Genomic DNA, 72,089 nt, shown 5'->3' on the forward strand with positions numbered 1-72,089 from the left:
TCTGGAGGCTAGAAGTGTGAAATCATGGTGTTGGCAAGGCTGCGTACTATCTGATGGATCTGGGGGAGAATACTCCCTTGTCTCTTCCTAGCTCTTGTGGTTCCTGGCAATCCTTGGCTTATAGACTGCAATCCCTGCCTCTGTCATCGCATGGCCATCTTCTCCCTGCTTCCCTCACCTCTTCCTATAAGGATCCCAGTTATACAGAATTAAGGGCCCAGTCTGCTTGGGAATGACCTCATCTTTCATTTTTTTTGAGATGGAGTCTCACTCTTTCGCCCAGGGTCAGCTCACTGCAACCTCCACCTTCCAGGTTCAAGCGATTCTCCTGCCTCAGCCTCCTGAGCAGCTGGGATTACAGGCATGCACCACCATATCCGGCTAATTTTTGTATTTTTAGTAGAGACGGCGTTTCACCATGTTGGTCAGGCTGACCTCGAACTCCCGACCTTGTGATCCACCCACTTCAGCCTCCCAAAGTGCTGGGATTACAAGCATGAGCCACGGTGCCCGGCCAGGGAATGACCTCATCTTAATTAGATCTGCAAGGACCTTATTTCCAAATAAGGTGCACATTCTGAAGTACTGATCATTAAGACTTTAACACTTTAGCTCATCTCTTGGGAGAAACGCAATTCAACCAGTAACAAACTGTGAATGTAAAGTCATTCACCTCTATACAAGTGTGCGTTGGGCTTACCTCACTTAGGACTATTGATGGCCTTGTGTCACAATCAATTTTCTCAACCTATGTTGAACTATACAATCTCTGGGGGAACATGGGATGCCATGACTCTGTGATGAGATTGATAGAGACAGTATTTAGTCCCTGAGTTTCTGTGACCAGTGTGTTATTCTCTTAATATTTATCATTAATAAATTTAATATTATTTAAACATAAAAATATCGTTTTCATACATGGTATTATGATGGGCCCATCTTACATTGTATACACATAAGTTGAAGCTTTGAAGAGCAATCTTTCAGATTTTCATTGAATTATAAATTTGTACATCTGTTTAGTAAGCGAGAACTTATTACTAGTTACAGGTTTCTTGGCAACTGAGCTATTTTTACCTAGAGGAGACTAAAGAGGAGGTGATGGGTATTTAAATGACAGAGTCCCAACTGTTTGGAATTATGAGTCCATGTCCTTGTTTAATGTCTTCCTGGACAGCTGCCTCCTGCTGTAACAGCTCTGGAGCTCTGCTTTTAACTCACCAGATGCTTTCTGAATGCCTGATACGCAAGGCCTGTGGAAGCTGTTGGGCAACCCGTGCCTTGTATATATAAGATGCTCAATAAATGTTTATCAGCCCAGGCGAGTTGCTTCACGCCTGTAATCCCAGCACTTTGGGAGGCCAAGGCAGGCAGATCATTTAAGGTCAGGAGTTCGACACCAGCCTGACCAAAGTGGTGAAACCCTGTCTCCACTAAAAATTACAAAAATTAGCCGAGTGAGATGGCACGTGCCTGTAATCCTAGAGAGGCTGAGGCAGGAGAATCACTTGAACCTGGGAGGCGTAAGTTACAGTGAGCCAAGATGGCACCACTGCACTCCAGCCTGGGCAGCAGAATGAGACGCTTTCTGTAAATAAATAAATAAATAAATAAATAAATAAATAAATAAGTGTTTATCAAATAAGAGAATGCTTTGGAGAGGCAGGGGTGACTCTTTCCTTGAGGGCTCTGTAAAAGGAAAATAAACCACCAAGCCAAGGGAAAAGTCAAGCTGAGAATTGCATTAGGCAATGCCTTCCATTTCATTCCTAAATAAGATACGCTACAAAGAAGCTATATACCTCCCTCACAATTTGCCCACAAGGAAATTCCTTGTGAACAAAGGACAGACAGAACTCAAAGTCATTCCTCTGAGGTTCACCTGAGACAAACGCATATCTGATGGCTTCCTTTGCCCTGTTTATGTAGAAATGCAGATTCACTGAGCCAGATTGAATTGTGTATTCAGTGGAAGGCTGATCAAGGACTCAAAAGAATGCAAGCTTTTGTCTTTTATCTACTTCCTACTGGAAGCCCCCACTTCCAGGTCCTGCCTTATAGGACTGAACCAATGTATATTTACACATAATAATTGATGTCTCATGTCTCTCCGAAACTGTACCCTGACCACCTTGGGCACCTATCCTAAGGACCTCCTGAGGCTGTGTCATGGGCTGTCCTTCACAGTGGCAAAATAAACTTTCTAAATTGACTGAGACCTGTCTCAGATATTTTGGATTCACAACTCTGTGCAGTTTATTTCAGTTATTTTCCACAAACAAAGACTGAGTATCACCTTTGGTAGGGCACCATAGGCCTGGATTCCACTTTGGCTCAGTCAGGTAATCCTTTGATGGTGTTACCTCTGTAGTTATCTCAGCCTTTTTAATGCTCAGTTTCTTAGTTGGTAAAATTGTAAAATAATACCCATCCAGCAAGTGTGTTGTGGAAATCACATGGTGCAGGTCCTGAGCTTTGAGTCATATTTGGGAAATGAGGGTAGAGATTTTTTTTGTTTTGTTTTGTTTTTTTGAGGAGTCTCACTCTGTCTGTCAGGTTGGAGTGCAGTGGTACGATCTGGGGTCACTGCAACCTCCACCTCCTGGGTTCAAGCGATTCTCCTGCCTCAGCCTCCCGAGTAGCTGGGACTATAGGCATACATCCCCACGTCCTGCTAACTTTTGTATTTTTGGTAGAGACGGGGTTTCGCCATGTTGACCAGGCTGGTCTCGAACTCCTGACCTCAGGACATCCACCCACTTTGGCCTCCCAAAGTGCTGGGATTACAGGCGTGAGCCACCGCACCCGGCCACGGTAGAGGTATTCTTGGTTGGACTCTTTTCCGTTTTGTTTTTTCTTCTTTCCTTGCTTTCACATAGTTGCCCAAAAACTGTAAGGCCCTAAATAGGTTTTTATGTTTAAAGAGGTGAGAGTTTCATTCTATTATCATCAGCTCAAAGTGATGAGGTACCCCACTGTCCTGGCTCCTAGATTTCTGCCCTCAAGAAAATGACATACACTTGAGAAGGCTAGATAAACTTCATCATTATTATCATCATCACAGTCTTATAATTACAAAGTGGCATCACTCTTATCAGTAATAATTATAGCTAAGCTTTATTCAATGATGATGATGATCCAGGCACTGTGCTAAAAACATTTTATTTAGAGCTTATTTAAGCATCATTATAACCCTTTGAGTTAGGAACTATTCTTTTCTACCCACGTGGAAGAAGCAATAAAATATAGCAGTTAAATCCTAGACATAGTGGTTAGTCACTAGAGCTGAACTTGCTGGGTTTAAGTCCTTGCTGCATTGTGTACTAGTTGCATCATTTGGGGCATATTATTAAATCACTCTGTGTTCTATTATTTTCAATAAGATGGGGTGGTGATTATCATAAGATTACCCATTTCACAGGAATATTATGAAGATTAAATGAATTGAAAGGGTATAGGGCTTTGAACACATTTCACAGAGAAAGAACTCAACAAACGTCTCCTCTTTTATCTCCATCTTTTAGATAGCTAGGGGGAGTTAGCTGACTAGATTTAGGTTATGCAATCTTTAAACAGAGAGACTGATTTAACCGTAGGCAATTCAGTTCTACAGCTTACATTCAAAACCTCTATATTCTACATTTAAATAGAATTTAATCACTAAACCCATCAACTATAGGAGACCTGGCACAATATCATCTAAATCTAAGGGGATGGGTAGCACAATTGATAGGGGCTCACAGGACATCTCTATGGGATGGAGAGAAAGTGAAATACAACTCTGGAGATTTCCAAGACACTCTTCAAACAGGGTGGAGACACACTGATTTAAAGCCCTTCAAATCCTAGGGATTGAATTGCAGAAAAGGTCAAGAGCAGGGATATGGGAATCTCTCATTTTCCTTTTGAAGTTTGGGCTCAGCTGGAGTTTTAAAGGAAAGAAAAAAATGACGCTTTGTCTTCTCTTTTCTCTTGGGTTTGGTAGACCGGACCTGAGGACAGTTTGTTCTGAGTGTGGGTTGGGAGTAGAAGTTAGACACCCAGGGTGGTTTAAGTTGTTAAACTGAATGTGGAATCTATCTCTCTGTCAGAGACAGCCAGTGGATGGGCTGCCCTGCCTGGGTAATTAGCCAGGTTGTTGAAATAAAAAGCTACGTCAAGCAGCAATTCATATAATCCCAACCCAGATACTCACCTCCCAGGTATCTCTCAAATGCATATAGCAACAGCTGTGACTGAGTTTTGATACTGAAATTTGATGATAAATAAAAACACTGACCCCACATTTTATAAGAACACACTCACACTTTTTTCCTCTTTGTTATTTTTCATTACGTGCATAGGCTTGAGCCAAGCTTTTCTGGCCTTCAAGAGTGTTTCTTGTTTTGCTTTTCTTTTTTTCTTTCCGCCCCTCCTCCCCCAAACCTGGCACTCTGAGTATTGCATGACAGAGTTGATTCAGAAGCAATCTCCAAGCCTTCTACTTGTGGGGCCTCACCAGGCCTAAATGAAAACAATCATGGCAAGCCCTGGGGGAAGCCTAAAGTTTGGGAACAAGCTTTGTAATGAGGGCAGGCCTCCAGGGAGCCTCCTCTTTGTCATAAGGAGCTTTGGGTACTCAATGAGGTGTCCCAGAATGCCATTTTCCCTGCTAAACCTCCAGAAAGCTATAGGTGCTACATATGGCTCCTTGATTCTTTTTTTTTTAATCCAGAGCTTTATTTTTATTCCAAAAATGAAGACAGTTAGATATCTTTAAGAAACCTCCATTACCTGAGCAGTGAGCTCTGAACAAATGGAACTCTTGACTGCGGGAACTAAGACAGACAGCGTTACTTCCTTCCTCAGATCATGCCTCACTCACTTCCGCTGGCTCCTTTTTCCACAACTCCTTGGCAGGGACCAGCCCATTTGGCTCTCTAGTCAGAGACCTGGCTTAGCGCTGATGTTTGTGTACTGCTTCTAGCCTTCTGACACGCAACTCATTTTCAGGATGCTCCGACCGTGTCTCAGGCCCACAAAACAGCTTGGCATTAATGAGAATTGGTTTAAGAAGACTCTCATGAAGATTTCATAGATTACCTCATTCATTTAACCTTGTATTCCCAAAACTCTCTATGTAATTGATAAAGACCTATGATTACAAAATGTCCTTTACAAGCCCCTTTTCTTGTCTGTTTCAGTTTTTCTTTTCTTTTTTTTCCCTCAAACACAGGTATTAGAGTCAATATTTCCAATGTTTCAATGTTTCTTTTTTGTTTTTGTTTTCGTTATTTTGTTTGTTTTGTTTTGTTTTTTTGAGATGGAGTTTTGCTCTTGTTGCCCAGGCTGGAGTGCAATAGCGCAATCTCGGCTCACTGCAACCTCCAACTCCCGTGTTCAAGTGATTCTCCTGCCTCAGCCCCACAAGTAGCTGGGATTACAGGCTCCAGCCACCATGCCCGGCTAATTTTTGTATTTTTGGTAGAGATGGGGTTTCACCATGTTGGCCACACTGGTCTCTTAACTCCTGACCTCAGGTGATCAGCCCGCCTCGGCCTCCCAAAATTCTGGAATTACAGGCGTGAGCCACTGTACCCAGCCTCAATGTTCCTTTGAACCCTGAAATAACGTTTTTATGATTGATATTTTAGTGCCTCTGTCCTACAAAGGAGCTGATGAACAGAGGAAAATTCTGTCTGAGAATAGGAATAGAAAGAGAGAAAAAAATATTAAGAGAAGGTATCCTTCAGGTGAGAGCAATCTTTACCAAAATATAGCTATGATACAAGCTATATATGAGAATATACGAGATGAAATATGTGAGAATCACGTGGGCCACTGTTAAGATGCACAGTTGCCTGAGCCCCATCTGGGATCTATTGACTAAAAAACTCTAAACACTGGAGAATTTGCACTTTTTTTTCTTTTTTGAGATGGAGTCTCGCAGTGTCGCCCGGACTGGAGTGCAGTGGTGCTATCTTGGCTCACAGCAACCTCCGCCTCTCGGGTTCAAGCAAGTTTGCACTTTTGATGAGCACAGTATATTAGATGCAATGTCTATTTCACTGCTTTAGGACTGAGATACTCACTCCTCTGGCTGCTAAGAGTTTGACTGTTTTTGAAGGACAGTTGAATGACTCCCCAGGAATTTCCCTGGGCTGAAGAGAACTGTGTTGTTCACGGCTGAGTTTTCCCCCTGCCCTCCACCCCAGAATAGCCTTTGTCTAATTACTGGTTGTTACAACAGGTGGGTACAAAGACATAGCACCCTTGTCTAAATTTAAGACAACTCTAGAAGGTGATTTCATCTCTAGGACCCCTGAGGGATAGGCTGAGGTCTCAGTTGCAACTGTATCGTAGCTCAACTTTTTCCTCTGCCTGTTACTGCTTCTCTCACTACCTTAAAGGTGTTTTTCCTAAAAGCAATTGACAGTAAACCATCTGCAAGAGTCTCCATCTCAAAGTCTGTTTCCTGGGATACTGAACGCAAGGTACACTATAAATATTTACTACTATTGCAAGTGCTCATGTCTAGACTTCAGGAAAAAGAAAAAGAAAAGCAATGACAACAAAAGGCCTTAGTCCTGGACTGCGTTATAAAAGGCATTTTTAATCTACTTGGGCTGCCACCTACACTCTTGGGTTATAAAAAGGGAGCAGCAGCAGAGCAAGTAGAAAAGACCACAAGGAGCATGGTGCCTGCGCCTGTGACAGCCAAATGATTGGCTACAGGAAGCATCAGCAAGAGCAAGGCGACTGAGAAGGATGCTGAGATGGCAGCCTTAATTGAGCAAGAGCACAGCATCAGAGGTAGTCCAAGGGGCTGCCCTGCATAGCATCCACCTGACATAGGAGGAAGGGATTTGGGGAAAACCTGCAGGGCTAGAGTGCTATAAGGAGTAGAGTTAACAGAAGACAGGGGGAGTTGGCTTTCTAGATGTCACACTCACCGCTTTCCCAAGAGACTCTTGTTCTTCTATTTCTGACTGTGGGTTTACCCATTGAGTCTGTGATAATATGTGAAATTGACATATATGCAATTGTCTGCTCATCCTACCTCATCTTCTGTAATACATTCTGCTCTCCCATGGGGAGGAGGGTAATGCTACATCACAGGCTACATCTACCCAGATGGGGAGGGTTATTGAGCTGGGCCAATTACACTTTCCTCTTCAATGTCTTTAAAATAAAATTCCCTCTATTGTGCTGAACCCCTGTTAACCTCAATAGGAAAGGCATCAGGTTTAACAGGCCAAAGAAGAGGTACAGAGCCAGCAAACAAGACATAGGGTTTAATTAGGGGCTTACATACAGAAAAGAGAGTCCAGTGGCAGCAGTTGGACAGGAGAACCACATTATGCACAGAAATTGTCTAGTGGCAACAGGCTGGACCACACATCTGTCTCCCTACAGTTCAGTGATGGCAGGCTGGACAGTATGATCGCATGGCCCAGTGGCGGCAGGCTGGGCAGGGAAACTACAGTCACTTGCAAACAGCATGCAGTTTATATCATATTTTCACTTGATACCCTCCCTTTAACAGCCTCCACCTGGCAACCTTCACGCATCCCAGCACTCAGGGCCCCAGTCCACTGTATGGCCCATGTTCCACGAGAAGAAGCAGCAGCTCAGGTGTTCCTCATGGACAAGGAATGAATCGAATCCCCGGGTTGGCCCTGCCTGGATTCCCTAGATCAGAACACACATTCAAATGCCTCTGCCATACAGAGTCATTTTCAGGGTATGTTCAAGCTATTGCTTTCAGGTGCATTTACCCAACACTCTCTTTATGTAAATTATTTGTGCTTTGTTTCCTCTAACTTGAAACCAAAGGAATTCTGATAATATGTTGGGGTCGAGATACAGAAGGAACATAATATTCATGGAGCACTACTGTGTGCCAGACATTCAAAAGGGATTAAATTTGCTAGCTAATTATAGTCTAAAGTAATACTAAGACATCTGACACTGAAAATAATCATATTTGGAAAACATGGTGAATGAGCAATTCTAAATAATCCCAGCTCAGATCAACTCAACAGGGGAGTAAGCTTTCCGGATTTGTCATCCTCACTCATTAGGATGCATTTCAAAGCTCCAGCAAAGCTCCTCACTGAGTTTCTTTCATGATCCAAATGAATGATTGTAAACACCTGCTCTTAAGATTATTCAGACCCCAAACATCCTTTTAGTTCTTTGTAAAGTGAAACTTCGAACCTCAGTCTAATTGCCATTCACTTCTTTGAACAGATCTGCAGCACATTAAATGAGAAAGCTTTTGGTCCTACATTGTGGCTCCTACAGCTTGTTTTCTTATGGAAATGAAATTGTTGAAGTAACAAGTCTTATAAAATGTTAGCCTTGCCATTTAAATGTCTGCTGTCTAAAATGTACTGATCCCTTAACCAACAAGGCAGAATATTGTCATTTTGGGCACTCAATAGAAAAACACAGCCGAGAGGCCGGGTGCGGCTGCTCACGCCTATAATCCCAGCACTTTGGGAGGCCGAGGCGGGTGGATCACAAGGGCAGGAGTTCAAGATCAGCCTGGCCAAGATGATGAAACCCCATCTCTACTAAAAATACAAAAAATCAGCCAGGCATGGTGGTGGGCACCTGTAATCCCAGCTATCGGGAAGCTGAGGCAGAGAATTGCTTGAACCCAGGAGGCAGAGGTTGCAGTGAGCCGAGATGGCATCACTTCACTCCAGCCTGGGTTACAGAGCAAAACTCCATATTAAAAAAAAGAAAAAAAAAAAAAAGAAAGAAAGAAAAAAGAAAAAGAAAAACATAGCCGAGAAATCCCTATGATCAAGACTTGACTACATTTTATTTAAAATATTTAACAACAGTAACAAATCTTTATTTTTTGCTCTTTTGTAAAATAAAGGGTTCGGGCCATTAGCTGACATTTACTGAGCACTGTTGACAAATCTCATGTAATTATTGTGGTAGACTGTTGAACATGTCAATAAACTATTTTACCCCAAATTATGCATATCCTATGTGTAGTCCTTGCACATTAATTCTGAACTTGGTCATATTAATGTATTTGGCTAGCTGTACATGAGCAAGCCTGAGACACGCAGAGGCTTGATAATTCCTTGTGCGCTAGGTCTTTTTCTCTTAAAATTTTCTGTCCCCCTCTGAGAGTCCCTCAAAGCTACCCTGTAAAGAAGTTTGGCTACTGTGGTGTTATTATATGTTTGTAGGTTTTTGTCCACAGTTCCTGGCTCATAACTCCCACAGCCCTTGTTACATTCGCTTGTTATAATGTTGGCTGTCTTAGGCCTCAAAAAACAGGATTACTCTGACCTTCCTCTATTTTCCTTTTACCTGCCCCAAGACAGGACTCTCAACTTCTCCCACTTTTCTGAGTATGGATCTTTTGAGTATGTTGACGATGCCTGGCTAAGAAATCACTGTGATCAAGACTTGGCTTGATTTGTTGTGAGAAATAATAAATTGTTTCTGTTTTAAGCCTCTACGTTTTGGTACAATTTATTATACACAATAAAGGACTCTCCTTAGAGAGAGTCCCGCCCTATACACTGGAAGAAGGAATGCTGACCTCATGAAATTTCCTTAAAAATCCAAGAAGACGACTGGGCATAATGGCTCATGCCTGTAATCCCAGCACTTTGGGAGGCCAAGGCAGGTAGATCACGAGGTCAGGAGTTCAAGACCAGCCTGGCCAAGATGGCGAAACCCCATCTCTACTAAAACTACAAAAATTAGCCAGGTGCGGTGGCAGGCGCCTGTAATCCCAGCTACTCGGGAGGCTGAGCCAGGAGAATCGCTTGAACCTGGGAGGCGGAGGTTGCAATGAGCCGAGATCATGCCACAGCACTCCAGCCTGGGTAACAGAGTGAGACTCCATCTCAAAAAACAAAACAAAACAAAACAAAACAATCCAAAAGGACTGGATTCAGAGAGCGTCTGGATAGCTGAGCACATGGAGGTTTCTGGAGGCTGGTATCCAGGGAGGGCGTGGCAGCTCTGTGCCCCTTGCCTCATACCTCACCCTACATATCTCTTTATCTGTAGCCTTTACAACATCCTTTGTAATACAGCGATAAACATAATTGTTTCCCTGAGTTCTGTGGGCTGCTCCAGCAAATTAATAGAAGACAAAGAGGGGAGGAAGGCATGAGAACCCCAACTCAAAGCTGGTAGGTCAGAAGTTCTGGAGGCCTGGACTTTTGACAGGTGTCTGGGGGAGGGGAGGGCAGTCATGGGGACTGAGTCTTCCATCTGTCGGATCTGACACTATCTCCTGGTAGAAAAGTGTTGGGATGAATTCGAGAACACCCAGCTGGTGTCCACCACTTGGTGTGTGCGGGAAAGCCCCCACACATTTGATCACAGAAGTCTACTGTGTTGATTGTCGTCGTGTGAGAGCAGAGGAAAAACACAGTTTGGATAGTTTTTTTCCAAACCAGCTACTCTGCTGGAAAGAGCACATCGAGGGGAGAGAGAAATGATGACGGTGCCTGGCTAAGAAATCACTGTGATCGAGACTTGGCTTGACTTGTTGTGAGAAATAATAAATTGTTTTTGTTTTAAGCCGCTACGTTTTGGCACAATTTATTATACACAATAGACACTTAAAATAACCTTCATCTTCCTTGAAACTAATACTTTTATGGTACCTTTGACAAATGCAGAAAATGTAGCAGAGAGCTTACTTAGCTCGCCAGGGATAACACAGGCCATAGGTGAAACGACCAAATTTCACACACAGGCATTCTGCTCCAATCAGTGTGCTATATATTATTGATCTAAAATAAAGATATTTCTATTCATACTATTTAAAAAATTAGACATTTGTGAATACTTAACTATTAGCCAACACTGTCATACATTTTCTAAAACACACTTAATCTTCACACTAACCCTGTAAGGGAGTCTTTTATAGATGTTTGTTGTTTTGAGACTCCCATTTTTTGAAAGCTTTTTTTTTTGGTAAGAGGAATCCTATTATCTTTTGGAGAATTGCTTCCTTTTTACTGTATACAGAATTGACAGCAATGGCTATTAAAGAGTCCCGCCCTCCCTTAGTCAAAGGTTGGTCACGTGACCTAAGCTGAACCAATCAGAATCTCCCTTGTAAGAATTTGAATCATGAGTGCACAACAGCACAAAGACAAGCATAGCTGAAGCTCATTCAGGGTAGGAGGCAGACATGGGAAAGCCACCACATCAGAACACGAATCCTCTTTTAATTACCCACAGCTACAATGTTTCCAACCCTCTTAGATTTCTGCCTGGTTCTCTGATCTTTGCTCTTCAATACAACCCTTCTCTGCCTTAGCTGGTCAGTCTTGCCCTGTTGCATTCAAGAAATAAATTACTTAAAGATGAGGAAAATTAGTCTCATTGAGCCTACGTAACTTGCTCAGGGTCACACGTCTTATAAATGGCAGAGTTGGGATCATAATTCATATCTTAGCTCAAAGCCTGTGTGTTTAACCACGCTAATTTAGATGCAGCATCAGCCTTTCAGATTTTCAAAGCCACATATTGTTAGATATATAGATCTCTATGTTGTTTGATAATTGAAAAGTAACATAAATGAATTTCATTATTTTAATACCCTGTAAAAATGTGTTTTTTGAGATATGATTTAATTTAATGTTAGTAGCATTTATTGAAGAAAGCATTTGTTTTTTGGGGTGTGTGTGTGTGTGTGTGTGTGTGTGTGTGTGTGTGTGTTTGTTTTGAAATGGAGTCTTGCTCTGTCACCCAGGCTGTGCAGTCGTGCGATCTCGGCTCACTGCAACCTCTGCCTCCCAGGTTCAAGCGATTCTCCTGTGTCAGCTTCCTAAGTAGCTGGGATAATAGGCACCCACCACCGCACCCAGCTAATGTTTGTATTTTTAGTAGAGACAGGGTTTCCTCAACCAGCCAGGCTGGTTTCAAACTCCTGACCTCAGGTGATCTGCCTGTCTCAGCCTCCCAAAGTGCCGGGATTACAGGTGTGAGCCACCGCCCAGCCTGAAGAAAGCATTTGTAAAGACGGTTATGGGACATTGGAAAAAGTGTCAGAATGAAAAGAATAAATCTTTTTTGAATTCTGCCTTTATGTGTTAATAGACTTTGGGAAAATCTAATACTTTCAAATGTCAATTCCCTCATCTTAAAATGAGGTTATTTATACTTAACTTATAAGCTTGATGGGATTAAATGAAATCATGTATTTAAAATTACTTGTCATTTGGCAATCACCCAACCTACCTGATATTTACTTATTACTGACTTAGAGAGCATTTTTCTACTGTTTTGCTAATCATCATAAATGATAAGATCACTTATTCATTCACTTGATCAACAAATATAGCCTTCACTCCATGAAAAAGCATTTCATGTTGATAAAATATGTTTACAAAGATGAATAAGACATAGACTTCCGCATTGAGCAGATCACAGTCTAACGGGGAACACGAGAAAGTTTTGAATAATTAAATATAATGTATTAAATGCATTACTGGAAAATACAAGTGATGTCTGGAAATAAAGAATGGAGTTACTGATTCTTAGTGTCCACCAGAAAAGCTTCTCTCAGAAGAGGTTGATGTTTCACCTGGGCTTTGTGGGATAATAAAATAAGGTAAGTGAGTCTTAAATAAATGAATTAACCAAAATGACATGAGTAGGAAGTGCTTGGATTAGAGTGATCAGCTACTAGCTAATGTTGACTCCAAATCTAAGCCTCCCTTCACTCTGCCATTCACGTCTGTTGACTTAAACAGGAAATAAAAAAAACAACCAACTAATTTGTTTTATCAGTGGGTTTAGAGTGAAAAAATAAAAATAAAAATAAAAAGATATGTTCCTATTCACAATGGTAGAAGGGAAGAGGGAATAAGGCTATAGTGGTGAGGACCAGTATTTATCTGACTTCAGAAGTTCAGCTGGGTTAGATCAATTCTGAAGAAATATTTTAACCTTTACACATAGATTCTCACAGTCTGTAGACTATCCATTATCTGCTCTAGAAAGGAAATGACTCAAGCATGGGAAGAAAAGATGGAAAATACCTATGGCATCATTGGATTTGTCCCTTGCCAGATAGTATAATTTCTGTGGAGACACTTTCTTAATAAGACCTTGTTTAGGCTGGGCTTTTATCCATATAGTGAGATATGAGCTCTATATGCCCAGAAGTCATGTTCTGAACAGTTTGGAAGTTGGCCATCTAATGGGGTCATAGCAACATAAGCAGCCTCTGTCATGGTCCTGGAAGGTCAATGGAAGTTCTCAGCTCTCTTTGTACTTGCTAATCTCTAACTATGTTCCTTCTGCCAAAATTCTACTTAGAAAAGGTTATTGCTGGCTACAAATCACCATCCGGTGCCTAGGTTACTGGCAAAGTGATGTGGGACTTCTCCCGGGTAGGGCTTAAAAATGAGCAAGCAGTAACTGTGGCCATCAGTACACAGAGAATTAGTGTATTTCTTTCTCTCTCTCTCTTTTTTTTTTTTTTTTTTTTTTTTTTGAGATAGAGTTTCTCTCTTGTTGCCCAGGCTGGAGTGCAATGGCGCAATCTTGGTTCATGGCAACTTCCGCCTCCCAGGTTCAAGCGATTCTCCTGCCTCAGTGTCCCGAGTAGCTGGGATTACAGGCATGCGCTACCATGCCCGGCTAATTTGTTTGTATTTTCAGTAGAGACACAGTTTCTCCATGTTGGTCAGGCTGGTCTCGAACTCCCGACCTCAGGTGATCCTCCTGCTTCGGTTTCCCAAAATGCTGGGATTACAGGCGTAAGCCACCGCACCTGGCCCAAAATTAGTGTATTTCTTTTCCTTACAGTATCTTCTCCCCACCAGATACTCAAACTTGAAAAATATTATCAGATATCAAAGAGAGTTACAACATTTAAAATCCTGGATGTGAACTTAAATAAACATTCATGTAGTGTTGATTAAAACATTTTTAAAAAAGAAGAGACAAAGCTCCAGTTCCACAGTCTGTACATAACTAAGCCATACATTTTAAAGTATTTATTATACTTGGTCTAACTTTTAGGGTAAATTGTCAATTGGTGGAAATGATACCGGGGGAAAGGGAAAAAAAGGCTTCCTTTGATATCCTCTGTAACCTGTCTTACGATTCAATTTTGGGTAAGCAGAAACAACGCTTATCAAAGTGAGGTATTTGGCACCAATATTTTATACCTGCATATATTCAGTCATATTCATTTAGTATTTTCTGTATGTGAAACAATGTTCTGGAGCTCTGAGATGTCCCTGTTCCCTGAATTTTATACTCTGGGTGCTCAAAGAGACAACAATCAAGTAAACAAATAAATAAATACACTAATTTCCAACAGCAAATGCTTTGAGAAAAATAATATGATGATATGGTAGAAAGTGAGTGGGGGACAGGATGTCACACCAGATGACATGGCCAGGAAATAACTCTCTGAAGAGGTGAGCTCAATAACAAGAAGAAATCAACCATGCTATGTTCTTGGAGAAGAGCACTTTAGGCAAATAAATAGCAATGGTTAATGCCCCCTGAGGCGGGAACAAGCTTGTCTTGGCTGAGGAACAGAAAGGATGCCAGTGTGTAATGTAATAAGGAAGGAGAGAGGTGCAACAGGAAGTCATGGAAACATACAGAAAGCAGATCATGTTGGACCTTGTGGAATACGGTATTCTAAGATAAGATGTTTGAAGGCTTCTAAGCAGGTGAGTCAGATGCTCTCACCCAGGCTGTTAGAAAGGTGCAAGAGTGGGAGAAAGGATAGACGTCTGACAATACATGTAAGATGCTGGTGGCTTGGCTGAGGGGGGTGACAATGATGAGGAGAAGAGTTCACCAGGACTCAGGCCCTTATCTGACCTTTGTAAGGTGAAAATCTTCATGTGTCCTAATGCTCAGAACATATCAGCATAACTCAAATGTGCAGAGTTTTTCTGAATTCCCAATGGCCTTTTCCTTCTATTATTATTACTAATATTATTATTTAGTCTCAATTAGACTCCCTATGAAGTTTGTAGCAGGGGACCTCTTATGCTTTTCAAACTGAGAAATTGAGATATTCACCAAGAGTCAACCAGAACCCAGTGAAGCCAGGACTGAAATTCAACTAATGTCAACATCATGCTTTTCCTACTGATCCACCTACCATATTTTAGACATTCCAAAGCGTTTATTTTATCAGATGTAAAATTTTCTGTATTAAGTGTTATTCTGGATGTCAGAAGATACTAGACAATTAGATGAGTTTACCAGTTCTGTGTCTGAAGAGGGTGGCCACCTATTCGGAGGAAAAAAAAAATATCTTAAGTATGTATAGAAGCCTAGAAATGGGTGACTTAACATGTAGTTTTGAGGCATGGGCACGGTGGCCTATGCCTGTAATCCCAGCACTTTGGGAGGCCAAGGCGAGCAAATCATGAGGTCAGGAGTTCGAGGCCAGCCTGGCCAACATGGTGAAACCCCGTCTCTACTAAAAATACAAAAAATTAGCTGGGCATAGTGGCGGGTGCCTGTAATCTCAGCTACTTGGGAGGCTGAGGTAGGAGAATCTCTTGAACCTGGGAGGTGGAGGTTGCAGTGAGCCTAGATCACACCACTGCACTCCAGCCCTGGCAACAGAATTAGAGTCCGTCTCAAAAAAAAAAAAAAAAAAAAAGCAGTTTTGAGAGGTAAAATTCCTTAGTATTTGAGTTATATATCCAAGTACTCCGTCTTGTGTTTTGATAGTAAAGAAAGCATAGGAAGAAAGGAATATTAATGAAGTTAGTTGTTTATGAGAGAAGGAAAAAGTAAAATTTTATTAAACTCGTATGATATGGTATTTTTCTTATGTATTTTTCATAGGATATTTTGATTACACAATAACTCTGAAAGGTGAGTGTCATTTCCTTTATTATTCAGATAAAGAAAATAAGGCTCGAAGTGGTAGTGTAGTTTTCTCAAGTTTATACAGCTGAAAAATAGCAGAGCAGCAGTTTGAATACACGTCAATCTGCAACCAAAGCCCAAGTACACAATGAGTCAGAGCTCCAAACTTGTCTGGCCTTATACACTTCCAAAATGGGTAATATGGCAGCAATTTGTTTTGGAGCAAGAACTTTAGAATCTCCACTTTTTTTATATGTTATGATATTTCCTAATGGAGCTGAACATTTCAGGTACTGTGCTGTACTACTCAGAGTGGCCTTATATTTAAAATCTAAATATCAAAGACCTGTAATCCTGAAAACTTATAATTTACAACTCCTTTTGAAGGGAATGGACTTAAGCATAGCCTCAATATGTCAGGTTTAAGATTAGAGAAGCTGCCCAGAAATTGCATATTAGAGGTTTTCTGCATTATAAAGCAGGCCTCAAACACTTATCTGGATGAAAGAGAGCCAGATGCTGGCTCCAGGGTATGTAACCTGTTGTGAAGCTAGAACCCAGGAGCTAAAAATCAAATGGATTGCAGTGTACTTACTTGAGATAAGGAGCTTGAACTTTTTCTGCTCTCTCTCTTTCTTTATACCTTGCTTCATTTCATTCCTGAAACATTTGAAGCAGCTGAACTGGACCAAATGACTTTTAAGTTATCTATCTACGGTGATTCCACTAATAGCTTCATAAAACAGCCATTCATTTTTGATTCCCAGAGATCCTTCTTCCAGGATTTTTATTTTTGTAATACTTGCATCTATTTTTTTTTTTAATTAGAGACACATTACAGTTTGTCTAGAGAGACTAATTGTTTACTTATATGACATACCAGTGCCCCCGTTCATTCTGAGAGTAAGGCATATATATTGTGATTCTATCCTCACCTGGTTAAAAAAAAAAAAAAAAAAAAAAAAAAAAAAAAAAAGATTGTATTTGATTTTGTTACTCAACAATCAATACAATTTAAGAGAATAAAAAGCAAAATTTCCCTTGGTTTATAAAGCAATAGTGCTTCCTTTCCATCAGTGCTCTCACATATTGCCAGAGTTGTTTCAAAGACTAGCTAACCCATTAATTGCACATTTTCCCAACATATAAGGGTTAAACTCCTTGTTGCCCTAAAAAGCAGAATTAAAACAAATCACTTAGATTTGCCTAAACCATAGTGTGGAGAGCTTTCTGACAACAGATGGGTACATTGAACTCTTTAGAGAAGAGCCTGTTTCTGTAGCTGGTAGGCTAAGCCAAATGAACCTGAAGGTTTCTGTCTTTTAACCTTGTGATCCCCACACCTGGAGCCAATTACTCAAATGAGAAGGCGGTTAAGCTCTGAGTGATGTTTCTAGAGGGTGAGTGAAAACAAATTCAACTTGTGATGTCAGAAAATACATGCCAGTGTCACCTGAACTATGTTCTGCAGAATAATAATGTTAATGCAGATGTTAACCGACATCCCGGTGGAAAGAGTATCATAGTCATGTAAGTGTGGGGATTTCTGCATGTGACGGGCCATTCTTGTAGATTCATAAAGCTCATCAGCACATTAAAAGTTTCTGAGAATTTCTACAGCGAAGAAATATGGTGTTTCTTAAACATGCCTGAGATTAGAACTCTTTTAATTAATAAATGGTCTTTCAATACCTTGGAGCACGGATGTTGCAAGCACTCACTGAAGCAACAGTTTTTCCTTTTCCAAGCACAAAACATGTATATAGTAGACACCTAACAAATATTTGTTGAAGATCAAATAACTGCATGAATGAATGAAATCATGTAAAGTAAGGATATATATTTATATGCATACACTTGTAGTGTAAATAATTTTTTTTCCTATAGAAACAAATTTAACATGATCCAACCCATGATTACTGAACTCCTCCTGCTTTTGGGGAGATCCTATGCTAGGTGTGAGGGAGCCCAGGATCTAGGACAAGATGATGATCACACCTTGTCATATGTGGAAGAGAGATCACCAGGGGTAAAGAAAACATGTTATGCAATACAGGTGGGACAGGGGGGTCAGGGAAGATTTCTGGTGAAAATGGTATCGAATTGAGTCATAAATGACAAGGTAGAGTTAGCTATGTAAAGAGGTGATTCCATGAATGTATATGATATGCATGTATAAGAAAAGTTTCAGATGTACTGCATTGTAATACAGCTCGATAGCATATAAAATACACATTAGTATTTTATGATTTGAAGGTAAAACATTGTATCAGAAATGCCTTTGTTCAATGAGATGGCTAGGTATTCCCGGAAACCAGATAATAAGAGAACATGTGTCGATGGTACTTGTCCAAATTACATCAAAGAAAAACATGAACCACTAAACAATATAGGAAATGTAGTACTTAGCATGTAAATTAGTAAGTTAATAAAAACAATTGTTTAGGGAGGGATCTGTGCATCCTCATTATAGGAATTCTAGTGAACTCTACTACTTCACCTTTCTCACAACTGAAAACCAGCCTCCTGCCCATACATTTTTCTTTCCCAACACTGATGCATTTCTGTTTCTAGCTTCTCTTCCTATCTTAAGTTATAAGTCGACCCAGGGATGAAGGAGTTTCTTATAGCTAAAAAGCTAAGATTTTGACTTAAAAGAAAAAATAACTCTGACTCTGTGGGTGTTTCCCAACCTGTATTGGGAGCTTTATTTCCTCACACTTTTATTCTGTTCACAAATTTATATTGAGTTCCTAACCTGTGACATACTATGTGCTCAGATCAGAGCATGCAGTGCTGATACAGTTGGACACAGTTCCTTTCTTTCTTTCTTTTTTGGAGGCAGAGTCTCGCTCTGTTGCCCAGGCTGGAGTGCAGTGGTGCGATCTCGGCTCACTGCAAGCTCCACCTCCCGGGTTCACGCCATTTCTCCTGCCTCAGCCCCCTGAGTAGCTGGGACTACAGGCACCCGCCACCACGCTGGGCTAATTGTTTTTTTTTTTTTTTGTATGTTTAGTGGAGACACGGTTTCACCGTGTTAGCCAGGATGGCCTCGATCTTCTGACCTCGTGATCCACCCACCTCAGTCTCCCAAAGTGCTGGGATTACATACAGGCGTGAGCCAACGCACCCAGCCTCACACAGTTCCTTTCATCATCCAGCTTATCCTTTACTGAAAGAGACAGATGTTGAACAAGGAGTCATAGAAATAAAACTAAAAAAATAAGCACTAAGAAATTTCATAAGAGAATATAATGGAGAAACAAACCTGGCAATGGTAGTCATGGAAGACTTCCCCGAGGAAGTGAGGATTGAGCTGAGGCTGAAGGGTAGAATAGGAATTCACTACACAAAAGTGGCAGTGGGAGGAAGTGGGGTCAGGAAGAGCTTCTGGAAACGACCACAGTAAAGTAAGAGCATGGCTTACTTTGAGTTCCTTTAAGTAACTTTTTGAAGGAAAGTATAATTTCTTATTTCTGATATCCCAGCAAAGTCTGCCAAATCATCACTACTCAAAAACTGTTTGTCGAATGAATGCTTTAACTTGATAGACAGTGCCAAGGTACTCTTTTTTTTTTTTTTTTGACAAAAGCATCAGCTCTCTGCCCAAAGCAAAAAGAATGTGTAGCCCTCACACCCCAAAGCTCATCCTGCAGCAAAATGCCTGGAATACTATCAACTTTCCTGAAAGAAGATTTATTACTTGAATCCATCCATCCTTCCTGGTTCCTTCATGTCTTCATTTACTTATTCACCCTTTTTTTTTTTTTTTTTGGAGACTGAGTTGCTCTGTCACCCAAGCTGAAGTACAGTGGCATGAGCTCGGCTCACTGCAACCTCCGCCTCCTGCGTTCAAGCCATTTTCCTGCCTCAGCCTCTCAAGTAACTTGGATTACAGGAGCCTGCCACCACGCCCGGCTAATTTATTTTTTTGTATTTTTAGTAGAGATGGGGTTTCACCAGATTGGCCAGCCTGGTCTTGAACTCCTGATCTCAAGTGATCTGCCTGCCTTGGCCTCCCAAAGTGCTGGGATTACAGGCGTGAACCACCACCTGGCCTATTAACCAAATTTTAATGATCACATGACTATGCTAGTTACCATGGAGGATTCAAAAATGATAAAGACGAAGACTTAGCCTCAAAAACCTTTTCGTCTACCAGCTTGTTATCATGTGTACTAATATTCATGAAACAAGACAGAAGAAAGTCTGGACTGCATGACAGAGATAAAAATAGAATACTAAGAGCGAAGGCAAATAAATCCTTTTAAATTGAGGTATTGGGTAAAGAATACGCTAGTAAAATGAAGAATATGGAAGAACTTTGACAACTATATATGGGAATGGGGGAAAGGTGAAAGCCATTCAAGATTGAGAGCAAATACTAACAAAGGAGAAGGGCAAAGTGTGTTCAAGAGGGAGCAAAAAAACCTAGTTTGGTAGAACATGAAAAATAGTAGCAGTAAAGGACTGCAAGTGAGAAAATAGACAATCATCAGCCTTGAATAATTTCTTACATATTTAATGCTTTTATCTTGTTGACAATGAGGTGAAGTTAAATCTTTGTATTCAGAACTGGGTCTTACAATGATAATTTTAACAGAAATGCAAAGAATTCATTGGATAAAACAGAAATGGAGAGTAGAAATGTAGTCAGGAGGTATTTTCTTTATTTTTTTATTTTTATTTATTTATTTTGAGACAGAGTCTCACTCTGTGCCAGGCTGGAGTGCAGTGGCATGATCTTGGCTCGCTGCAATCTCCTCCTCCCTGGTTCAAGGGATTCTCCTGCCTCGGCCTCCCAAGTAGCTGGGACTACAGGCGCCACCATGCCCAGCTAATTTTTGTATTTTTAGTAGAAACTGGGTTTTGCCATGTTGGCCAGGCTGGTCTCGAACTCCTGAGCTCAGGTGATCTGTTCATCTCGGCCTCCTAAAGTGCTGGGATTACAGCGAGAGCCACCGCGTCCGGCCATCAGGAGGTGTTTTCAACAGTTCAGCTAAGAGATTTTTTAAAGTCTTAACAGGATGAGAGACGAATTTGAATGACATGGCAAAGGTGGGATCAAATGACTGTAATAACTAGCTGGTTACTGGCTTCTTATACAAAAACAAAAGTTGAAGAGAGTGCTTAGGTAATTGGCAAGAGGTGATGACCTGAGAATGTGAAGCAAGAGGCAGCCTGGGAAGAAATACAATGAATGTGGTCAGGTGCCTGGGAGAGCAATACCAGTTTATTAGAAGCATGCTCAGGCCAAATTGTAATTATAAACACAATTGTTTACGTGAGATCTTTGAAACCAAACCATCATAAAGTGCCTTATTTTATGACAATGTTAGAATCCTGTCCAAAAATTCCATGAGTGTGTCATCTATCAAAAGTAATGTAAATACCTCATTCTAGTATTTCTCCCAGTAGTGTTATGGTCTTCTATCATCCATCTTCAAATTTACTTGCTTTTTTTTTTTTTTTTTTTTTTGAGACAGAGTCTTGCTTTGCTGCCCAGGTTGGAGTGTGATGGAGCAAACTCGGCTCACTGCAACCTCCGCCTCCTGGGTTCAAGCGATTCTCCGGCTTCAGCTTCCCAAGTAGCTGGGACTACAGGTGCCTGCCACCACGCCCAGCTAAGTTTTGTATTTTTAGTAGAGACGGGGTTTTGCCACGTTGGCCAAGCTGGTCTCGAATTCCTGACCTCAGGTGATTCGCCTGCCTCGGCCTCCCAAAGTGCTGGGATTACAGGCATGAGCCACCACACCCGGCCTTCAAATTTACTATCTATAATCATGTCCCACTCTTGGTTAACTACAACCTCCACTTTAATTAAATTTGTTAATTCTGTTTAAAGCACCACATATTAAAATCACACCACTATAATTGTATTTATGTTATTTCTTTTACCTGAAAAATCCTTAATTCCCATCCAAGTTTGCACGTCTTTAAAGAATCAACCTAAATCCCAGGCTATCTTAAAACCTGACGTTATGAGGATAATTGTATATGCTCACCTTCACCTTCTTTTTACATCCCATGCCATTCTTTATACCTCTATTATTCTGTTTTGCATCAAATCCCAATGTAACTACCCTCTTACTTACAGTATAAATATACCTCTTACTCAATTGTAAGCTCTTTGAGTATAGACACAATTTACGCCACTTCATTTTTTGCCCATGACAGGAACTTTTTTTTTTTTTTTTTTGGAGACAGAGTCTCACTCTGTTGCCTAGTCTGGAGTGCAATGGCATCATGTCCACTCCTGCAACCTCCACCTCCTGGGTTCAAATGATTCTCGTGCCTCAGCCTGCAGAGTAGCTGGGATTACAGGCATAAGCCCCCATGCCCGGCTAATTTTTGCATATTTAGTAGAGACGGGGTTTCACCATGTTGGCCAGGCTGGTCTGTAACTCCTGACCTCAGGTTATCCACCTGCCTCAGCCTCCCGAAGTGCTGGGATTACAGGCATGAGCCACAGTGCCCAGCCTATAACAAGTACTTAATAAACTTAGTTAAAACCAGTTACCTGCCAACACCCATAAATTATATTAAAGTAGAAAAGTTCAATGGGAGAATACAATATTTGAATGAATAACTATCTTAGAAATGACACGCGGTTTGAAGGGAACAATATAAAATACTAGATTAGGGCAATGCTCCTCAAACTTTAATGTGTGTAAAAGTCACCTGGGTGGGAATCTTATTAAACAGATTCTCTGGAGAATTTGATTCAGCAGGCCTGGGGTAGGGCCGCAAACTTCCATTTCTAATAAATTCCCACATGCTGCTGAGGGACAAAATACTGAGTAGCATTAGTTGAAGGGGCAAGCTTGATGTCATAATGCCTGGATCTAAATTCCACCACTACAATGTACTGGCTTTATAATATTAAGTTACCAAATTTCTTTAAACCTCACTCAGCTTCCTCGCTTAAAATGGCAATAATAATGGAACTTCTTGGGACTGAAATAATAACTAATCCATAAAGCATGCTTCCCGTAGTGCCTAAAACATAGTATGTGCCCAGAAATTAGGTGTCAGTGTGAGTACTTAATGGTACAAATAAGTCAACAGATTCCTAAAGGGGTCATTAAACTATGGGCCGCAGGATGATCTGGCTTGTTGTCTGTTTTGGGAATGCTGGTGAATTAAGAATAGTTTTATGGTTGTTTTTTGCTTTTTTTTGTTTGTTTTTGTTTTTTGAGACAGAGTCTCACTTTGTTGCCCAGGCTGCCGTGCAGTGGTGCAAACACAGCTCACTATAGCCTCCTCGACCTCGGGGGCTAAAGCAATCCTCCCACTTTAGCCTTCTGAGTAGCGACACCACCACACCGGACTAATTAAAAAAAAAAAAAAAAAATTGTTTGTAGAGACAGGGTCTTGCCATGTTGCCCAGCTAGTCTCAAAATCCTGGCCTCAAGCAATCCTCCCACAGTGCTGGAGTTACAGGCATGAGCCACCATGCCCAGTCCTAAAATGTATACTTTAAGGCTCTTTACATCAAAAGATTGTCACCAAGTGACTTCATCAGTGAATTAAAATTAAAACCATCAATATTTCTGGCTTATCTGACAGTAATGTTCAGTGGCTGCAGTTTATAATGTAGCCGTACAAAGGTAATGAAGGTAATGAAGGATTCTTAGAAAACAGATAACACAAAGGAACTGGGAAATAAGATGAATTTGAGGGATAAGAGGTAGAATGAGATCATTACTATCAAAGCTCCTCTGATCAGAAAATGCTGTTAATGTCCCAACCCACTTTTTAAAAAGTCGATATTTATTGTCTTTTTTTCTGATTATAAAAACATATTTATAATATTTGGAAAACACAAAAACATACACAGAATATAAATCAGTCATTCCCAGTATTAGAGATAGTCATGTTTAAACATCTTCACTTTTATAAAATTGGGATGTTACTGTACAAAATGGTTTTTTTTTTTTTAATGTGACATTTCTCCAAAGTCCATGTGTTCTCTGAGAACATTGTCTTCAATAGCTAAGGGTGTCTCATTTTATAGAAATGCCATGATTTATTTAATTATTGCCCTCATCATTTGATTTTAGGTTAAGGTTTTGTTATTATTTCTGAATAATGCTGAAATAAACAAGCTTGGTTATAATATTCCTGCATATCTGATTTTTTTTCCTGCTATAAGTTACTATAATAAACAAAATTGTCTAAATTTGTGCTGCTTTCAAGGGAAGCAGAAGAGAAAATTATAGACAAGGGTAATGATAATTAAGCAGTCTCTCTCCTCTCTCTGGTTTTCAAGATTTCCAAACCACACCAGTTTTGGGGATTTCTACCTAATAATAAGTAACATTAAATGACATATTCTTTTTTACCAACCATCTTTTTTTAACCCCCCCTTCCTAAATTCATACCATTATAATCAGGAAAACAAAGTTCCCCCTTCCCTTAGAAAAAAAGGCAATTATCTTATCAAAAATATTTTATTTACAAAAAATTAATTATACTATACATCCTATACTGGAAATACATTGAATAATTGCTAAAATAAATACAGGCAATTAATTCAACTTTTTATAAGAATGAGAGAATTTGACATTTGAATGTTATCAAAGCTTAACTTAGAACATAAATAGTTAAAAAGGCAAACTCAAGTTTTCGTCTCATTTATTGGCATGGTGTGATTGTTTCCCACAAGCTCTCCAATAGTGAGAGTCTTGAGTTTCAGAAGATGTACCTTTTTGTACTCTGAAGGTAGAATGTGCAGCTTTTTCTTAGGCAGGATAGATGTTACATAGATGACTGCATAAAAAAGAGGCAGAAAGGCAAGAAGCCCATTTTTTTTAAACACTTCTCCATGTGTCTCTGCCTCACCATAATGCTGTTCATTCAATTATTCATATGTTCTGTTCAACACAGGTCTACACAGCACCAGCTACAAGGCAAGGTCAATCATGTAAAAAATAAAACCGGATAATGGAGGCCTTGTAGTAACTGTATTAGCCAAGTTCAGAGTATTTGGTTCAATAATTTTTATATGTGCCAATCATTGATATACTTATTAAACCTTGATGTCACTTCTACTGTGTAGACATTTTTATACAGGTCCAGAACAGGAAATAGGAAGCGATGATCTGTATAATTCAGAAAAAAAATTCCTCATTTTAAGGTAAAAGAGGATAGATACTTGGTGATTCTATCTGCCAATTTTGAATTTATGTGTTTTATAATTTATCCAACTCACCTGTGTAAACATTATACTAACATGTAAAGTGAACTGGCAAGTTGAAAAAAAAAAGACAGGCAAAACATGTTCAATGTATAGGTAGGACCCAGTAAATTCAGGCCACAGAACAAAACCTTTGATAAACTGCATTGTATGTGTCCAAATTATACAGATAATTTCTCCACTTTCCACTTGAGTTGGTCTGGGAAAACAATGCGAGAATCTCCAAAGATTATTCACCTTTGATACTCATGTTTCGTCCAGTGCTGGATGCCTACTGTTTTCTTTCAAAGACTATCATTCCCTTTTTAAAAAAATCTTATGAAAAAATTGCACTGCCTTTGGCCTTGATTTTCAATGATTTTTTTTTAACGTACACACGAAAGTGTGTATTTTTACTTCCAAAGTGTGACAGGTATATTGGCCTTTTGTAAAAGAAATAAAAACAAAAAGTTAAAATGTTGAAAGTTTAAATACTTTTTTCACAGAAATAAACTATTCAATTTTAAAAGGTAGAGAGAGAGAAACATTTTATTCTTTCTATCATAAACATCAGTCAACCAAGCTTCACATTTTGGGCAGGATTTTTTAAGTATAAATTTTTTAAGAACTTATTTTATTTTAAAAAAGGAAGAACACGTTTATTTTGGCAGAGAAGTAAAATATAGAATATGCAAAATTTGTCTTTAAGATTGGCATACAAAATTTAAAAACACAGTACAATTATATCAAAATACAGCACAGCCAACGGCCTTTAAAACTTCCTTTGGCATTTCATTTGGTAAAGTTAAAAAGAAAATTCTTCCTTAAAAAAAAAAAAATTATCTATCAAAACAGTCCATAAGTTAGGTTGTATAGGTTGAAAGAACTTTTCCTTGAGTTTCCAAAATCCTTTTCTTCCATGATAACCCACATAAAGCATGGCTAGTGAGGTATATAGGGCAAAACACTTTCAGGCGGATGCACAGTAAAGAAAAAGTGCATAAACAAAGAATTCATCCCATTTTCATAGAAATAACAGGTTAAATCTGAGTTTCTTCTTGTTGATGTATTGTTTTACTTTGGCAGAATGAAAATAAACCCACATAAATGTCTTTGTTCAAGTCCCAGCAGCAGTGATATGTCTCCTTTGGTGGCATTATCTGATGCCACAATACTGTACAGCCCCTAGAGGAACTAAGGTGTTGTGTGTGACTGCAAACGTCAAACCATGGAAGCTCATACATCAAGCACCATGTCATACTGTTGTCCCTTCTTCCGCCTGCCACACTTGTTGATGAGAACAACATACAGCGTCAAAAGCATGACCCAATAGCATGCATAGAGCAACGTTCCAACAATGAGAACTGTCTGTTTGGATTCTGAAAATGGCCTTTTAGATTCCTTATAAATGGTGAAAATCACACCACCCAGGAGGATTGTAAACCAAACTGACACTGGAATGAGTCCTATGAAATTAACCACAATGGTTTTCCTTCCTGATGTGCCCCACCCAGCTTTGTTTATTGTTGCAATTGCAAACATCTTGGCGGGAAGTAAACTTGACATGTATAACACTGAGTAGAGAGACATGAAGACCATGACGATATTTCCTCTAAGGCAGCTGGCAAAAGATGATTTTATGAGACCTACTAGCTGGACAGTTAACAAGAAGAGGAGAATGTTCCAAATTTTACCCCGGTAGAAGAGCTGGATTACTGTGGCAATGAGAAAGAAAGGAAAGAATCCAGTGATAATCGCTTCATAGGTCATCCACAAGTGATGTTTGTGAAACCACATTGCATTGTACAGCCATTCTCGGAAGTAGGACTTGCTCCAACGGGTCTGCTGGTTCAGCCATCTGAGATATTCTATAGGTGTTTCAGTAAGGCACTTGGATCGAGCTGTGTATTTTGTTGCATAGCCCAGACTCAGCACCCGGTTCGTGAGATGCCTGTCATCACCAAAGCTACATTGGTTGCCCATAAATTCTTGATTGTACCAATCTTCCACAAACTCATGCAACAAGGAGTTTCTGTACATTCCCAGAGGTCCACTAATGCACTGGACACACCCAAAATAAGACTGACAGGCCCTTTCTATATTAAAAGCCATCCAGTATCTCACACTGCTGAGGAATGAGATCCAGGAATCATACTTGTTTAAAATCTGCAAGAAGAAAAACATAAGTAAAAGGTAAGCTTTAGCTAAAAATTCCAGCAAAACCTGTTCCATCCTGAGGTAACTACCTGGAGTAAGATTTGTTATTTTATTCTCCTGTTTTGGCATCCTTCCTCTTTTTGGTGTGGTTATTTTATGTTTTCTCTGATTCTCTGATTCTGTTACTAATTTGTTACATTGTATGCATGTGTTGAGATTCTTTGATGTTGAATATTTTTTTCTACTTCATCCTCTATCCTCTTTCTGCTATTCTTATTCTGTTTGTTGTGTTATCATATTGAGATATTTATTTATTTAGAGATGGAGTCTCACTCTGTCACCCAGACTGGAGTGCAGTGGCATGATCTCGGCTCACTGCAACCTCCACCTCCCTGGTTCAAGCGATTCTCCTGCCTCAGCCTCTCTGGTAGCTGGGGACTACAGGTGGGCGCCACCAGGCCTGGCTAATTTTTGTATTTTTAGTAGAGACAGGGTTTTGCCATGTTGGCCAGGCTCGTCTTGCTTCTGACCTCAGGTGATCTGCCCACCTTAGCCTCCCAAAGTGCTGGGATTATAGGCGTGAGCCACAGTGCCCAGCCAAATTGAGATTTTTTTTTAGGCTTTAGTTCTCAATTCCTAAACTCTTTTCTCCCAGGCGCTCTTTCATAACATCTAAGATATGAATGTTTTTAGGTCCCAGTTCCTCCTGTGCTGGTTAATTTCAAACTGATCCTATCCTTGGCTATTAATTTTCCTCTCCTTTATCCATGCTTTTTGGCAATACCAGCAATAGGAGAGTTTCCCATGGCCTTCTTGCAAAATGTAAATCATGAAATAATGCTTTATATAAAGGCTATTGAAAATTATCAGCTTTTTTGGCAATATTTCTAAATTCTCTCCTCTGTCTCAATTTTGTTCAGTTTTCGTCTGGATTTTGCAAGCTTCCTTTTCTTTAAAATCACCAGGCTATTTTTTTGTCTCTTCTAATGTAATTTCTTTGCCTTTGCTATCAAACTACATATCTAAAATGGGTTATACAGCCAGATAATATCTAAATTTTAAAGTCTATTTTCCATGTGCTTTCTTACCTTTTGCTAAAGTCTAACCTCATATTTGCAAGGCAATCTTATTTTAATCTTCACATATTTTCACATATTCATTTTTCCAAATGTCAAATTACCTCCATTAATATTTGTTTCATTGTTTCTTCATCAATAACAAATGATGAACAATATTGGAAAACCACTTATCCATTCTTTGCCTCTTTCACTAGTATAAATTTGAGTCTCTGTTTTTTAATTCCTTTTTGACTCAGATTTTTTTTTAATCAACTACATATTGATCATCCTTTAGGTATATAGGTATAAGATATATATCAATTTCTTACCATACTTCTGTTTCTTTTTTCTTTTTTTTTGAGACCGAGTCTTACCCTGTCGCCCAGGCTGAAGTGCAAGAGCATGATCTCGGCTCATTGCAACCTCCGCCTCCCAGGTCCAAGTAATTCTCCTGTCTCAGCCTCCCAAGGAGCTGGGAATACAGTCACACGCCACTACACCCAGCTAATTTTTGTATTTTTAGTAGGGATAGGGTTTCACCATATTGGTCAGGCTGGTCTCAAACTCCTGACCTCACTCACGTGATCCACCTGCCTCAGCCTCCCAAAGTGCTGGGATTACAGGTGTGAGCCACTGCATCTGGCTCATACTTCTATTTCTTAATCCTTGTAATGAAATAATTTTTAGCAGAACATGAAATATTAAGTTATGGCCCAAAGATAGATGGTGGAAATCATTACACATTTATTTTAACTTGCATATATAACTTATCAGCTACTACAGAAATGGGTTATACCCCAGGACTAAGCAAGAAAGTTCTAAATTATATTTCAATTTACATAGGAAAAGAGGCAGTGAAGCAGATCCAAGGTACATTTCAATGTGTCTCAAGCACCAAGAACAACACCTGGCACAGAGTTAGTGTTTAATAAATGTTGTTCAATGAGTCAATGAGTAAAAGTGCTCTTAAAAGTGTTTCATGCAAAAAAAAAAAAAAATGAAGCCATGTACCTGGACATCTCCCCCAACACCTCCAACCATAGGATCTTCTTCTAAAACTTTTACCATCTCCACAGATGAGGCTGGGTCAAGCATAGTATCTGAATCACAAACCTGCAAAGAAGAAAATGAAAAATGAGTTACAGAACTATAAATATATGCCCTGTAGTTAAAATTTCGCATATATACTGTGTCCTCATCTTACTGTCACAAGGCCTCAGTAACAGAGATATGGTGGTGATAACAGAGGCCTTGTTATATCATGGCCAACACAAAGAGCCTATTTTTCAGCAAACTCAATATTTAAGTTAATGGTATTGCTGGGTAGAACAGCTGAAGTGATGTGCTAAGTATGACTTGTAGCGTGATCAACTTGTCCCAGTTTGCCATACATGCTCCCCATTTTGTCAATGAAAGTCTCACATCCCAGGTAACCTCCAGTCCTGGCAAACTATAATGGGTGGTCCCCCTAGAGGTCTGTTTAAGGAAAAAAAAAATGTTTTTTAGTTACCTTCAATAAGGCTTTTAGGCTTTTTTGTCTTTCAGGTCTGAATGATAAGAACATTCTATGATGTTATTGAAAGGGAGACATATTTAATGATTTTGCCTTTTATTTTAATATGGTAAATAAATGACAGGAGAGCAATTCTCCTACATAGGATTGTGTAATTCTAAAGCAATAGTATAGCTCTAAAGATTATATAGTTCTAAAGTTCATATGACCTGGGCTTAGCAAATGACATTGCATCAGGAAGGGAAAGATTTGCAGGACCTTCAATACCTTTTTATTCTAAAGTATTAAGTGTTCATCTAGCCCTCTGAATTTAAAAGTGGATATAAATCACTTTAAGCTATTGTGGAAATGCCCATTGTTGTTTTTAAACACAATCTTTCTATGAGCCAAACAAAAGCAAGTCTGAAACCAGACCAACCACAACTTCAAGAAAATTGTTGGAATTAGTTTATAACTGTGTATTCCTAACAGACATTTCTATTGGAGGCTCAAGGGCACAGGGCTATAAACTGTGCTTTTCTTTCCAGACCAATTTCCAAATCAATTGAAAAATTAAACAGAAGAATAACAAAGCAAATGGAAAACCAGACTATTACCTGTACACTTACAAAGCTGATATGGAGAATAGGGCTTTATATGTGGAAAAGTGGGCTTCATAATTCTGTTTCCCAGAATTACTCAGTCCTGGAGACTTTACTCAGTCCCAGAAAAGCTCTCAGTGGGACTAGCCTCCTGCAGATACAGTGTATGGCCCTTCAAAAGGTACAGCTGATACCTGTTCCTGGGGGATTGTCCACTCCCAAAAGCCAGGGAGAAGGAGCTGGGCTTCCCCTTATTCCTTCTACACTCACTAATAAGATTAAGTCATTCCTTTTCTCTTAGGAAAGGAGTGAGACAGCTGGAAAAGGCTGGTGGGTTATACCTGCCAATGGAGCTTCCTCCATATGATCAGAGAAAATCAGAAATAGAAAAAAAGTAGGAAAAAAAAGTCCCCATCTCTCTATCCCTGCAACATTTACTAATTGGACATACTCTTTTCTGCTGAATGCTGCGAAGTCCTAACAAATATAAATTGATCAGAATTGTCATGTGATTAATCAGCCTGACATCCCCATTCAATGAATGGCATGATTGGCAGAGACTGAGTATTTATTATCTGCAATTCCCATATTCTGCCATCAAGTCTGACTGTACTGGTCAGACTGAATCAAGGTTTAGTCAATTTTTTAAATATCAAAATAAATTATTTAACAGTTCTGCAAACTACTCTATAAACATAGTATTTCAGCCTGAGCAACAAAGTGAGACCCTGTCTCACAGAAAATAGTGTTTGATATGCCAGTTTTGGATTAAAAGAAAAAGAAATTAACCAATTAGTAGAAGCATAAATAGTCTCAGAATTAAAGGAGACTCTAGATAATGTAGCATGAGTCCCTCACATTAGTAATTAAGGAATCCCAACATTTTTAAAAGCATCTAGGCTGGGTGCAGTGGCTAACACCTGTGTTACGAAGAGCAGTGGGAAGCCAAGGCAGGGGGATTGTTTGAGCCCAAGAGTTTGAGACCAGCCTGGGCAAAACAGCAAGACCCCCATCTCAAAAAAATAATGAAATAAAATAAAAAATAAAAGTATCTACCTCAATTTTACTAATAGCTTTTTTATTTTTCTGAAAAGGTTTCATGTTAATGAAGAATGCTGGTAAAAGTAGCAATTTAAATGCGTTATTGGAAATTATAATGTGTGGAGTATATGGGGCATCAGAAAGTGAACCTATCACCCTTCTAGGTTTAATTATAGCAATTGTGGCATTAACTTCTGAATTTTTAAAACTTTATTCTCCTTATTTAGAAGCACTCATTTTCTAAATGAAACCCTATTGATTATTTTTGTCATTCCATTTAAGTTCAGCATAGTCTCACTTATTTTAAGAAAAAAAAAATTAGGCAGAAGCTAGGCATTCGTTTTTCATTATAAAAAAACAGGATTTTACTGACACTTGGGTTTGTATCCAAGCATCCCAAGTCTCCGGAACCTAGAATAATTCCCCCGAAAGTAATGTTTTGCCTCTCCCATGCCCTGTCTATCCCTGGTTTGTATGTGGCTACGAGCTGGGCAGCAGGTCTGTGATGAGGCTAGAAAAAGGTGAAGGCAGAAAGTCTAACTCATCTTTAGCCTCCAGCATCCTGATTTTATGACCACACCCACCTCTGTTGACTCAAGCTGGAAAAGGTAAAACCAGGCTAAAATAAGACTAAAAACAACAGGAAGGGGGCAATCCAGAGTTAATGTTCAAATAACTCCGTCTGCGTGTGAGCACAAGCAAGCCAGGAGAACTGCCTCTTTGAAATGACTACACTGGAACCAAATTTATGAGGTTCTGCATATTTAAATTGGTTCCTGCCCCTCCCAATTTCCAATAGCAAAGTGCCAGAAGTTCTCTGAGAGAGATTGTTCACATGGTGAATGTAGCTGTATCAGAAAGAAAAGCTCAGAAATCTCTTGGGAAAGGGTTTATTATCGTGGGATTTAACAGCTTTCAAATTTTTCAACTTCTGGATGCTGTTTGGTGATAGAATGCCAGCTAGAAAGTCATGGTCTTTGACAGTTTGTGAAAGCATGTGCATTCACAGACACAAGGGAATTTACTCAGTAGGGTGTAAAGAGCATAACTTTTGCCCTTCTTAATTCCATACAGCAAGAACAGGCTTTCTAGCCATCTCCTCACTCATCAATAACAAGTATGTAGTTTCATGAATGTCAGCTAGTTAGCCCTGGATTAGAATCTGTGGGAGACATGCACCAGTTCAAAGAGAACTGAACCTCACATAAGGAAAAACTACAGGACAGGATTTGCACACAGGAAAGAGAACAAACTGAAACATCTTTTTGGCCACACTAAGTGCATCAGTGTAATTTGTTGAAACCACATGATCATTAGTTATAAGATTTCTCACTAGAAGATATGGAAATGAAGCAAGTCACCAACTTTTGAGTAAATGAAACACGTCAAGACAAGAACACATTATTTAGAAGAACCAGCCACCTCAGTCTTAACCACAGAATCATCCACTAAATTGCATAAGACCATCACTCTTCGTGCCTCACTACTCCAGCCGAGAGTTAATTCCCTCCATTTCCTCCCTATCTAAAACAGGGATTGGCAAACCAAGGCCTACTGGTCAAGTCTAGACTGCTACCGGTCTTCATATGGGTCATGGGCCAAGAATGGTTTTACATTATTCAATAGTTGAAAAAAAATCAAAAAGAATATTTTGTGACACATGGGAATTACATAAAATTAAAATTTTAGTGTCATAAATAAGCTTTTATTGGAATTCAGCCTTTCCTGCTCATTTACTTACTATTTATGGCTGCTTTTCATCCTGCAACAGCAAAATTGGCTAGTTACAACAGAGACCATATAGCCTGCAAAGCCTAATATTTACTATTTAGCCTTTTATAAGCAAAGTTTGCCAACCCTGGGTTCAAAATAACTGGTTACAGGGAGAAGGTTCTGCTTTCTTAAAAATAACAGTGAAGTTGAGATTAAATATGTTTGAAGCCCAATTTTAATTTAGTAGATTTTGCAAAAGCTGTCTCCATCTCCCTGTGTTAGGAAAAGCCTGAAATATAGGATATTAATAAGTTAGATTTTCTTCAGCCAAGATTTTGCCTATTACAAGAGCAAGTACCCATGAAATCAAGAAGTCTTAATTAAAGTCTGAGGCCCTGTAACTTACTACTTCTATGACCTTGAACGAGCCATTTGCCATCATCATGGGACATTTGTGAGACATGCAAATAAAAGTACCTTGTGAATTACAAAGGACTGATTCCATTAGTATAAGGTAATAGTCTTCAATATTTTATACTTTCTAAGTAAACCCACACCTAAAGGATTATGTCAATTATTATCACAAATAGATAGCTCTGTAGCAACGATCACTAATAGGAACATAGGAATTGATTACATATAGAGAATCTCTTACCACATGAACAAACTCAAATTTATCTGGAAGCCATCTCTATAGCATCCCTGTCTGTTCTAATTTATCTCACTAATCTTAGAGTTAATTTATCTCACAACAATCTAAATAAAAATCTCCTGCAGAAATACTATTATCTATTCCACCAGATGCCTTTCAAATTTTAAGATCCAAGTCTAAAATGCCAAATCTCCACGTTTTACTTTTAATGTCTTTTTTCAGACTGATGGATCTCCTCACCTTCTCCCATACCACTTCAAAGGGCATTGACAGCTAACACAGCAAGAGAGAAATCTTAATTACTCTGGCTGCCTTCAATGAGGAAACAGGTTGAAAATAAATCAAAACTTTTTCTTTGGCTACTGGCTTCACCTTTTTCCTGCTTGTAAGGCTTAACCCTTCATCTTAACCTTCACCCTTCATCTTAACCTTGACCCAGTGAGACTATCTCTAGAATGTGTAGAATTTGTTCTTGGTTCCTCCCACAACTTAACCCAAAAGTAAACAGAAATTCTGCATGCCCCCCGCTCACCACAGCCCAATTTCTCTAGTAAAAAGGGGTAATGGCAGGAACAAAAAATTCCACAAATACTTACTTAGTAAATACAAGATGTTACCATTCCCCCTGAACTCCTACCAGTACAACCTCAGAGCAAACACACTACTGAAACAAACAAACAAAAAAAGTACTATATAAGGCCTTGGAATCAAATCCATCTGGATCCCAATCCACCATTAACCAGTTATGTAAACTTGGACTGGTTTCTTCACTACAGACTCCTTACCTCCTGAGCTTCCATTCTGTAGGTGAAAAATATGGTTAATCATACCTACCTCATAAGTTTGTTGTAATGGTTAGTTAATAAGATAATGATTGTAAAGCTCTTAATAATGGCTAGCTCATATAAATGCTCAATAAATGGAACTCATATATACTAAAAAGTAGGCCACAATACATGCAAGATTTGGGGGAAACAAAACAGTGAGGATAGAAGTTGACTTTACAATGATGGAATATTATACACAATTTAACATTTCTCATACAACCAAAAAAAAAAAAAAAATCCAAAGCTCTAGTGCATGTTCATTTATCAAGATTGTATAACTTTATTTTTTAATCTTGATTTTCTATTTATATGAATTCTAGATGAATAGAATTTACATATAAACATAGCTAAGTTAAGCAGCCTCAAATTAAGCAGCAAATGCAAAATCATAAAATCTAAACATTTTAGAGCTATAAATCTTTTTGAAATTAATGAATAAAACCATTCCAGAAAAAAAAAAAGTCCTCAATGAAAACATCATCTTTCCTTTGTGAAGGGAACAGGGGATGGGGAGGAGGTTCTTCTCTTGTAGTAATTTGGTTTATGGTACAGGATCTCAAATCTAGCCAACAGAAAGCCTTTACATCATAGACACCTATGCAGTTTGGTACTTCATTGTAATTCTTCTTAAAAGGAATTAGGAATATACAAGCATTCCTTAGTAGAATGAATTATCCAAATTATTATAAAATAATTCCTGCCTTCCGACAACCAATCTCTTCCAATTATTAAAGTGAAAAAAAAGGAGTCATTTGGTTATTCTCTTTTCCTTTCTAGGAAAGTTGAAAATGAGCGAAAGTTATAAAAGGTGCAAAACAAAGGTGAGGAGCCAGTTGGCAAAGTGAGAAACCAAATGCTGTCACCTCTAAGGCTTAAACCATGAAGGACCCTTATTCCAAATGTTTGAAATTCTCATTCTAAAGAAGAGAATCAAGAAAGCTCATAATGGTGCCCTTAAATCAAGATTTATATTCGAGACACAATCTGGGGGAAAAAGGCAGATTAAAAGTGAGAGTGAGAAACACGATAGTAACCGACAAATGAAAGTTCTGATATCGCTTTTTCTTTTGATCTTGCTCTAGCAGAGCTTCAGGATGTTGCCAGATATAATTAAGATGTCAGAAGAATTACACCAATACTGACTTAACAATCTTGAGCTGAAGGAGATCTTAGAGATCATCTGGTCTACTACCTCAATGGATGATTCATTAAGGCCAGGACCATAGCAGGTAAACAACAAAGTTGGGTACAGAATTCAGATTTCCTCATTCCTCTTTCAGTGAGCTCTTAGTCTTATCCTCCAAAATGAAAGACACAAATAAACTTACTATTCTCAATACTGGCCCGCAGAATATTTCAGTTGCTCAGGCTTTCTACACAGAACAGAACAGGAACCAGTTAAATGTTATACACAGTTGATTATCATTTATTTTTGGTAGTTATATTACATAAAGTTGCCAGGAACACTGAACTGGAAAATACTGAAAATGTGCTTCTAGCAGAAACACAGGGCTAGGTTCCTCCGAACCTCTGGCCACAACATTTTTGACAACACATAATCTTGTTTTACCTATGCTTCTGTTTATATGTACCTTATTTAATATACATATGGTTGGTTCATTAATATTGAACTCATGTCCAACAGCACGGTATCTCATGCCTAAAGGAAATTCATCTCCACGAGGTGTATCAGTCTTCTTGTGCTCAGGAGCGCTAGATAGCATTTCAGCATTACAGTTCGAGGCCATGTTAAATAGCTATGCCGCCAAGGAAAAGCACAAAAAAGGGGAAAATGTGGCACTAAAGAGACCATGAAGAGGATAATTGTTTACAGTATAAAAGCTGAAACAAGAAGCCAAAGCATCACCTTGTTTGACCTCAGCTGGAACATGCACATTGGACGAGTCAAATTTTTTGCCACTGTGTGCTTGTTAGCAAATGATCACCTAATGACTGTAATTATTGATTTTAGGGTTACAAGTACATTTTACCAAGTAGACAAATTTACAAATACAGAATCCAGTAATAATCACAGTCAACTCTACTGTTATCAATAATAAAGCCTTACTTTTTTCCGACTCAGAGAATTCTGGATATGTAGAATGCTATAAGATTAAATCAATAATAACATTTCCTCCTATAATCTTCCAGCTTAGAAGATGTTCTTATTTGTTATATATTTTCTACCTAGGAAGTCCCTCATGCACACATCAGGGGATTTTTTTGTTTTCCTTTGTCTCATAGACTGGTGGCCACTTGAATTGTAATATGCATGTTTAGTAAGAGATAGGAATAAAGCAATTATATAATCAAGACATCAATATATTTTAAGTTTTCTGATAAAATTACATTTAAAAAGATATAAAAAATTAAAATAATCCCAAAGTGTTCTAAAAACAAGGGAAAAATAGAAAAATATACATTGGAAAGTGTCAATTGGTTGGGTATTTGTTTAAGATAACTTTAATTTTGCTTATTGTACTTTTTTAATACTTTTGAAACATGCTGCCATAAGCCTGTGTTACTTTTGTAAATAAAAAAGCCATTATAAACCCTACGTCAAAGAGGTACACTAAACTTTTGTCCAACACTAAGCCATACTCAGAACAGGTCAGAATCTACCCATTTGTTAAAATAAAGTTTCTCTAGAAAATACACTGACTATGAATTTTAAAAATCTTGCTCATTCTCCTTTAAAAAAAAATTCATTCCCTTCAACTCTTTTTTTTTTTTTTTTTTCCTTTTTTTTGAGACAGGGTCTTGCTGTGTTACCCAGGCTGGCATGATAATGGTTCAGTATAGCCTTGACCTCCTGGACTCTAGTAATCCTTCCACCTCAGCCTCCCAAGTAGCTAGGACCAGAGATGTGTACCACCAAGTCCAGCTAATTTTTTTTTTTTTTTTTTTTTTTTTTTTTTTGGTAGAGATGAGGTCTCCCTATGTTGCCTAGGCTGGTCTCGAACTTCTGGGCTCAAGCATTCCTCCCGCCTTGGCCTCTTAAAGCACTGCCCTTATAGGCATAAGCCACCACACTGGCCCTCTTTAACTTCTTTTCTCAATTTGTTTTTTCCCTTCCTGTTTTCTATCTTTATCTCTGAAAGCACCCATGAGCATTCATCAGATAAATTTGCTACCACACTGGGTTTCTCCTTGACTAGTGACTCCCTCACTGTTCTATGTCAGCATTAATTATTTGAACAGCTACAAGGCTGAGAGAGCAGTCAGTAGAGAAGACTAGAGATGAAAGCTGAGACAGAGTTAGAGCTGGTAACTGAGAAAGCTTTATTCCCGAGGAGACAAGAGGAAGCAGGTCCAGTGGTCTCAAGGGCATAGATCAAAAGTATAACCTTGAAACAAGAAGTGAGGTTGGATACTCTTGAAACAGTTTAAGAAGAGAGTAAAGATGATCTTGACAGCATTCAGAATCAGTACTTTTGACTTTCTCCTTAATAGGAGGCAAGGTCATCTGTTAGTAGTTAAGCAGAGAGGAGTTTGGATAGGGTTTTGGGAAAGCGGTGAAGGTATGAAATAATAGGCTATGAGAGCAATAAGCAAGACATCTATTCAAGACCAAGTGAAAAGAGTGCTGAAGAGTGCCAAGGATTCGGCTGCAACTGGAAACCAATCCTTTTGGCCACCTCTCTCCACAGTTAAGCAGAATTCTCCAGCAAGTTTGTGAGCATGGTCAATTTCTTGCCCAGCCCCCATTTTCTCTTGCGTATTACCACCTGAACTTCACTTCCTTCTTTCCCTAACCAGCCTGCACTCCAAGTTCCATCACTTGTAATGCTTAGCAGCCAACATCCTCAAACCCTTTTTCCCTTATTTGTCTTTCTGTGGTTTCTGCTTTGTAATGCTCAAACCCTGGGTCAGTCAGAATAGAAGATGGGAGTGTTTAGTGTTGTGGATTGAACCTTAGGAAATTGCCATTTTTACAGGTCAAATATGGTTAAATATCGGGGGATTTACTGAGGGATGGAAAGATGGAATTACCAGTTTCAGAATGCTAAGACATTTGTACTCCTGTGTGAGTGCTTGGAACTGGCTGAGAGTCCCAGGAGGCATCAGGGCCCAGTTAAGAGCCCCTGGTCGGGTCAGTATATCTGGAGACTTCCCCTATCTCAGCCTGGAGGAAGAAAAGTTCTCAAGCCTAATTAGGGCTCTAGCAGGAGGCCTACTCTAATATTTCATATTTTGTATTATTTTTTTCCTGGACAGGCACAGCATAAAGTTGTCAAGGATACAAACAAAATTCAAAACAAAAATGATGGGAGAAGAGGGTTTGGGAGGAGCACGTTTAAAGAAAAGTAAGAAAAAACCCATACAACGAGGCCTTGATTAGAAATGACAAATGTGGCAATTGTTTTAACTAAAAGACAAAATATCAAAACAGATGTTTTCTCATTTAAAGCCCAGAACTTCATTTTTCATATCCTCTATAAGTTCTCATCATCCTTTCCCTTTGAAAATAGCCTATTATCCTCTCATCCAAGCCCAAAGTTATACTATGTAAATACCAAAAGTCCAAAGATAACTGAAACTACCTTAACTTGAAAGTTTTACCTTTGAGAAATTAGGAGAAATGCTCCCAACTGTCTAGAAGGGAGATTAACATGCAGATTAACATAATGAAGAAATGCCTCTAAACTCTTCAGACATCAACTGAAATTAGTTATATGGTGGCAATTGACAGGTACTATAATTTGAGTAAGGACTAAATGGTAATAAATAACAATAGTAATATAAAAAGCTTTCATTCTATCAATGATATCATAAATAACTTTTGCCAAACTCCTGGAATACATTAATTTATTCTATCCAGAAAACTGAGACTCAGAGAGGTGGTCTGGCCCATGGTCAACCAGCTAGTAATCTCTATGATTAGAACTTTGGTCAATTGACTCTAAAGCCAATGTCCATTCCTGTCTCACTACGTGAGAACCACTAGGCATGACTCTGTGGCCGTAAAGGACCCTAAAGAATAGGATGGGTTTTCTAAAAACCAGAATTTCACTAGAAATTCTTGAGGAGAGGAAGACCATCCCAGTGCCTTTCTTAAACCAGAGACATTTTTCCCCTCGCAATACCATCATGGCCAAAATCTAATTATTATAAAGTATCTGCAGAAAATTAAAACTAGAAACTCACAGGGACCCTACTAATGTTCTAAAGAAGGAAGCTTCAATGAGAACCAGGAGAAGAGAACCCCTATAGTGAGCTGTCAGGAAATTAATGGGAGACACAGCCTGCCTAATTTTCATGCAGGCAAACACCATCACAAATGCTTTCAAAGGTCAAGTTGCAGTGAGTGAGGTAATGCTGTTTGGAGAGTGAAATAAACATTACTTTGCTTTTGCTCTAAGATTTTTTTTTCCCATTTTTTGTTTTCCTTTTCCTTCTCTCAATTTTAATTTTTTTTTTTTCTCTTTTAAATCAAAATCGTTCTCACCACCCTTATTTTGCCCAGTCTCTGCAAAAAACATTTTACAGCCTCCCTTCAGCCTGCAGATTTTCTCAAGACCCTTCTGCTCAGGCAGACACTATATTCTTACAAAGCTGGAGAGTTTTAGAGTGTGGAAAATGACGTTGGATTTGACTTGGCAGGATCAAGGGGGCAAAGAAGGTAAGAGGGGGGAGAGAAGGGAAGGAAGGAAGGGTCTCCTGTCAAAATAATCCTGATTTTTAACCAATAACACGGCACAAATTAAGCATTTTCATAGATAGTCTCAACAGTTTTACAAGATTTTTTTTTCTCTTTTTCAAAATGTGCTTTCAACAGTCATGCTATTTTCAAATGAACTGAAAGAAGTACTGTGTTCAGAAGGGACAAGGATGGGCTATAGCATATGACTGGACAGATACAAAAGCTGCTTTATTTAAATGTATGTTTGCCCTGGCAGGAATTTGGAGACCTACCTGTACATAATCCACACTTCGTCCCAGTGCTCTGAAGGCTGTGTACATGACTTCTCTTTTTCCACCCCATTTTTGCATGATGCAGATACTTTTGTTGGACAAGACCAATTGCGTTACGTGTTGCGAGCTTTCTTTATGTGACTCATCCGTCTCACCGGGACCCTTTTCGTGGAAGTTGTTCTTCCAGATATAAGTGGCTGATTTGTCTCTGCCCATGACTTCACTGAAGATGTCCATCATGTAAAGGTCATCTTCTGAGTTCCCATCTATGACCATGACAACTTTAATCCCAGGGTAGGTTAGCCTTTTCACAGATTGCAAACATTTTCTTAAGTAGTCTGGATCTTCTTGATAGGCAGCGATGCAAAGGGCAACTGTTTTGTTCAACTTTATGGGGGTTTCTAGGGATTTTTTCATTTTCCGGTGCTCCAAAAAGGCAAACAGGCTTTGGATGATGAGGTGTGATGCCAAAAAGGCACCATACAGTCCAAAAGAGAAATAGTAATTATCCGTTTGGATAAACTGGTAGCCAACAATATAAGCAGCTGTGATTCCAAGGAGGAGAGAGACCCCAAAGAGTGTGGTTCCAATTATCCTCAGGATACATAGAAACCTCTCACAATGCATCTGTAATATAATCAAATGATACTTTGGTTAACCATGATTGTCCCACACTTGTTATATACCTAGTATTCCGGGGAGAGCATTGGACTAGAAGCATTCAGGAGTTTTAACACTCAGTTTTTCACCCAACTCATTGTGTGACTTTCTGCACTTCAGTTTGCTCATCTGCAAAATAGCGATAAGGATGCCCTTCTAGGCCGGGCGCGGTGGCTCACGCCTGTAATCCCAGCACTTTGGGAGGCCGAGGCGGGTGGATCACAAGGTCAGGAGATCGAGACCATGGTGAAACCCCGTCTCTACTAAAAAATAGAAAAAAATTAGCCGGGCGCAGTGGCGGGCGCCTGTAGTCCCAGCTACTGGGGAGGCTGAGGTAGGAGAATGGCGTGAACCCGGGAGGCGGAGCTTGCAGTGAGCCGAGATTGCGCCACTGCACTCCAGCCTGGGCGACAGAGCGAGACTCCGTCTCAAAAAAAAAAAAATAAAAAAAAAGGATGCCCTTCTAGCATACCTCAGGGAGTTATTTCAAGGGTCAAATGAGATGATGGTACAGGATACTACTGAAAACCAATGTATTAAACGAATACTGCATACATTGTTTTAATGTGTTAGATCACTAGCCTAAGGCTGTACTCTATGTATGTGGTCATAGCCAGGCGTGGACCCTGAAGTTTCTAACACCCAAAGCAGTCATTCTTCTATATAGTCCCCTCACCCGTTGATACTGGCCAGTGAAAAACATCCACTGGAGATTTTGCTAAATTTCTCATGTGTAATTTAATCTCACCTCCAAAGCGTATTCCTCAACTTAAATCCTTTCCATGCAGCCAGCTGACATTGGAGATCAGGATACTGGATTCTAGTACTAGCTCATTAACTAACTGTGTGACCTTGGGTGAGTCCCCATACCTCTCTGGGTCTCAGTTGTTGTTTTGTAAAAATAACTGTTAAATGAGGGATTTTAGAATTGATTATTTCTGAAGTTCCCACTGATGTTAAAAATCTTCCATCCCTAAGTACCTTGCATAGATATCTATCAAAGCCCTCATAATTCTGAATTGTACTCCTTTGTTCCCATGTCTATCTCCTCCATCCACCATCACCAATACTAGATGATTAGATCCGGAGCATCACGAACCTTACTAGAACACAGTAAACACAATAAATGTTTATAGAAATAGTGAACACATTAAAGGACAAATAACATCATGATTTATTTCAGCAAGTGAGTTTCCATCCTGTTAAAAGCTATAGTACATTATACCTGAAACACATTTCCATTCAATAATAGTCAGTTTTGTAGTCATCCCTAAATATTGTCTATCTCCTGAAAACAGTTTTAAACAACTCAGGGACAAAAGGACCATTTTTCCTAAAACATTTGTATTTCCCAAAGGATTTATATTTCCCAAAGCATTTCTGATGCTTACATTAAAGGGGTGGTTGGCCTTTTTATTTTTTATTTTATTTTTTTCCTTTTTATTTTATTTTTTTCCTCCTGGAGTTTTATTTTCCTCCTCTTCCAAGGATGAACTATCAAAGAAGATATAATTGGTATAAATGTAGCATCTTCATCTTTAGTCATTTGCATCCATTTTTGGACTTTTCTCATATTTACACATATTTAGTGTTTAATCTTTTTAATTCAATTCATTTTTAAAAGCTAAATAAATCTATTTCAAATAGAAACTTAGACTAAGCAATTACCTTTGCAAAATCTTTTGCTTGATGTGCTATTTATAATTTCCCAGTCCACGTGCCAACTTAACACCAACTGTTCACACAGTATCCTCTAGGCTATTAACAGCTGCATGGCCACCACGTTGCTCAGCTCCAAGAGGCACCATTCACACAGTCACCTGCTATTCCCGGCAATTGTACATTGAGACGATCCTGAGGGGATCTGCACTGTACTTTTGGGAAACCTTAGTGTGGTTTCTTACCAATTGTGTTACCTTTCCTTCCTAAGCATAGACTTGGTGTGGCCAAGGCATTCCAGGCTTTGGAAATCTGAGATGTGCCACTTCCAGTGAGATCTTTTAAGAAAGATAATATACCCCCTCTCATCTCTCTGGCCCTTCAACAGGCTTGATACATATATTAACAATGTTTTAGGGAATTGGAAAGCCCTAAGATAGATGGAGCTTGGTCCTTGGATTGCCATATGAAAGGGAGCCACCCACCAAACAGGAATACCTGCCATGGACTCTTACGTTGGCACAAAATAATTTCTGGATTTTTGTTTGTCCATTATGCATTTGGGGCTCAGTGTATTCAACTAGTATAACTTAAATAATGCAAAGCACCCTGGAGATCAGGATTCTAGCTGGCGGACGTCACTTTTTTATTGTTGTTAAATGGAAATAACAGAACTTATCAAAGACCCCACGGGGCTGTGGTGAGGAGCAAAATGGAACAGTGTTTATGAAAGTGTTTTTAAAAACCAGAAATGCATTGCAGCTTAAAGGATCAGTTAACTAGGAAGCGAAAAAGCAAACACAACAAAAAGAAAATTGGTGTTCCACTTCTAGCAACTATGTGGGACACCATAGCGTGTAATGTTGGAGTCTGATAAATGTAACCATAACCCAAGTGGAAAGTTTAAACTGTTGGGGAATGGTGAAATGCTGAGTTTTCAGTGAAAGGCAGGCAAGTACAGCATCTCTTGTTAATTAACACAGCTGAGGGGATGCTGAAAACTCCCACGTGGTACATTAACCAATGCCTAAAGGTGCTGGGAGCACCAGACTTGGAACTTGTCATTTCCAAGACGTGAGTCATTCTCACAAGAGTGAAAAATTTCAAGGGGACTAAATCACTTTGCCAGGGAGAAGCTTAAGTGTGTATTTAGCTTGTGTTTAAAATCACCATAGCCAGCAAAAGAACTGCCTGCCATTCTTTTCCATTATTCACATTTTCCTTGCTTTTATCAGCACACGTGGACACAGAGAGTGTTGACATAGCATCTGCTGGCCACAGCTGAAGTGGGAACACCCTCTTACATCATAAGACTCTACAGAATGTCCTTTTGAAGCTTGGGAAAAGTACTTTACTAGCATACTACAGCAACGTGGCTAGAAGTGAACCTTTATATTTCTGCGAGATATCTCAGTGTTGTCTAGTATTGCACACACAGCATCTTGGTACAGGCCAAAGGGCAAAAGGCACGTTTTAGAGCCAGCTTTGCTGAGGGAATACATTGATCTCAGGGAATGACACACAGGACGTATTTCTTTCTAATTTCCCCTGGGCAACTGCATTGATATGGGCACCATATGTGTTAGACTTTCTGAGACAATCCCCAATTCAAATACTGTTTCATAAGCATACTCTTCTTGTCAGACATATGGCTTTATAGTTAAATTGGAAAATAGTTCAATCCTATATTATAAGTACTTGCTACTAGGTAGAAAGATGATTTAGAAATCTATACTCTCTAAATATTTAAAATTAAAAACTCAGAGTTTTTTCCCCCAGTATGAGACTTTGACCTATTAATTGATACCAAATATTTACTAACTTGTATTCTCCAGAGAATTAGGTCAAGCCAAGTATTAAAGAACAGCTTGCTATACTATAATGCATATCATTATATATATCTCCAGAAAGTCAATGGAGATAATCTGTTTTCACTAAAGTGTCCCAAGGACATAAAACACTGCCCGGTTTATAGCTAGCTGGTGTTCAGTAACTATTTGTTGAATGCATGAGTGCAAATGTATTCATCATCATCTTCATTATTATCATTATTATAATGGCAGCTAACATTTATTCATCATTTATTAGGTTTCAGGCAGTGGGGCAAGTTTTTTTTTTTTTAAGCATAATCTTATTTAATCTTAATGACTTTGGGTGGTAAGCACATTATTAATCTCATGTTACATATAGCTATTCATATAATAAAGATACCAAGACTCTGGGTATTTAATTAACTTGTCATAGTCAAAAAACTAGGAGTTGGATCCACACAGTGGCATAATGCCAGATAATTATTCTCAATAAATTTGCTGAATATATTTGAATCCTCATGACAAAATAGGTGGCATTCTTTTGTTTTTGGCTAATAAAATGTCATCGTATAAGGAAAGATTAGAAAAAAACTTTGAATATGGTTTCCCCACTTTTTTTTTTTTTTTTTTTTTTTTTTTTTTTTTGAGATGGAATCTCACGCGTCACCCATGTTCCCAGACTGGAGTGCAGTGGTGCAATCTCGGCTCACTGCAACCTCCCCTTCGCGAGTTCAATTGATTCTCCTGCCTTAGCCTCCCCAGTAGCTGGGACTACAGGCATGCACCACCATGCCTGTGTAATTTTTGTATTTTCAGTAGAGATGGGTTTCACCATGTTGGCCAGGCTGGTCTCGAATTCCTGACCTCAGGTGATCTGCCTGCCTCGGCCTTCCAAAGTGCTGGGATTACAGGTGGGAGCCACTGCACCTGGCCCGAACATTGTTTCCCTACTGTGATAGAAAATGGGAAAGTGGCACTCACTCAAGTACAGACACAAGGCTAGCCAACACTGAGATTTCGGCCTCATATATTTTCTATGTGGGAACAACCTAAAGAGACATGAAAAGTGCTTGTTTCAAAGGAAGAGCCTGGTTCCATCTATGCAACGGCAATTCTGCTCCTAATGCCAACAGCCAAAATCCTGTCTTACCATGGAAAAGGCACTGGTGTTCCCACTTCTTCCACCTGTGGAGCAGATATATAGCCTTGCTGTTGGCTCATATACCCCAGTGGGACTCTACAGGTCACTGGACCTCGAAGCCATTTCCTCTCTCTTGACTTTTCTGTATTAAGCAGAGAGCGAAGTGCTGAATGAAAGAATAACATCTACTCTCACTGCCCCAGTGCAACAGTGAGAACTGAGTTCAGTGGAGTTACCCTAGTTTTCTTTTTCTTTTTCTTTTTTGTTGAGATGTAGTTTCGCTATTGTTGCCCAGGCTGGAGTACAATGGCACGATCTCGGCTCACAGCAACCTCCGCCTCCCAGGTTCAAGTGATTCTCCTACCCCAGCCTCCCGAGTAGCTGGGATTACAGGCATGTGCCACTACACCTGGCTAATTTTGTATTTTTAGTAGAGACGGGGTTTCTCCATGTTGGTCAGGCTGGTCTCAAACTCCCGACCTCAGGTGATCCACCCGCCTTGGCCTCCCAAAGTGCTGGGATTACAGGCATGAGCTGCTGTGCCTGGCAGGAGTTACCCTAGTTTTCATAAAATGGTCCTTCCATTTTGGATCTGGGAGAAGCTGAAATGAATTCAAATTTATTGAGTCAACATCTGGGAAAGAATACAATTAGGTCTGATGATACCTCTTCTGGGAGGCCTTAGCTTATCTGTCCTTCTAAAGCAACTCCTTCACCCTTGCCCTCTCTTCACCCCGCCATGCTCTCTCCCCTTAACCTGCTTGATTTTCTAAGTAGTATATACATATATATATGGCCATAGAGTATATATGTACATACTCTGTGGCTTTGGGGGCTTGTGTAGTTCAATGATTTCGTTTGTCCTTGCATGAAAACCAGGGCTTGGCTCATAGCAGGGACTCAATAAATGGATTTTCAATAAATAAATAAGCCCATTTGGACTCAGGCAGTCAATGTAGACTGACAGATACAGGTCCTACCCCAATCTTTACTGCAGAGGCAGTGAATATGTGCTAGAGACAACCAAACCCTTAAGGGTACCCCTCAAATAGTCTTTTTTTTTTTTTTTTTTAAGAAATCATCTCCATAATATTTCACCCAGATGTCTAAAGGCAATGGTTACAGGGATTCCCAGACCAGGTCTAGAAGGCCTTTGAAAAGCAAAGATAGAAAAGGCAGATGGTCCCCAAGAGCATTTACAAGGATTGTGAGTTGCAATCTGAGCTATCTTATGAGCTCAGGGGTCAAGTTTGGGGCATCAACTTTTATTATCTTGAATTCCAGTACCCTTACAGTGTTTATTGTCCATTAATCCATATGCTGCTCTATATTTTGGCTCTAATGACTTGTGAGCATGTGTGCATGTATGTCTTGTCTCTTCAACTAAATAAATTATCTAGTATTAACCAGATTAGCAAATATTTTGAAATCAGTTATACTAGTATTCAAATCCCAGCTCTGCCATCTACTATCAATTTCAGAGAATTTGACCTCTGGAACTAGACTGAGTTGGGATAGAATCCTGGCTCTTCCTTTTAGTGGCTGGATGACCTCGGGCAAGTTATACAATACTTGTCATCTTCAGTTTCTCCATCTATAAAATGGAGCTAATCATATTGACTCATAAAACAGATGAGATTTTATAAAGGAATCTAAGTATATATTTTAAAAAGAAATTATCAACAATTAGATCTTAGTGATGTTAGCTTCCTGCCAGTAACTACCTAATAACCTTGACTCTCCTTCCATTTAACTCATTACTTATGGGTTAACCAGTAATAACTATGGCATGATGAAAAGGAGGACTGGGAATCAGAAGAAATGGATTCAAGTCTGCACTCTGCCTTATATTAGCAACCCGGCTCAGACAAACCGCTTGAGGGTTCTATGAATAAGTCATGTGTCCTTGGACAATTCAATTAATAACTTTGAACTTAAGTTGTAAAGTACACTTGTGTCTCTCCATCATTATATTTGAAAATCCACTCAAGACTAGGTTCAGTGTCTTTTTAACTTATAGCCAAGTATTTAAACACACAAAGGCACAAAAGATGATGCGACATTTAAAGAATGTTTCTCTAATGAAGGCGCGAACTGGTTCTAAAACACAGGCTGTCTTTATGCATAAACTCATGTTGTATGGGAGAAGGGGCAATAGGCCTTAAATCATATGCGTGATAATTAGAATAGGGAATATTAATCTAGGCTGGTGACACTAGCAGGGATAACAGAGATCTGCTTCTAAGCAGACATACTCAGGTCAGGTGGTAGCTATCTGCTGGCTAAGAGTGGATTAGGAAGGTATGGTGAATAAAAGGTTAAAAAGTAGTGGTTCCCAAATTTTGCTATATATGCAGATTATCCGCAAATTCATAAAATTTACAGATCTGTGGCTCCCACATTTTGAGTTCATTGATATGGGCTGTGCCCAGGTCATCACAAGTTTTAAAATCTCCTCCGGCAATTCAACTATGTAACAAAGTTTGGCAACCACTAGGTTAAAGTAAAATAAGACTTTCATGACCTCATTGACATTGATACCCATCCCTGATGTGTATTCCCTCTGCTACTGTTCCTAAGTAGAAATCTGAGATAGGAGGACCCAAATGAAGTCTCCCCCCAGCAGGCTTCACATTTCAACACATTCCCCGCTGGAACACAAAGGATAAACCCTCCCAACTCCCCCTCCCAACCTCTCTTCTCCCCTTCTGACCTTCTCTTCCTCTCTGGCTTTGAAGTCTGCCTTTTTCTCTCCAGTCCCACTGCAGTTATCCTAGCAAAGACCCTTGAGCCAAGCTTCCAGGGTTATGATACAAGCCTTTGTTACAGGACTTGTCACCCCAGCGGTGTCTGGATTCAGAACTGTAGGTTTCAGATTTCTTTTCCTTTGCACCATCTATATTAATCAACTCTTTCTAGGATGTGTATTCTTCCAACTGCTCTACTGGTTCCTGAACTTCACCATCCTAAACTTAGTTCACAGTGTAGGGGGAAATAATTACCAAATGGCATGGAATCTTAGTTTTATATGTACCTACATTGGCTCCTGGGAATTATATCTATAGGTCAAAACCCTACTTACAGAGCCAAATGTAGCACAAATGCCAAGTCTCTTTAAGAAATCTTTACTGATCTCTCTCAATCAGATGTGATTTCTCAATATGAACCCCCATAAAACTTGACTAGTGCAGCTACAGCATAAATTAGCATGAATTCAATTCAAGGGCATTATATTCCAAGAATTCTTGAATTAAATTCCATCCACCCGTCTTACTAATTAATTTACTTTGAGTGAATTGCTTAACTTTTCTGAGGCAAAGTTCTTTTACTTACAAAACTTTCTTTGCAGATTAGGATCAGATAGATGTATGTAAACCATCTAGTTGAGTGCCTGAAACATACTAGACATGTGATAAACAATAGCTGTTGTTTCTCATGGGCCAGATCATATTTTGTCTTACAGTATATTTTAAAATTTCATTAAATAAACTTTTAACTAATTTTTAAATTATCTGCAGTATAGATGTATTCAGTTAAGAGGCATTCATCAATAAATTTATTTAATTTAATTAAGAAAATATTTAACAGTGTGACCTTGTTATATTTGAGTCTCATCAGTAACATTCTCCTAGATTGTGGGAAAGGCAGCATATATATGAACTCCACACGACTACCATTCAAAATATACTTTTTTTTTTGAGATAGAGCCTCACTCTGTCGCCCAGGTTGGAGTGCAGTGGTGAGATCTCAGCTTACTACAGCCTCCACCTCCTGAGTTTAAGAAATTTTCCTGCCTCAGCCTCCCTCAGCTGGGATTACAGGTGGCCACCACCACACCTGGCTAATTTTTGTATTTTTAGTAGAGACAGGGTTTCACCATGTTGGCCAGGCTGGTCTCGAACTCCTGACCTCAGGTGATCTGCCCTCCTCAGCCTTCCAAAGTGCTGGGATTACAGGAGTGAGCAAAATATACTTAAATAATTTAAGGCTGTATGCAGTAGGATAATACTTACTCTACATAGATCGCTGCTAGAGGGGAAAGGATAAAACAACAAGTTGGGGTGATAGAAATTAGTTTTCTCTACAGGTAGCTGTCCCTCCACTCCGTTGATATATGAGCTGCCACCAACTCTGTCACTGACAGGAACACAGCCTGGGTTTGCATGGATAAAGAGCAGAACCCAGAAGGAGACATGGGGGTTATGCTCTGTCCTCCCATAACTTTAACTCAGGGATCACACTTCATACAAGAGCCAGGAAGCTAATAATGCAACAACCTACTTGTTCTTAGACTTTGAAAGTAACTGTGTAATATAACTTTGAAAAAGGGTATGTCTACCTTGATCCATTGACAAAGGACTTCCCCCAGAGTGCTAACAACAGGAAATAAATGAACCAGTGAAAAGTGTTTAAAATTTCAAGAAAAAAAAATATTAAAAAAAAAAAATCTTACCTGGTAAGGAAACCATGTATGGGAAAGTATTTATGAAATTCAATACTATGGGGCTATATTCTACAGACCTAACAAAAACGAGTGGTTCCAACTAACTTACTTTCTAGTAACAGTTTCTTACTCACTTGTTGCACAATTCCCCATTTCCAGGAAGGTAGCTGACTAAATATCTTTGCTCTGTGGAGAACTAGAATTTAATGCTAGTCACTGATTTATTAAGTCCTTGAATTTTTATAAACTGCATAACTTTCTTTGATAAAGGGATTCGACTCTGGGTACAGTACAAGCAACTCAGGTAATACGCATTTGTCAGCACGTCTACAGTATATTTTTCTATTTACCAGACTCAGGTGATATCTAAGAAAAAAGAAATAGGGGGGATGATACTTTAGCTATAATATTTTATTCTAGAAATGTCCACTAAGAAATCAGAATTATCTTCCCAGAATTGGACACATACAAGACATAATCTATCAATGCAACAGGTACCTTAAAAGGTTAAATTGTCATTGGAAATGTAAAAGAATCCTGAAACTATTGGCAAAACTTTTGGTGGAGTATGATGGGTACTCAAAATACAGTACCTCAGCTGTACTGTAATCTTATTAAATCTAGAAAAGTGTGGTGAAAACTAATGAATGAGTCAGCTTGCACACATTGGAAGGAAATAAAAATTTAGAATTTAAAAGTTCTTTTCAATTCAGTAGTCACAGAACTATAAAACTTAAAATTGTATCTACAAAGAGGTTGACGGACTTGGATCTATAGAAATACATATTTTAATTTTAAATCTAGTATCGTGAATGTAAATATGTGTTGACCGTTAAAAACTTTATTCTTAAAGTAACCTTTTTTAAAAAATAATAACGTGACTTAATACCGCCAAAAGTACTTATCATATGCCTTAACCGCAGTGAGAAATCCGAGTCAAAGTCTTGGAATGTACAATGAGCGGTGAAGTTGTCTCCCTCTTAACAAGCGGCCTCACTCTTCCAGCAAAGGCCATCTACCAACTTCCTTCGCTTTATTCTAACACTGAGCTGATGGTCTATATATACTCAGGCCTCCAGTTGGGGGAAGCCCTTGGTGGCCAATCGGGGCTTCCCTATCTATTGCGTCACACCTCCCCCCTGCGTGTGACGTCAAAGGATATCCCAGCCCAGACACGTGGGTTGGAGCAGCCTCGCGTTTCTGGGCAATTGCTCCTGAGACCCAACAGGCGGCAACGGTCCCAAGGGTGAGGAAGTGGGCAGGGAGGGGCTGATGAGGCTTCTACACGTTCCCTCCCGGAGCGCGGCTGCAGCAGCTCGTTCGTCCCAGAGGCGCGCGGTGTCCCTGAATCTAAGTACTCAGCGCAGACGTTTCGGGGACGGAGGGAGAGGAACTGGGGGAAACTGGCACCTAAGACTGTGTAATAGGACCCGGGTCTTGCAAGCCCTCCTCCCCAGGCACCGCCCCTGTGCTCCCAGCGCCTCTTTGCAGCCTTAATTATCCTTTTAGCGCCGTTCCCCCGCGGCTGCGTTTCCGTGGTCAGAGGAAGAAGGCTTTCTCGCCTCCCGCTTCTCACCCTCATACAGACCCTCCTTTCAGACCCGCCCTCCTGTTCACAGGGACCCATTTCGGAGCCCTGGCTCATGCTGGGCGGGAACTGGCGTGACGAATTCCGCCCAAGGTGTTGATTATCCATTCCAACCTAGCCTCTGGCTTCCCTCCCACCTCCACCCCAGCTCCCGCAGGCCCCTCGCCCCCTTCCTGGGCTGGGGACTCGAGACGGCGCCCCCAGATCTCCCACCGGGCAGTGTCCCCAGCTGCAACTGAGGAGAGAAGCGCCGGCGTGCGCTGTGCCACGTCGGAATTGGCTCTGGGGACGTTGCAGCTGCCGAAGCGCAGCGCGCTGTCCCCACGCACGCCCTGCCCCCGGGCGGCCGGAGGGTGGCCCGGCGCGGAGAGGAAGGATGCGCGCCCTCCTCCCGCTCCCATCTGCGGATGCCACTGCCTGCGTCAGGGACCCCTGGCCCGAGTAAAGCTTCCGGAGCCGAGCTGAGCCCAGACTGACGAGCCTGACACTTTAATGGGGTGCGGGAAGTGCAAAGGAGGGGAGGCCCGGGAAAGGGGGGAGTGGCTGAGAGGGGGCCGGTAGCTGCGAGGAGGTAGAGAAGGACCCTCCTTCTCCAGGGTCCCAGCTTGTCGGAGCTGGAAGCCCAGATTGCTTAACCCTTTGCATTCCCAGCAAGAAGCGAGTTTCTTACTTAAAAGTAAAACGCGCTGGGCTATTTCAGTTTTTCTCCCCACAGTGTGTGTGGTGGGGAAAAAAAGGAAGGGAAGGGGTGGGAGCGGCTGTGCAGAATGCATTTTCCTTACACATTGGGAATTCTTGTTTCCTAACTCAGGAGCCCCTCTGCTGCTCCGGAAGATGCAAAATGGAAAAGTACATCTGGGGACGTGCAGCCTTCCCCAGGCAGAGAGGTTACCTGTGTCCCCAGAAAGGCAGCGGATTTCTAGCGAGAGCCGCAGAGATGGGAAAAGAGGGCTATGTTGCTAAGCCTGACAGTGACCTGAAATATTCCCTGATCTTCAGTCTGTTGGAAATTTTTAAACTTCCAACTTTTCTATCGAAACTGGCTTCAATTTTTTAAAAACAATTATATGGATAATTTCTTCCTTCTCCCTGGCCTGTTTGAGGACCTTCATCCTTCACCAAAACGCGCCAGTGTAACGTACCTTGTTCAGCTCTTGGTCATAAAGGCGTCCTCAGCCTGTCTGTGTGGTCCCGGAGGGTCGGTGGCGGGCAGTTTCCAAAATTGAGGTAATAAGAGATCAGATGAATTTGAGACGACCGGCCAAAAAAAATAAGAAATTTAAAAACAACATTTAAAAAGGATAGGGGAGTCTTAAATGTTTGATTCTCCCCCACTTTAAAAAACAATTTCACTAATATTCTCTTTATTTTTCCGTTGCACTTCAGTCTAATTCTTTAAAAAGAAAATTATGCTTTAAAAATAAATTAACTTTTCTCTTTTTTTTTTTTTTTTTTTTTTTTTTTTTTTTTTTTTTTTTTGCTTCAGTCTTTCTGCCCCCGATAACAGAAAATCTCTTTTTCGCCTTACAGAAAAAAAAAAAAAAAAAGACTGTGGAAGACTCAGCAGAACCCAGGAAGCGCAGAATCGGGAGAAAAGTCTTTGGCTGGGGCTGTTTCAAGTCTCTGGTTCAATGGGCTGCTCGAAGCCAGGACTGGGTAATTCTTTCCAGACGTCTTGACTTCTCCTTCCTCGCCGTTGTTGCCTTTCTGCCTCCTCCAACTTAAGGGGGTCTTAACAAGTGAGCTGGTGGGTGTTTTAATAGGGCGGCGGAGGGAGTGGGGGGGTGAGGGAAGTGGAGAGGGAGGTGTGGACTGGGGAACCCTGAGGGGAGGGAACTGGGAGCGCGGGCGGGCGGGCGGGCGGGAGGCGGGGAGGGGGAGAGGGAGAGAGAGAAATTGGCCATTCAAAGCCTTCTCTGAGCTAGAGGCCGGTTCTAAACTCCAATGAATTCAATTAACTTGATTGCTAACGTGTGCAGAGAAATGCAAGACACATAGGGGGCCACCACCTGATTCCCTACTCTCCTCTGGCGGCGGAGGTGGGAGCCCTCACCTCTTGGATTTCCCTGCACTCCCGCGTTACAAGTTCCCTCCAAGCGATAAACTCCCTGTTGCGCTTAAGTAATTTGTTTTAAAGCCAAATGGTGCCCTTCAGCTAAGTAACCGACCCGAGGAGGAACAGTTGGGAGGGGTGTGTGCACGTGTGTGTGTGTGTGTAAGTGTGCATGTGTGTGTGTACCTGGAGCCTTCGACAGCCGGCTGAGACTCTAAAAAGACCGCGCTGGTCCACCACTTGTTAACCCTTTCTTCCCGCCAACTCAAAAGTTTCTGAGCTGACGTCAAGTGTCAAAGCCTTTCTCATAAAGAGGTTTCTGCCGTGGGTGGGCGGAAAAAATAGAAAAATAATTATATGTATATTTTTGCTCAACCTGGTCCCCTAACGTAAAAGTACTCAAACAGCGCGCATTAAAAATACAATAATAAAAATTGTGTTCTGGATGACTTGTATTTAGCCATCTCGAAGGAAATGGCTTAAATGGCTTTTGGTTCTTGCAAGCCTTCTGCAAAGTTAACGAGTAAAAATATGTCTTGCGTGGAGATGGCCTTTCCTCGTCGTTTTCACAATGCCCCAAGGCTGGGTAGAGTTCGTTTTTTGGTTACTCCTCCCCACCCCCACCCCGCCCCCTTTCTTTCCCTTGGTCCTTGCCAACAAGCCTGCTGATGACTTAAAATGGACAGTAGGTGGCACTGTTTAGGAAAAAATGAGAGTAAGTTTACAAATTAACCAACTTGGTCTTCGGAGATTGCGCTGAAACTGTTACAGGATAAAACAGGTTTTTCTTTCTTCTTTCCTTCTTCCCCTTCCAAGGATCTTCCGAGGGTTGGACTTCTTTGGAATTCGACAGGACTTTGAAGACTGGGCTTTTAGTCCTTATCACATATATGGGCTATAATGAATAAGTCGAAACAGAAAAGTCGAATAAACTGGAAATGATGCTTTCAGCACGTCGCACAAGGTGTAGTGTTGGGGCATGTGATTAGAGGTCAAGCATTTTACTGCAATACCAGGTAGTCAGCCATCCCAGTCCCCAGGGGCCGACCTGCAAAGTACTGCGGGTTTCCGCCCCCGTTCCTACCCCCACACACAGCGGTTACACCTCTGGGAAGCATTACCTTGGCCTGATGACTTCACGCTGCTCAGGGGAACCCACTGATTTCCCCCAGCAAACCTTCACGCTTCAGCCTTTGTTTAAACTCTGCCTTAGGTGGTTCAACGCTTCGAGAGACTGGCTTAAATTTCAGAGCACAATTTCATCCCACTTCATCAGACTCGAGCTTCCTGATTCAGTTTGTCGGTAGTTTTCAAATGCTAAATTATAATTTTAAATATATCACCTAACTTCTGTACTCTGACGTATAACGTGGATTAAACTGATTTAGAGGTAGAGTGGAAATTGTGGGGTGCCAGGTGTCTAGCTGTGAGACCCCAGGGGGACACTTAACCTTCCAGCTCTAAACTTTCATGAATATGAGACATAATGCGGGCATACCTATTATTGCTTACTAGCATTTAACTGTGCCTGTGCTACTAGTTCGAGCAAGAAGCACATTTGCTAAAACTGGGTTTCTTTATTATAGAAAAACACATTTGTTGTTTCTCGCCTCTTACTTGTAATTCATTACCCATAAAACAAAAGTAAAATGTTTTCTGACTGCAAATGGATGTAAAAGCTGATTATACAGCTACGCATTTCTGTGGTCCTCCCATCTCCACCCCAAAGAAAGAGGTAAGAGACTAATACAATGTGAAGCCAGAGGTGAAAGTTATTTGAAAGCAAACTTTCAAGTTTGAGAGAGACTTTACATTCAAATCCTATCTTTGATGTTTGCTGTTTGTGAGATCCTAGAAGCCTATTTCACCTCTCTGGATCTTCATTTCCTGGTTGATAAGTGGAGAAAATAGCTACAAAGTGGTTTTGATGATATAATGTGTTAAATTATATTAAGAGCTTAGCTCAGTGCCTGCAACATTGTGGGTATTCAGACAAACATTAGTACTGCACTCTTTTCCTGGCCTTATATTCCTTAAATTATTCTTGGTGAGCATTAACCATGGTTTCATTCTAGGTTCCCTTATTTGACCTACTTCAGCTTTGTACTGTCCCCTCACTCTTTTATTTTTGTTTTTTATAGAGATTGAGTCTCACTATGTTGCCCAGACTGGTCTCGAACTCCTGGGCTCAAGCAATTCTTCTTCTTCTACCTTCCAAAGTGCTGGGATTATAGATCTGAGCCACTTTGTCTGGCCCCTTCACTCTTTTCGATTGACTTAGTCAGTGCCCGTGAATATATCCCAGACATTCCCATTTAATGCAACTTCTTTTCTGAGTCTCAGGCCAAACTATTGGTCATGGAGTACTGATTCACAAGCACCAAATTAAGAGACCTAAGATCCAGTTTCACAAATAAGCTGTGGCACCAACCAATTGAGTAACATTGGATAATTCACCCTCAGCTTTCTATCTTACAGGAGCTGTTTGGATCAGAAGATGACATCCTTTCAGCCATCCCTTTCAGGTTTTGACATCCTAAAATATACCTTATGGAACACATACCTGTTATGCTTTCATCTGTACAAGGCAACAGAGAAAACATGGTAGTCTTTACTTGAGTAGATGTGACTTAGCAGTATATTGTTGCTGACCTCCATCCCACAGCACAAAACGTATGTTTATATATCTGAGAGGCAAAGTATCCAGAACAAGGATTTAGTACCTTCATAATCCTCTGTATATGTGGTTCTAGAACTTTTGGTAAAGAAACTCTTTATACTCTTAATAATTATTGAGAACCTCAAAAACAGTTTATATGTTATGTCTATCAATATTTACCACATTAGACTTTAAAGCTGACTTAGAGAGTTTTAAAATACTTAAGTCATTTAACGTAATAAGAAATGCAGTTACATACCAACTTAATCACATTTTGTGAAAATAGCTATTTTTCAAAACCAAAAGCGAGAAAAGTGTCATTATTTTCCATTTTTGTAAATCTCTTTGCTGTCTAGCTGATAGAAGACAGCTGGATTCTCCCATTTGCTTTTGCTTTCAATTGTTGTTCTGATTGAAGTATAAGGAAAAAAATCTTGTGTCCTATGCATATATAATTGAAAAATGGAAGAGTATTTACATAGGCTTTTTTAAGTATTCCTCCTTTATACTACATCAAAACTTGGTAAGTTGCAATGTTGTGAATTGGCCCAGGGCTTGGCCCTCCGAAGATTTGCTGAAAATCACTGACATGAAGTAGATTAATAGGAGAAAAGGCATATACATTTATTTAATGTGTGTACATACACAGGGGCTTTTAGAATGAAGATCCAAAGGTACAGAAGAAATTGTCTGTTTTTATGCTTAAGTTTAACAAAGAATGGGCAGCCATGTAGAAATAGGAGAAGACAAAAAGGGCATAATCTAATGCTAGCTGACTGAGTGAGGAAGCCCAGCAAGGCCTGTCAGTGTGTACTCAGTATGAGTGAATTTTGTGTACTCTGATAATACATTAAAATCTGTTGTTCTGTCTTACACTGTAAATGCATCTTTTATAACCATTTATGAATTTGTAATATTGTGTATTGATTATCTAAAAAATACAGGTCCAATGAGTTATTGTATTTTTATTTTTTTGAGACAAGAGTCTTGCTCTGTTGCCCAGGCTGGAGTGCAGTGGTGCAATCTCTGCTCACTGCAAGCTCCACCTACTGGGTTCACGCCATTCTCCTGCCTCAGCCTCCGGAGTAGCTGGGACTACAGGCGCCCACCACCACGCCCGGCTAATATTTTTGCATTTTTAGTAGAGATGGGGTTTCACCGTGTTAGCCAGGATTGTCTCGATCTCCTAACCTCGTGTTCTGCCTGCCTCGGCCTCCCAAAGTGCCGGAATTACAGGCGTGAGCCACTGTGCCCAGCCAGGTCCAATGAGTTATGCAGATTTTCTAAATGTTGACACATTTCACTTTTGGTAACACAAAAGATCACAATCATTAATATTACCACCAATCCCATCCAGTGTCTTCAGATATTAAGAATCTGTCATGTCCATGGTGGCAAATACAAGTTTCCCAAAATTCTAGTTTTCTCTTGAAAGCTCACATATTATCATTAGCAATAAATACTGTCAGTTGCTTGCATTGTAGTGACAGGTTTACTTCGTTCACCTAAAAAAAAAAAAAAAAGGCTTCCAAATGCCCACACTTGAATAATAGTAGTTTGTCTGTTAATTATTCTTTCAAGTAAAAGTTATGTTCCACGATAAAAGTGGCCAGTGAGGCTTGCAACTCAATCACATGAAAGCGTTTCCTCCAGATAACCAGGGTAGCTTGGTGTGTCCTTTCTATTTCTTCACACAGAATGTTAAAAAGCCAAATACTGATGGATTAAAATTTAATAAAATTAAAACTATTGGCTGGGCACAGTGGCTCACACCTGTAATCCCAGCATTTTGGGAGGCTGAGGTGGGCAGATCACCTGAGGTCGGGAGTTTGAGACCAGCCTGACCAACATGGAGAAGCCCTAGTCTCTACTGAAAATACCAAATTAGCTGGGCATGGTGGCGCATGCCTGTAATCCCAGCTATTCTGGAGGCTGAGGCAGGAGAATAACTTGAACCTGGGAGGTGGAGGTTGTGATGAGCCAAGATTGTGCCATTGCTCTCCAGCCTGGGCAATGAGAATGGAAATCTATCTCACAAGAAAAAAAAAGAAAAGCAAAAAACAACTATTTAGTGCTTTATCAAGGATCTTCTTAAATGAAACTTGCTATTTATTTCCTAGTGAGGGCTGGGGGGTAAAGCATGTGAGAATGACTGCTAGTACAGTTTGCTCCTACTATGTTTCAGCTAAGGCACTATCAGTTTTGCCCATCATTGTGTCTGCATCATCAATATAAATGTCAACAAAGTGAAAGATGAAAATGCCTTAGAATTAATATTAAAATCACTTTGATGCCCTGAAAGGGCTTCAGGGTCCCCCAAATATCTACAAACCACATAAAAAATATTGATTTGTATTAAGCATACCAAATGCGGTAGTGTACAAATCTTTTACTTTGAGAATATAGACAAACTTTTGCACATTGAGAAGATACCTAGCAATAAGAACAGGAATATTGATAGCAACTCTGTTTCATGATGCATGGCTGTAGGAATTAGTAATGCTTAGTGTGACACAGAAGATTCAGAGGATGCAAGAGACACTGGGAAACTTATATGCCTTGGAAATACATAGGAGCTTTAGCACATACCCTATGATCCCAAGACTGTCTGTATACCACTGGGGATTAAAACACATCATATTTCAGTTCCACAAATGATGGAATTTCTTAAGAGTCTGACTGTGTAAAGATGGGAAAGAATTAACCTGAAATTTAGTTCTTTATTTCCAGTTTGCGTGAGGCAAAGAAATTTCCAGCATCTCATAGAAATTGGACTACTTGCCTTTTAATGTTAATTCCAAGCCTGAACTCCCATGGCTCTATAATTAATGCAGAGAAAATTTTGAAGATGGTATGGCTGTGTTAATGATGGTCACTAGATTTTAAAATGTGAAGAGACGGAGATCTAAGCATTTATAAGACACTCAAGAAATTGGAATGAACAGATTGGAAGAGATTAAAATACTCATTGATTGATTGATATAGGTAGAGGAAGATCATTTTATTTATCCTTGTAGTTTTTGAAGTTTTCACTATATCAAAGTAGTAATTTGTCAATCTTTGATCCTTTCAAATTAGACTCTGAATATTATTTGAGTTGTTTGTTTGTTTATTTTCAATTTGAGATGGAGTTTCACTCTTTTTGCCCAGGCTGGAGTGCAATGGCGCGATCTCGGCTCATGGCAACCTCTGCCTTCCGGGTGCAAGTGATTCTCCTGCCTCAGCCTCCAAAGTAGCTGGGATTACAGGCATGTGCCACCACACCTGGCTAATTTTGTATTTTTTAGTAGAGACAGGGTTTCTCCATGTTGGCCAGGCTGGTCTTGAACTCCCGACCTAAGGTGACCCGCCCACCTCGACCTCCCAAAGTACTGGGATTACAGGGGTGAGCCACCGCGCCTGGCTTGAGTTACTTTTTAAGGATTACCAAAGTGAAAATGAAAGGAACAAAAACCAAAAGTCATAGAAAACTCTTTATAATCATCTCTCAATAGGCCTTTCCACAGATGAGGAAATTAGCTTTAAAATATTATATGACTAAAGCTGTACCCTAAACAGTAGGTAGGTATTCAAAAGTATTTAAGATCAAAAATTGTGATCTGATTGGCAACAAAATCATCAAATATAGCCATCTGGATCACTTATTGAAAAAGTCCTGTATTTTTGAACTTTACATTAGATCACTGAATAATTATGTAGGAGCAAAGTTTCATATTATTGAACTATTTAAATTTTAAGGATTATCTCCAGATTCATGTCTGTTTCAGATCTAAGGGTAGAAAGTTATTTTACATAGCCTAAATAACGTGTTTATCACTTGCATTTTTCCGGACCCAGATTATAGAAAAGGACAAAACTATCCTTAATTTAAATGTTAGCAACTTCTGTCAAGAAAAGTTTGTGCTTTACGGGACAAATCAACAATAGCAGAAAGTGCTACTCAGGGGGAAGGTTTGTAATCTAATCTTCCTTTGATATTTTAATGGCCTTAATTGTAATCCCTAAAGATAAGATTTTAAAATGTGTGTGTGTGTGTGTGTCCATAGCAATTGCTAATAATCTTGATGGGAGAAACACATTAAGTATCTACATTATAGAAATAATCTTCCTTGGAAACTACATGGCATTTTATCGTATTCCTGAAAAGCTTAACAAACTTACCAGCTTTTTATTTATTTATTTATTCATTTATTTATTTATTTATTCATTTATATTTTTTCAAGATGGAGTTTCACTCTTGTTGCCCAGGCTGAAGTGCAATGGCGCGATCTCGGCTCACCACAACCTCCGCCTCCCAGGTTCAAGCGATTCTCCTGCTTCAGCCTCTTTAGTAACTGGGATTACAGGCACCCACCATCATGCCCAGCTATTTTTTTTTTTTTTTTGGTACTTTTGTAGAGATGGGGTTTCACTATGTTAGGCTGGTCTAGAACTCCTGACCTCAGATGATCCACCTGCCTAGGCCTCCCAAAGCGCTGGGATTACAGGTGGGAGCCACCGTGGCTGGCCTTCAGCTTTTTCAAACCCCAAAAAAATGTGCTTAATTTCTGGAAACTGGTTTGTTTCTTATTAGAGGGTGTAGTTGCTAAGCTTTTCTGGGTAAAAGAATCTTCTCTGATAATTTGGGATAAAAAGTGACTCTGTTCCCAAATTAATAATTATGCATTTGAACATTTTCTCACAATTTTGGGGACATTACAAACTGCTATCCCTCAGGCATGTTCATGGACAGACTAAAAAGCCTCTTGTCCGATAGAAATATTGTGCGGTCTTTGGAAAGACTAAAAAATCCAAAATCTTCCTAGTTAATTACAAAGTAAAAAGCTTAGGAAACTTGTATTTTCATCTACAACATCCCTAAAGGAGAAGTTCCCAAGCTTCAAAGTACTTACAAATTTAAAAAGAAGACAAAGGAAGAAAAAAGTTAAGCCAACTTTAATTTTTTCTAATGATTTACACTAATTTTCTTTTGATGCACCAATTTGAGAGAGAGAAAATCTCAAACTAAAGAAATCTTAATCATTTGGGAGAAAGCTAAGAAACTGGGAATATAAGATTTTTAAAGAATCCATTATATTTCCCTTTTCCCAGGTATTGACACCTGATTTTATATTTTTAGGAGAATAAGGAAATCCAAATTCTATTCCAAGTTTTCAAATTAAGAAGCCTGCGTTCACACACACAGGTGGCTGAAATCCTTGTCAGGGTGAAGGGGACCTAAAGCAATTCAGTAAATTGAGACTTCCTACCTTTATCCAAGAGAGGTGTTAGCTCCAAGACCCAGTTAGTAGAATTATCATTCCAATTGCAAATCCGGGGCTCGTTCTGTCGCTCTTAGTCCTAATAATGCAATTATTCCAATTCAAGGGCTGGTACTGTCACTAGCAGTCCCAATAATGCCATTAAGAAGTGTGACTCCAGGTATTAGTCACATCCTGCCTACCGTAGAAGTCATAGCAGGGTAACTTGAGGATGAAAGCAAGCAATTGAGAAGCTTACCAAATAAATTATATTTTTGTGAATTATAGGTGTGTTCTCTATCATAGCATTTTCTTTCTAGTATTTTAGGGTTTCCAAGTTCAACCCAGATCAGTGCGAGATTGAGAACTTAAGTGTTCAGTGGTTCTAGCTATATATTATATGTAGGCAGAGAACCAGGACCTAGTTTGATTTTGTTCCTGACTCATCTCTTGCAGACAGCACCTGTTGTTTGTTCACACCAAATTCATCAGGCTTCTAATTAAGCAATTGTTTGTTTTGAAAAGCCAGGTGGCCTCAAGAATCAGAGGTGAAAAGGAATGTAAAGCTGTACTTCTCAAAGTGGTCTGAGAGTGGCCTCCATTGCAGTGAGTTGGCTGCTATTAAAAATATAAATTTTGTGTCCAAGCCCCAGATCTACCTCCTCAGAATTTATAGTAATGGGTTCTGGGCATATTTCTGCTTTGAAAAAACTTCCCCAGGTCATTCTTATATACACTCTGAAGCTTGGGACTTCTACTTTGGGGGGTGTTGTAGATGAAAACACAAGTTTCCTAAGCTTTTTACACATGACTCTTAACAGTTATATTTGTGTCCTTAACTCTAATTGGATAACAAAAAAGTAACAATGCCTATTTTTGCAGAATAGGATTGTAAATTCCAAATTTTTTTCTCTTTAATGACAGTATGTTTGTCTTGAACACCCTGAGGCTTATATAATCAATAGGTTATCTGCAGGCACATTAATCCAGTGATTTCTATCACAGGTGAGACAATATCAAGTATAAAATAGAGGGTTTTAGACTTGAACTACCAATTTGGGGCACCCTCACACTTATGTCTGCATGGTCTTGGGAAAATTGCTCAATCTCTAAGCCTCAGTTTCTCTGTATTTATATTCTCTGTATATAAAATAGACATGGTAGTAAGATCTTACTTAGAGTTCATTGTGGGGAGTAAATAAAATTATCCTTTGAAAGTTCTGATAAGCAAGAAATAAATGTTTGCATAATTATGGGTGTTGCTGAAAACACTGTTAGGTTGAAAGATGACACGTGTACTCATCCCTAAGCACTTGCTCCTTGGTTACAATGAAGATTTTCAGTTTCCCCTGTTCTGGTAGGTTTCCTGCTATTGTATACTTCTAGATTATGCTCAGAATTTAAAAATGTAAAAAGCTGGTGAAGACTTTTTGAAGGCTTAAAAGCTACAAATGTTATTTTTAATTCCTAAAGAAAATCCCTTTAAAGTACTAATTAAGTATCGGGCGTAAGTATGTAGTTTAGAAGGAATTTACTATAGGCGTTATTCACCATGTCTACTTAAATAATAGGAAACTCCATGTTCAAAAAGGCTTAAAATACAAGTTTAAAATACTTCTTTGAAATAGTTGTTTTTGGCCAGGGGCGGTGGCTCACGCCTGTAATCCCAGCACTTTGGGAGGCCGAGGTGGGCAGATCACGAGGTCAGGACATCGAGACCATCCTGGCTCACACGGTGAAACCCCATCTCTACTAAAAACACAAAAAAATTAGCCGGCTGTGGTGGCGGGCACCTGTAGTCCCAGCTACTCGGGAGGCTGAGGCAGGAGAATGGCATGAACCCGGAGGCGGAGCTTGCAGTGAGCTGAGATTGCGCCACTGCACTCCAGCCTGGGCGACCAAGCGAGACTCTGTCTCAAAAAAAAAAAAAAAAAAAAAAAAAAAAAGAAAGAAAGAAATAGTTGTTTTCTTTCTTCCCTATTGTAATTTACCCAGTGAAATTAACAGAGTTCTCATCTGGTTTTCAGCACACCCTTGCTTCATCACATGCCTCCAGCGGAACGATCTGAGGTGCAAGGAGGTCAAGCGACCCCTCCAGGTAACACACAATAAGTCAGAAATTCAGGCCAAATTCAATTATTGTGCCAGGGCTTTTGACAAGTTTGTAGGAGTGTCTGAGAATAAATAGTTAGCTAAAACTGAGTCTTTACACCTTTGTTTTAGAGCAAAGACAAAGGATACCTTTTTTATTATTGATGTTTTCATTCAATTCAAATTTCTAAATAAAATAAAAAATATTTCTAAATATAATAATTCAGACATGACTTATTAACTCTCCTCCAAATAACTGAATTTATACTGCTATCACATTAGAACCCTAGCAGAAGACTTTACCTCTTGGAATTTCTGGCCAATTTGATCTACTTTCGGCCGTCTCTCCTTATTTTGAGCCATCATGTTCACTTTTGCTGCATATTCATTCACCAAAAGTTTATTAAGCATCTACTATAGTCCAGGCACAAGTCTTGTCATTAGCATTTGCAGGACTCTGCACAAGAATACTTATAGTGGCTCATATGCCATATGTCTACATGCCTAATAGTTATAAAACAAGTTGGCAAAATATTTGCTAAAATTAGTTCTTTCTACCTTGACAAAAAACTTTGCAAGGCCAATTTGAAATTTAGAATTCTCAAATGCTTCGGCATGCTATGCCAGAACCACAGTGCAAGGAGAACATACTAGCAGCCACCAGCACCCAGGTGCCAGTCTCCTGCATCTGGCCCCTCAGCCCATCCCTCTTTTTTCTCCACTTATGGCCACATCCCATAACATGATGGACTTTGCACACATGCCTTGAATATCCTAGCTTGCACATTGAAGCTCAGCCACAACTCCATTTATCAGGCCCCCTTGCACCATTCTTTGTGGACCCCTGTCCTCCAAACTCTGTAGTCTGATCTGACCTTTAACTTTCCAACCTAATTGCAAACTTTTTTGTTTACAGTACATTATATTAAACAAGTTAGTGCACATTTTCATTGCAATACCTCTCAGTCCCAAACTACTCTTTCTGCCTAAACTACTTTTTTCCATCTCTGTCCACTTCAGTATTCTAACTCATCTCTCCATCTCTTAGCTCTGACAGTACTCCATGACTAACTTTCACATCATAGTCATCATCTTTTATGTGTATGTACATATGTATATCATTTTGCAATTGTGTGTATGTATATATATGTGATATATACATATATACACACAATCATATATATGTCAAGTTTGCAATTGGGTTGATGTATGTGTATATATATGTCAAGTTTGCAACATATGTGCATGTGTGTGTGTATGTGTATATGCCTATACATATATGTACACATGCACACATATATATGTACACATGCACATATATTAAAACATATATATATATGCCATGCACAGTGGCTCATGCCTGTAATCCCAGCACTTCGGGAGGCTGAGGTGGATGGATCACCTGAGGTCAGGAGTTCAAGACCAGCCTGGCCAACATGGCAATACTCTGTCTCTACTAAAAGTACAAAAATTAGCTGGGCATGGTGGCACACACTTGTAATCCCAGCTACTTGGGAGTCTGAGGCAGAAGAATTGCTTGAAACCGGCAGGTGGAGGTTGCAGTGAGTCGAGATCGTGCCACTGCACTCTAACTTGGGCGACAGAGTGAGACTCTGTCTCAAAAACATAAAAAATAAAACAAAAAATACATACACACACACATACATACGTACATATATATATATTTAGGGACAGGGTTTCGCTCTGTTGCCCGGGTTGGAGTGCAGTGGTGTGGTCATAGCTCATTGTAATTCCAAATTCCCACAGAGAGGGCCCTGAAGGGACAGTACTTGTACAGAGAGGAATGGGATATTTGGTGTAACTTTACTTCATTTATTGTATGGTGCCAACCTTTACTAAGTTTTCCCAGCTGGAGATTAGCTTCTCGTCTGCTACTTCCCTCATTCAATTACCAATCAAATCATTTTAATTTTACCTTTAAATATTTTTCAAATCCAATCTCATTTCAAATATCATTCTTTTGTTTCGGTCCTCAGTATTTATAAACAGGTCTTCTGATCATAAATTCATTTCAAATGAGCCATCAATATGAGGTATGTGAATTGCACAAATCTAAAATGTCATTTTTGTTTCCACAAATATAATTGTATGATAAATAGAATATATGAAACCAGAAGGTAAAAGTAAATCCAATTATAATGACAGTTACAATGAATGTAAATGTGTCAAGCTTACTTGGAAACAAGAGACAGAATTTCATTCTGACTAACAGAAATACAACACACTCATGAGCCTTTTTTTTTTTTTTTTTTTTTTTTGCTAAACAGATTTTTTTTAAGACAAGCAAAAAATAATGAATTAAGAAAAAACTAGTAGAAATTTGGAAATGATAGGTAAGATACACCAAGGGAAATCCAGGATAGTAATTTAATATCAGTGTTACCTTATTCTACCACTGCTACTACATAGTAGAGGCTTATATGTTTCTTATACTTATTGATTTGTTATTCACTTTGCCAATTAGCAACATCTTTTTTTGTCTCATAGTCATATACAGTCGCAAACTAGTAGTAGTAGAATGAAATAGCAACTAGGATTATAAGACCATATATATAAGAAAACCTAAGTTAATAGCTAGGTATTTTTTTAAACTCTCATAACTTTTTAGACATTTCCCCTTTTCTGATGTAAGTATGTAGCCCAAAAATTTCCCTCTCAGCACTGTTTTAGCTATATCCCACATATCTTGATATGCTGGGATTTTTGTTTTGTTTAGTATTCATTCAGTTCAGTGTGTTTTTAAGTGTACTTTATTACTTTCTCTTTGACCCATGGATTATTTTAAAATGTAAGTGTTTAATTTCCATATGTGTGGTGACTTTCTGCCCTTTCTATTATCAATTTCTAGTTTGATTTCATTGTGGCCAGAAAACACATTCTTTATAATTTCAATTCCTTTAAATTTTTTGAGGTTTGTTTTATGAACCATGATATGTCTTTCTAGGTGTTTTTTTGTTTTTTTGTTTTTTACTATGTTGCCCAGGCTGGAGTGCAGTGGCCTGACCTTGGCTCCCTGCAACCTCCACCTCCCTGGTTCAAGCATTTCTCGTTTCTCCTGCCTCAGCCTCCAGAGTAGCTGGGATTATAGGCACGCACCACCATGGCCAACTAGTTTTTGTGTTTTTAGTAGAGATGGGGGTATTGCCATGTTAGCCAGGCTGGTCTCGAACTCCTGACCTCAGGTGATCCACCTGCCTCAGCCTCCCAAAGTGCTGGGATTACAGGCGCGAGCCACCACCCCCGGCTCTAGGTATATGTTCTGTGGGTACTTGAATGTATTCGGCTCCTACTGGATGGAGTGTTCTATAAATGTTGATTAGAGCCTGTTGGTTAATGATGTTTTTGAGTTCTATTATTTTGATGTCTTTTAGTTCTATTATTTTGCTGATTTTTTTCTCTAGTTGTTTTCTCAATTGTTGAGAGAGGTATGTTGAAGTTCTAACTATAATTGTGAATTTGTCTATTTCTCCTTTCAATTCTGCCAGTTTTGCCTTCACAGATTTTACAGTTTTGTTGTTTGATGCATACACATTTAGAATTATTGTTTTCTTGGTACATTGACCTTTTTATTATTATATAATGTACTTCTTGGTGTATGGTAATTTTCATTGCTCTGGAATCTATTTTAGGTAATATTAATACAGTCACTCCTGTTTTCTTTCAATGTTTGCATAGTATATCTTTTTCCATCCTTTTATTTTCAACATGCCTGTATCATTATATTTGAAATGAGTTTCTTATAGACTACATATACTTATGTCATGTTTTTTATTCAAATGTGCTTATCTGTGTCTTTTAATCATTGTATTTAGACCATTACATTTAATGTTATTATTATATTAGGGCTTTAGCCTGCCGTTTAAATTTTTGTTTTCTGCTTGTTCTCTCTGATTTCCATTTCTATATTTTTTTCCTTGCTTCTGATGGGATGCTTAAACATTTTTAAAAATTTCATCTATAATTTTTTTCAGTCTATCTCTTGTATATACATATACCTCTTATATAATATATATATTTCATTTTATATACCTAACTTATCACAGACTACTAGTGTTGAGAGTCAATCAACTTGAGTAAAATGTAAAAACCTTACCTCCCTTTAACTCCCTTTAGCCTCCACCTTTTATAATTGTCTTAAAAATTTCTTCTCCATATATTTAGAATCATATCATGTAAGTTGTTACTTTTATTTCCACTATCAAACATAATTTAGAAAACCCAAGCAGAAAAAGAAAATGCATTGCACTTGCTCACACCTTTACTCTTTCTCTTGTTCTTTCCTCCTTCCAGATTTTCTAAGATTCCTTCTTTTTTTATTAGTTTTCTATGTAGAGAACATCTTTTGCCCATTCTTTTCGGGTGGGTCTGCTTGGTGACAAATTCTCTAAAATATTTTGTTCTGAATGGACTAAGAGTGCTAGTATCTTGTCTAACTTCCTCTTTTTATTTTTTTCTGTCTGTTGAGATGGGGTTTTACTCTGTTGCACAGGCTGTTGCCCAGGCTGGAGCAGTGGCACAATCACAGTCAGTGCAGCTTCAAACTCCTGGGCTCAAAGGATCCTCCCACCTTGGCCCCCTGAGTACTTGAGACTACAGACATGCATCACCACACCTGTCTAATAAAAAGCAACAAAAACAACAAAAAGCAGTTTATAGAGATGGGGTCTCACTGCATTGCCTAGGCTGGTTTCAAACTCCTGGGCTCAAGTGATCCTCCCACCTTGGGTTCCCAGAGTGCTGGGATTATGGGCATGAGCCACTATGCCTGGCCAAAATTCTGATTTTAATTCTTTTGGATAAATACCCAATAGAAAGATTGTTGAAATACATTAAAGTTTTTTTTTTTTTTTGACAAAATCTCCATATTACTTTTCACAGTGGCTGCAACATTTTTCATTCCCAACAACAGTGTGCACAGATTCCAATTTCTCCACACCTTTGCAATACTTGCTTTTGTTGTTTTGATAATAGCCATCCTGACAGGTATGAGATGCTATTGTATAGTTTCGATTTGTATTTCCCTGGAGAATGGTGATGTTGAACATTTTTTTCATATCCTTGTTAGCCTGTGTGTCTTTGGAAAAATGTCTATTCAAGTCCTTAGCTAATATTTTAATTGGCATTTTAGGTTTTTACTGAGTTGTAGAAGTTCTCTCTCTATTTTGAAGATTGACCCGTTATCAGATATTTGGTTTGGAAATATTTTTTCCTGTTCCACAAGTTGCCTTTACACTGTGTTAGTTTCCTTTGCTATGAAGAAGCTTTTTAGTTTGATGTAATTCTATATGTTTATTATTATTATTTTTACCTGTGCTTTCAGTGCTATATTCATGATATCCTCAAAACCAAGCTTTTTCTCTAAATTTCCTTCCAGTTTTATAGTTTTGGGTCTTACATTTAAATTTTTAACCCATTTTCAGTATAGTTTTGTGTGTGGTATAAGAGTCCAATTTCTTTCTTATGTATGTGGATATCCAGTTTTCCCAGTACCATTTGCTGAAGAAACTATCTTTTCCCCATTATGTATTTTTAACCCCCTTATTGAAAATCAGTTGACTGTGTTTGTGTGAATTTGTTTCTGAGCTCTTTATTCTGTTCCATTGGTCTATATGTCTGTCTTTATGTCAGTTTTGTTATGTAACTTGGTAATATATTTTGAAATCAGGAAGTGTGATGACTCCAGCTTTGTCCTTCTCCCTGAAGATTGATTTGGCTATCTGTGGTCTTTCATGGTTCCATATGAATTTTAGGATCCTTTTTTTTCTCTTTCTGTAACTATGCCATTTGGGATTTTGATTGGATTGCATTAAATCTGTAGAACATTTCGGGTAGTATGGGCATTTTAATTATAGTAAGTCTCCCAGTCCAAGAATACAAGATGCCTTCTCATTTGTTTGTTATCTTTTAAATTCATTTCATCAATGTTTTGTAGTTTTCAGTATACAGATTTTTCACCTCTTTAGTTAAGTTTATTCCTAGATATTTTATTCTTTTTTTTTTTTTTTTTTTGAGATAGCATCTAGCTCTGTTGCCCAGGCCTGGAATGCAGTGTGGCATGATCATGGTAGCCTTGACCTCCTGGGCTCAAGCAACTTTCCTGCCCCAGCCTCCCAAGTAGCTGGAACCACAGGGGCATACCACAATTCCCTGCTAATTTAAAAAAAATGTTTTAAGTGGAGACAAGATCTTGCTATGTTGCCCAGACTGGTCTCAAACCCCTGGGTTCAAGTAATCCTCCTGCCTCAGCCTCCCGAAGTCCTGGGATTATAAGCATGAGCCAGTATGCCTGGCTATTTTATTTTTTGGTACTATTTGAAATATGATTATTTCCCTTATTTCCTTTTCCTTTTTTTTTTTTTTTTTTTTGAGATGGAGTCTCACTCTATCGCCTAGGCTGTAGTGCAGTGGCGCGATCTCAGCTCACTGCAACCTCCAAGCAATTCTCCTGCCTCAGCCTCCTGAGTAGCTGGGATTACAGGCGCCTGCCACCTTGCCCAGCTAATTTTTTTTTTTTTTTTTTTTTGGTATTTTTAATAGAGATGGGGGTTTCACCATCTTGGCCACGCTGGTCTTGAACTCCTGACCTCATGATCCACCTACCTTGGCCTCCCGAAGGGCTGGGATTACAGGTGTGAGCCACCGCACCCAGCCCCCTCGATTTCCTTTTCACATAATGCATTGGTAGTATATTGGACAACTGATTTTTTGCTGTTGATTTTGTATCCTGCAACTATATTAAATTTATGTATTAGTTTTAACAGATTTTTTAATGGAGGTTTTAGTTTGTATATATAAGACCATATAATCTGCAAATAGGAACAGTTTTACTTCTTCTTTTCTGATTTGTATTTTTTTTTTTTTTAATTTTATTTTAGATTCAGGGGTATATCTGCAGGTTTGTTATACAGGAAAACTCATGTCACAAGGGTTTGTTGTATAAATTATTTTGTCACCCAGATACCAAGCCTGGTACCCCATAGTTATATTATTTTTTCTGGTTTCCTCCTTCCTCCCACCCTCTACCCTCAGGTGGGCCCCAGTGTCCGTTGTTCCCCACTTTGTGTCCATAAATTCTCATCATTTAGCTCCCATTTGTGTCTTTGTTGCCTAACTACTCTGGCTCAGACTTGTAGTGCTATTTTAAATAGGAATGGTAGGAGCAATCATCCTTGGCTTGTTCCTGATCTCATGATCTTAGAAGAAAAGTTTCCAGTTTTTCACCTGTGAGTATGGTGATAGCTTGGATTTTTCATGAATGTCCTTTATTAAGTTGAAGTAATGTCCTCCTGGTTCGACTTTGTTGAGACTTTAAATTATTGTGAAAGGGTGTTGAATTTTGCCAGACATTTGTTCTGAATCTGTTGAGATGATGTGATTTATCTCATGTGGTTTATTTTCTGTATTCTGTTAATGTGGTAAATCACATTAATTGACTTTTGTATGTTGGGCTATCCTTGAATTCCAGGGATAAATCCTACTTTATCATGGTGTATAATCTTTTAAGTTTGTTTTTGGATTCGGTTTGCTGTGTTTTTTTGTTTTTGTTTTTGTTTTTTTGAGACAGAGTCTTACTCTGTCACCCAGGCTAGAGTGCAGTGGTGTAGCTTCGGCTCACTGAGGACGCTGCCTCCCAGGTTCAAGTGATTCTCCTGCCTCAGCCTCCCAAGTAGCTGGGATTGCAGGTGCACGCCAGCATGCCCGGCTAATTTTTGTGTTTTTAGTAGAGACGAGGTTTCACCATGTTGGCCAGGCTGGCCTCGAACTCCTGACTTAAGGTGTTCCACCCACCTCGACCTCCCAAAGTGTGGGGATTACACGCCTGGCTGGTTTGCTATGTTTTGTTGGAGATTTTAGCATCTATATTCATCAGGGATATTTGTCTATAGTTGTTCTTGTTTTTCTTGTGATTTCTTTGTGTTTGGTATCAGAGTAATGCCTCACAAACTGAGCTTAAAAGTGTTCCCTTCTCTTCAATTTATTAGAAGAGTTTCAGAAGAATTGGCATTAATCTATCTTTAAATATTTGGAATAAATCACCACTGGAGCTGTCCAGCCCTGGGCTTTTAATAAAGAAATAGAGGTCTTAAATAGCACTATAGATTAAATGGACCTAAATGACATGTATAGAACATTACACCCAATAGCAGCAGAATACACATTCTTCTCATGTGCTCACGGATCTTTCACCAAGATATACTACATGTTAGGTCATAAAACAAGTGTTTATAAATTTTAAAAGGCCAAAGTCA

General features: G+C 39.4%; 1 protein-coding gene across 1 annotated transcript; it reads right to left on the bottom strand.

Moving 5' to 3' along the window:
- Positions 1-23,680: 23,680 nt before the first annotated feature.
- HAS2 (hyaluronan synthase 2) lies at positions 23,681-53,510 on the bottom strand. The gene is made up of 4 exons (XM_008001453.3): positions 52,919-53,510; positions 40,474-41,100; positions 29,242-29,343; positions 23,681-27,181 (listed from the first exon to the last, which is right to left on the bottom strand). The coding sequence occupies exons 2-4, from the start codon at positions 41,098-41,100 to the stop codon at positions 26,252-26,254; spliced, it is 1,659 nt and encodes a 552-aa protein (XP_007999644.1). The 5' UTR covers positions 52,919-53,510; the 3' UTR covers positions 23,681-26,251.
- Between the last annotated feature and the right edge of the window lie 18,579 nt (positions 53,511-72,089).

The sequence above is a fragment of the Chlorocebus sabaeus genome, chromosome 8 (assembly GCF_047675955.1).
Source record: "Chlorocebus sabaeus isolate Y175 chromosome 8, mChlSab1.0.hap1, whole genome shotgun sequence".
In the NCBI taxonomy this organism is placed as follows: Eukaryota; Metazoa; Chordata; class Mammalia; order Primates; family Cercopithecidae; genus Chlorocebus; species Chlorocebus sabaeus.

What these genes read in the sequence shown, in the direction of transcription:
- HAS2 (XM_008001453.3), bottom strand. Translation starts at nt 41,100, where the DNA reads ATGCATTGTGAGAGGTTTCTATGTATCCTGAGGATAATTGGAACCACA. An exon ending in GAAGTGTGGATTATGTACAG is followed by an intron (nt 29,344 to 40,473) that starts GTAGGTCTCCAA and finishes TCTTCTTTGCAG; the next exon opens with GTTTGTGATTCAGATACTAT. An exon ending in GTGTTGGGGGAGATGTCCAG is followed by an intron (nt 27,182 to 29,241) that starts GTACATGGCTTC and finishes TTCTTCTTGCAG; the next exon opens with ATTTTAAACAAGTATGATTC.